The following is a 72,089-nucleotide window of genomic DNA, read 5'->3' as shown; positions in this document are numbered from 1 at the left end:
TGAAAAGAAAAACCATTGGAAAATAAGGATAAGTCCCATCGTGCACAAAAATGTAAACAGATTCAAAAATTTCTGTCTGCAGGACTTTATCATCCATTTTGTTTTTTATTTTAGTTGTAGGGTACTCAATAACATGTAACCAACAATTCAAGCATTGAGCTTAAAAACACGCAAATTTAATACTAAAGGGAAACATTTATTGCCACATTCTTGTATAACAAATTTTTGTTTCCTAACTGAACTCTTATTAGACATAGTACCAACAAGTAATTGTTTCGTTCATTAGTCACAGAGACAACAAAGACTGGATCTCTCCATAGTATTAGTCTATTAGGATAAGATCATTAATAGTCTGCCAGAAAACACACAGTTTTCATCAAACAATCCAAACTTCAACAAGAATTATTACAACACAAAATACTGATTTGTCTCTTTCATAGTACTTGGCAAGTATAATATGTAGATATGAGACTGCAGTGCCACATGTTCCGAAGTTTCAACAACATGAACCTTTTAAGAAAGAAAATCACGCAGATCACAGTACAATCTGGGGCAGTCCATATGAGATATCTAGATTGTTACTAGCCTCCTGAAATAGTTCCCTCGCTGCAAGTTCCCTCACTTGCAGAAGTACTGGATTCCCTTTGCGATTTGATCTCATAAGCCCATTCAAGTCCTGCACAGTAATGCAGGTCAGGATTGAATCTCCTGTCATTCATATCAGGAGGCAGAAAAGCCCCATTCTCAATCAAAAATTCAATAGCCTTCTTATTCTTCTCTTTTGCTGCATTGTGCAGAGGAGTCCCTGCATTTTAATAATGTGTATCGCCCATCTCAGAAATTTTGTCTTGTATAATCATATCTAAAAATAAAGTTGGTTTTACTGAGTAAATACTGATACTAACAAGTACAGAAGAAAAAACTGCAAAAGTTGATCCACAAATACTTCATACCCTTGACCTTTTCTTTTTTAAAGAAAGCCACAAGAAACCTTTAAATTGAAGATGGAAGACAAACCCAAGCCAATAAAAAAAAAAGTATAAGAATTAGTACTTACATCCACAACCACCCTTTGTACGAGCATCAATGTTAGCACCTCGTTCAAGTAGTTCATCCATCACCTTCAAATGCCCACCGATAGCTGCCAGGTGTAGAGGAGTAGCCCCAGGTGATTTGGGGCCCAATGAGACTACATTTACATCTGCTCCTTCATCCAATAGATGCCTCACCTACACATGTATAATAAGAGAATCTCTTAAATTTCGTTTAGCATAGAAAACAATATAAACAAATAGTGTAAGTGTTACAGCTCTCTATAATAGTGTAAGTGTTAGCCATGTTGTATCCAAATATTGCTCTATCTAACTTGAATATCTCACAAGCCAAAACCATGAATTGTCTCATTCATGCATCCTTAGTCACAGAGTTCAAATGACACCATTGGAAAATTCAAAGCTGTTAAATTAAATCACAATCTCAGAAAAAACCATTGCACTTTACCAAAACCATATAGAACAGTTTGATTTGATTCTGCAAAAGTTAGGTTATTTTGCTGATTCTTCAGTTTGATCCATTGTCCTAGTGGTTCATATACAAAGGCTATAACTGTATACAACTTAAGGTTTGATTGAACTAAGTTGACCGCAAATCGATCAAGTGCACTATATCAATCAAGGGCACAAGTGGTGGATTTGAGACAAAGGGCTAAATTGCAGATTGGGTGGAACGATTGATTGTGTTGTGCCTTGCTGCCATGTTCCTCATTGACTGCCCATGCTATGTTCATTCCTGTGATTTCTCAAAAAGTAATCTTTTTTAACCCAATTTTGGAAACATAAACTCTGACCAAGATAAATAAATTAAAAAAATGTATTCCTTACAAGACACTCTCCTTTGGAGAGAATTGAGAGTATACTTTAGTTAACTTTTAATAAATCTGTTTGTTAGTATTTGTATTAATAAATTTAAATATAACTTTGTAGTTTGTAGTTAATAACTTATTAAATTTTTTATAAGAACTATCATATAGATTTATTTTTAACTTAGAATAACTTATATTGAGCTCTATTACCTTATCATGCTAATTGAAATTTAAATATAATTTTAAAATACATATATTTTTTCTACTAATGCAATGCTGATTTAATCTTACTTGTAATAAACTTCATAATTTGAAATTTAAATTATAATTACATGTTATAATCTTAACTTAGTTAAAAGTATTAAAATTATTATAATTTTAATTATTAATACAACTTTTATCAAGTATTTATTTTTCTCATATTTTATTTTGATTTTCTATGTTTGGTTATTTTTTTGGATCAATGAGCTTTTTCCTAAATTTTCACCAAGGCTCAACCATACCTGTCCAGGCTGTAAAAGACAATACCCACAAACTAGCCTTTCTTATTTTTTAGCAATCTAAGAGTCATTGACAAATGAATCTTATTCTTCCTTTGATCTTTTCTCGGATTCTTCAACTCTATCCAGTTTGTTTCACGAGAAACCTCCGAATTCAACCCCAAATCCAGATCCCATCCTTTGGGAGTCTCATAACTTTCCAGCACATCCTTAGCTAGAAAAGTAGCAACCTTTACTAACATTGATTCTAGACTACTTATTTTAAGCGTCTGACCCCTGAAATGTTCTAAGAATTTCCCTTCAATTACAGAAGCCAGGGGCACTAAATCCAAGTCAGAAGCTTCAGCAAACTTTGCCTCAATAGACATAGACTGGGCATTAGCCTTAGATGAAACATCTGGAACAATCAATGATAATATTTAGCAACACCGTGTGTCTTTCGCAACATAAGCTAAAACTTCGCTACCTTGCACAGCAGTTGCCTTGAAGAATATTTCCGGTTATTAAAAGCTAAATGCTCAATAGAGAAGAAAATGGTGCCATTTTCTTCTAGTCTGTAGGTTGTCACCATCTTCAGTCACTGACCACCATCCTACAGGCAAACCCTTGTTAATATCCATTGCAATATAGATGCAGGCATAACTGGAGCAAGAGTAACTAGAAGTCACATCTGACATAAGGTGAATATTTTGGAGTCCATTACCAAAATCCTCAAAGGTTCTTAGTTTCCTTGAATTCCAATGGCAGGTAAGGCAATCTTATCCACAAAAAAGTAGAGAAAAAATATGGTGGATCAAAAGTATGAAACCAACGCTTAATGCAGAGAAAATCGCCCTGACAGTGCCACAGGCCAGCTTGTGGAACAAACTCTATCTGTAGTGAGTCAGATTCAGGAATGAAAAAACACCAAGCACAGGATTAAATAAAATTGCATCTTCCATGTTCTGTTTCCAATGCTCAAAGACCCATACATATCACATAATTTTGGCCATAATTTTGAAACTTTGAACATCACATTGTGCTCGAGCAGATGTTCTAGAATCTAAACAATGAAGTAGGTGTACTTCACGATGAACCCACCTCATCATCCAATTTAATTCTGTAGTTCCAGCAAAAGGTTGGAAGATTGCTGGAGTAGTCACACACACCTTGGCACTAAAAGAAACCCTTGCTGTGCAATTGGTTGCACGAGATTGATTTCTGACCATCATATTGAAAGAGACAATAACAAGGTTAGAGGGTGACAAGATAGAGGTAACACCAGCAACCCCAAGGATGGAGGAACCTATTACAACAGAACTGGAGTTTACAAGAGCAACCTGTAATGGCAATTTTACATGCAGGTGATTGATTGACGTGGCTCACCATTCCAATGAGATCCACCATTTTGCCATTGAGAGTCATGGAAGGACTGGATCCACCTAATGAATGCTTAGAGGACGAACTAAAACCTAAACAATGAGCAGAATCTCATACTGCAGTCATGCCATACAGAGAACCAAAAGCACACGCAAGATTCTCATCCGGGGGCAGAGCAAAGGAAAGGAATTACCAACAATTTTAAACTTGTCCATAGCCAAAAAGCTGAAGAGAAGGTATCCACTATTAGAGACAAGCCCGCAATTTTTAATGAGTAAATCAAATGATTTAGGGTACCCTCAAGTAAGCACAGAATCATGCGACAGAACAGAAAGCATCTTGGAGTTTTCCTAATTTCAGTTAGAACTTAGCGTTATATTTTATTTATTTGTTGCATAAGTTTTAATTTTAATAAGACTTCTTAATTTCAATTTAATTTTTTTTAAGTATTATACTTTATGATTGAAAAAATATTAATGATTTATAATATTTTGATTAGTTCTATGTTAAATTTAAATTTAATATATTTATGATTAATTTAAGTTTTTATCAAGCTTTACTATTAATTGAAAAAAAATTGATAGGTAAGTAATTTGAAATTATTAATATTCAGTTTTTGTTACATTTTATCATTGTGCTTTTAGAAAGTTTTTGCTATACCTTAATTTAATTTTTTAACTTATATCATTCAAACTTAATCCTGAATTTTATCAATTGATGAACTTGTTCCAAAAAAAATCTCACCAAACTTGAACACGGATCTTGTGACTTGGCATGCATCCAAACAGAGAAACGCATTGTTTCATTTCATCCATTATGTTTCCTTTTAAAACCTAAAACTGTATAAAAACAACCTAAAAAGGAAAATGGCAGAGAAATGATCGTAAAATAACTTTACAGTTTGGAATCCCAAAGTATGTATAGTAATTCACTTTTCATTATTCCAAAAACAGAAGGCAAGGGAAAAAATCAACACCTCCAGCAAATATGCAACCAAGGATTTCTGTTAAATTGTTAATAAATCATGAGATAAATTTGAACATCAATCCAATTTTACATCAAAGGTCCTGTTATTCAAAAAATCCCAATGTTTCCAAGATTTGGGGGGACATCTCCCCACCTTCACCACTAACCTGGGGACATTTTCAGGACATCCCCCTCAGGGAGAGGATATTTCTAGGAAGTCCCCCTCGTTTGGGGATGGCTTGAGGACTCAAAGATATCTAGGGGACTCCCAGGAGTTCTCTCAATCCTCCCTGGGACTTCCAGGCACCCCCAACAGCAAGAAAAGGAAAAAGTCAATATTTAAAAATAAAAAATAAAAAGTAAGTGTTTTTAATCTGCATGACAAAACCCTAACCCTAGGAATCTATGAGCCCCACCTAAATCCTATGCACTCACACAAAATTTATAAATAGGCATCTAAGCCTCATTCCAAATCACTCACAAGTTTTAAAAATAGTTAGGACTGTGTTGCAAAAAAACAAAATGATAAAATTGTGAAAATGGTGTGTGGGGTGAAGGTTTGTATGATTTTGAAGGCCTTAATTTGCACGGCCCCAAGACCCTATGAGGGTGCAGCCCCTCGACCCCACAGGGAACCCTACCCCCAAACCTTTACCCACCACTACCACACCCAAATCCTATGCACTCACAAAAAACTTATAAATAGGCATCTAACTGTGTGCTTCTGTTTGGTACTAAGCTATCATCCCCGGATTACTAGTATATCTTCTTAAGAAAATGTAATGTGCAGTTCAAAACATTTTTGCCGTGTATACATTCACGTCTAACTATCAGCAATTATACATATCCATAATACTTATATAAATGCACTATATCAGAATTAATGACTATAATAGCTAGCAGAGGATAGCTTGATGATCAAATCAATAAGACAATATTGTAATCGAGGTTGATAGTGTATGAGAGAAAGAACACACACAGCATTATTCCTCTTCTAACCTAAAGAGTTACCATAAGGACACGTGTGTGTGTGTGTGAGAGCATTCTTCCCCTTCTAACCTAAAGGGTTACCTTAAGGATATATATTTCCAAATACCTATGCTTGAAGTTTTTTATGTTACTGTGCATATGATGGTTTTCATAAGCATGCATGTTAATTTATTTTTATGAAAACAGAGGTGTAAAATCATTTTGTCAATATCCAGTTTGAGAAAGTGATGTGTGAACATAATGACCACGTGTACTTAAATGAATTCTTATTTATAAATCTTTGGCCAAAGTAATGCAAAAACACTGCTTGCATTGTCAGTTCACCGTGTCTAAAGCTGCAAACTAATCAAATGTATCATGCATAGCTATAAGGTATCTAGAAATTGTATGATGATTTATATGCATTAGTACACAGCATTAGTTCTTAGATGGATTCTAAATAAAACAGTCGGGTGATGCTCTCCCTCTTGCAATTGTATGCCACAGACTTGGATTATTGAAGACAGATTTGATTTCATATGACTTGTATTAATTATTAAACTTGGCATTGTAGTATCATATCTGATACATTGATTTGTATTATTAATGAGATATGAATCTCCTTGTGCAGTTGAGGCATGAAATGATTGATTTCTATAATATTCTAATTGTCAGCATGATGTCCCTAAATAAAATGTGATTCATTAATGTGTTATTTCTGTTAACAGCAAATGGGAATTTCACTGATTTATACATATCTATGTTGAGTAAATACTAAAAACACTCTTTAATTTTTAATATTGCAATAGTAAAATTAGCATATCCATGCCGTTTTCCATTTAGTTTTTGTTTGACTTGGCGGAATCTCTTTTTTTATTTTATTATTTTAATATTGCACAATGAATATCTATCATGACATTGAAGCACTATTTTTAATTGTGATGATGGTTTTGTTTATTATATGACACTATGTGCTATTCTGAAATAAATTCCTGTTTATAGGCTGCTAATAGGTATATATTTGTGATTTTTATATATTTTTTGTACAAACAATGAAATATCCAGTGTTCCACGGCCATTGGGGATGGGGAGACGGGGGGACGGGCTTCGGGGATGGGGGGACAAAGGGCAAAAGTTGTGGGGACAGGGGGGCTTGGGCCTGGAGAGGGGGAAACGTGTTTCCGTGGAACACTGGAAATATCCCAATAAAGAATTCTAGATTTTTATATGTTTTTGGTACAGACAATGAATTCCATGAGCTGGTTTAGCAAGCAATCAGCTTCTGAGGTGTTTCACTCAACGTGGGGTTAAAACTATTATTGTCTCTTGCAAAGCCTTAGACGCCTTTCTAGACTATATATATCATTGTTCCACAGTCATTGAGGACGGGCTTCGGGGACAGGGGGACAAAGGGAAAAAGTTTCGGGGATGGGGTACTTGGGCCTGGAGGGGGGGAAACACATTTCCATGGAACACTGTATATATATATATATATATATATATATATATATATATATATATATATATATATATATATATCAGAGAAACGGGAATCGCCCAAAATCGCCAAGTTTGGCCGATTTCTGAGTCGAGTCATGCTCACTGAGTCCAATGGACTTGGACTTGGACTCGGACAAGTCTGGGTCAAAAAAGGGCCCAAAATTGCCGAGTTTGTCGAGTCCTGACTCCCAAACTCGGCCGGCAGCATGTAACTTTAAGGTAAAAAAACACAACTTCTTATATGTTTTGAATTGATATTTTTTGGTTTATATTATGCTTTGAGCCTAAAAGTGAACTTCATTTCATTCATTTGGCAAAATAGGAGGAGAAAGGTGAGATGTGAGGAGAAATAATAGAAAAATAACACCCGACGCCTGTATAAAACAATAAAAGTCTTTTGGCCTCGTGGGGCGCTGCCCCTCGACCCCGCCCTATATCATGATGGGGAGCGCGCCAAGGGCACTGCCCTTGGACCCCACAAGGGGTGTTGCCCCTTGACCCCAACTTGAAGGCACTGCCCCCAAACCCCCGTCGTAAAATTAGGGGAGAAATTGCGCCGATGAAAGAAGGGAAATTTTAACCTCCGAGTCTGATTAGGCTCCAATTCCATATAACAACATATACTTTCATTTGGTGCATCAGGAGTTGGAAAGGAAGAGTTTGCATCTCATTTGATCATATGATGACATGGATTTTGTAATATCCCCAATTAAGCTGGGCCGACCCAGCCAGTGTTTAGATTTAGTTTTTTAATGGGTGGCCGACTTGGTGGGCGCCAAACTCTTTTATGATTTTGAAATTTGTTTTGTGGCCGACTTTGGGAGGCCTTAGGTTAGTATTTAAGGTTGCTAGTGTTTTCTTTTTGGGGGGAGGAAATAAAAAAGAATAAAAACGTTCTGTCTGGCCTGAGAGCGTAGCTGCTCAGCCTCAGCACTCAGGGTGCGTAGCCTCTCCTGAGCCAAATTCATAAATTATCTGCAAATTCTCATTCTATATTAATATGCTAGTAACTCTGGGTTTTTTTACAATGATCCCTGGTTAGTTGTACTGCGAAAAACTCTCTCTTTAATTGCAACACCAAGGTTGATTGTTACAATTCCTGCCCTAGCACATTTCAGTGGTATCAGAGCGAGGACTCTCTGCCAGCCTGTGGAGATGTTATGCGATTGAGTCAAAGAGATCAGCGTGCTCTTGAAAGAGAACGAAAGAAGGCAGCCGCAAATTCGTCAGGGATAGGAGGCAGCGGGTAATAAGATGGATAAGGACAAACAACTTTTCAATTTCATAAAACAAATGCAAGACCAAATGACCAGACAGCAGGAGCAGAATAACAAGTTGATGCAAACAGTACTGCAGACTATGAAAGACATTGGTAGCAGATCTGCATCCAACAATGGGACGGAAGGCAATGGTTCCGAGTCACAGAACAAAGGCACACGCCCTACACAGCCTTCATTCATACCCAAACAGGTCCTTAGCAATGGAGGCGAAGAACAAAGGCTTGCGGAAGGAGATCTTGACGCCAGCATGGAGGCTTATATGAAGATTGATCCAGAAATAAGACAACAACTCCCATTTATCCAGTTTCACAACATAAAGAATGGATCAACGGGGAGTCAAACGAACCATTTTTTCAACAGGGATTTGCAGAATAGGATGTCCAGGTTGACACTGCCAACATTTGATGGTACAGAAAAAGGTTCAGCACAAGCATGGATTCAAAAGTTAGACACCTATTTTTCTCTCAGCCCCATGGCAGAAGATGAGGCTATCAAGTTTGCAATGCTGCACTTGGAAGGTTTAGCTCACGAATGGTGGCATCACGGCTTGGTTACTCAAGGGTTCAGGCAAATAACTACATATGCTGAATTCACCCAGAAATTGACAGAAAGGTTCGATAGGAAAGATCCTGAAAGCTACTTCCAGGAGCTCACTAGGCTCAAGCAGATAGGCACTGTGGAAGACTATGTGGCAGATTTCCAGAGGCTTGCAGTTATGGTGATGGATGTTTCAGAAAAAAGACTCGCGTTCTTCTTCATCGAAGGCCTATCAGAATCAACACGAGGCCTAGTAAGGGCTTTTGAGCCAGCCACGTTAGAAGAAGCTATCCGAAGGGCATTAAACTTGGAAGACTCCACCAAGAAAGGGAAAATGGGAGTCAAGAACACACCAGCAATACAGCCAACCAAGCCTGTCTTTAAAACCAGCCCGGCCAATCAACCACCCAAAGTTCCTCCTCAAGGGCCTCATGAGATGTCAAGAAATGAACTTCGGAAGAAGGGGCTGTGTTTCTATTGCAAGGATAAGTGGACTAACAATCACAGGTGTCAAGGAAGAAGTCAAGTTTACTACATAGAAATACTCCCTGAGAACGAATCCAAAGAAGATGAATTAACCACCAATGAAGAAGAGCAAGAGGTGGTAGTTGAAGGAGGTAACATAGGAGGTACTTTGGCAACACTGTCAGCAGCTCCTCGATACAAGTCATTCCGAGTTAGAGGAGTACTTCGAGGACAGCAAGTGACAGTTTTGATAGATGGAGGAGCTACTCACAACTTTATTGACACTAAGACAGTGCGCAGAATGCATTTGGAGACAGAGCAGTTTGAAGGGTTTGATGTTGCTGCCGCTGGAAGCATCCTTACCTGCACCACTCGTGTGAACCAGATGGAGTTAACACTTGGGGGCATCAAAATTCGAGATGACTTCTATGTTGTGGACATAGGCGATATCGAGGTAGTCATAGGAGTTCAATGGCTCCAAACATTGGGAGAATATAGAATCAATCACCGTACAATGGAGCTTAAGTTTGAATGGGACGGAAAGGAAGTTGTCCTCAAGGGCCTTTCACAAAATGGGCCTATGATGGTTTCTGTCAAAAGAATGGAGAGATTCTTCCGAAGAGAAGAGTTAGCTTGGGCAGCTGAATGCTTGATCATGGATCCACGTCCAGCAAAGGAGGAAGAAGCTTTCCCTGCCGACATTCAACAAATTCTGGATAAAAAGAACAAGGTTTTTCAAGAAATTCCAGCAGGGTTGCCACCTGATAGAGGCTTTCAGCATGTGATAGAACTCGAGGAAGGGGCCAAACCAGTTATCACCACCCCATACCGACACCCACGAATGTATGAAGAAGAGATTGAGAAAGCCATCAGGGAGCTGTTGGAAATGGGGCTCATAAGGCCAAGTTCAAGCCCCTTTGCATCATCAGTTGTATTGGTCAAAAAGAAGGATGGGACGTTCCGGATGTGCATTGATTATAGAGCCCTCAACAAAAAGACAATCAAAAACCGTTACCCAATTCCCAGGATCGATGAGTTGATAGACGAATTGCATGGGGCAGTCTATTTCTCCAAGATTGATCTACGTTCTGGGTATCATCAAATCAGAGTTAGAAATGAAGATGTGCAGAAGACTGCATTTCGATGTCACTATGGGCATTACGAATTCTTAGTAATGCCATTTGGGTTGACCAACGCTCCCGCCACATTTCAGTCTTGCATGAATCAAGTATTCAATCTACAGCTGAGGAAGTTTGTGTTGGTTTTCTTTGATGATATTCTAATCTATAGCAAGACTTGGGAGGAGCATTTGAGACATATAGAAGAAGTATTGGATATTCTCGAGAAGAATTCTTTCTATGCCAAGATGTCAAAATGCGCATTTGGGATGACAGAAATCCTATACTTGGGCCACAAGATTAGCGCACAAGGGGTTAGCGTAGATGAAGAAAAGATCAAAGCAATTCAGGAATGGGCTGCACCCAAAAATCTAACACAGCTGAGAGGATTCGTGGGCCTATGCAGCTACTACAGAAGGTTTATAAAGGGTTTCTCTCAATTAGCAGCGCCATTAACCCATCTACTGAAGAAATGAGCATTTGCTTGGAGTGACGTGGCTCAACAAGTATTTGACAAACTCAAGAAGGTAATGAGTTCATGCCCCGTTTTAGCTATTCCAGACTTTACATCTCCTTTCATGTTAGAATGCGATGCTTCAGGGGAGGGCATTGGAGCGGTGTTGATGCAAAATAAGCACCCCATTGCTTATGAAAGTAGGAAGCTCACCAATCCAGAAAGGACTCTCTCTATTTATGATAAGGAGATGTTGGCTATCATGCACGCCCTTGCGAAGTTCAGACAATACTTGGTATGTGGGAAATTTGTAGTGAAGACAGATCATAACAGCCTGAAATATTTCCTAAATCAGCGAGATTTGAACGATCGGCAGCAGAAATGGGTGAGCAAACTCCAAGCTTACAATTTCGATATTGAATATGTTAAAGGCAAAAATAATATTGTGGAAGACGCTCTTTCTAGAAAACCTCACCTCTGTGCTATGACTGATATATCTGCTGATTGGAGAGTAGGAATTACAGCTGAATATGCTAAAGATTCATTTGCTAGTGATTTATGGGAAGGTAAGATTGTTGATGACAGATACAAGGTAGTTGGTGAACTCATCTTCTACAAAGAGCGGATTTACCTGGTACCACAATCCAAATTTAAAAACCGGATAATTAGAGCATGTCATGACACTCCTCTTGCAGGTCATCCCGGATTTTTCAAGACTTACAAAAAGGTGAGAGAGCGTTTTGCATGGAAGGGGCTCAAGAAAGATATTTTGCAGCATGTGAGGGAATGTGCAACATGTCAGCAAAATAAAACTGAGCACGTCTTTCCAGCGGGATTATTGCAGCCCCTACCCATTCCAAATCAGAAATGGGAAAGTATTTCCATGGACTTCATCGCAGGCCTTCCAAAGGTGCAAGGTAAGGACTGCATCTATGTTGTGGTAGATCAACTTACCAAATATGCACATTTTTATGCCATTCCATCAGACTTCAAGGCTCACCAAGTTGCAGACTTATTTATGAGAGAGGTTTTTCGTCTTCACGGGCTGCCAAAGAATATTGTGAGTGACAGGGATAGCCGGTTCATCAGCATGTTTTGGCAGGAACTCTTCCGGTTGGCCCACACAGAACTAACTCCTAGCACCAGCTACCACCCCCAAACGGATGGGCAAACAGAGATCGTAAACAAATGGCTTGAGGGATACTTGAGGAACTATGTGACAGGGCAACAGATGGCTTGGGTTAAATGGTTACAGCTAGGGGAATTTTGCTACAACACCACACATCATATGTCAATCGGAATGAGTCCGTTCAAAGCACTCTACGGTTATGAAGCCATCTCCTTCATGAATTTAATTCTTGCCGACAGCCATGTCCCAAGGGCTAAAGATTTGATCCAAGAAAATGTGGATATCATGAACGCCTTGAAAGAGAACTTGCAGTGTGCCCAGAATCAACAAAAACTTTATGCAGATCAGCGCAGGACTGAAAGGAGTTTTGAGGTCGATGATATGGTCTATGAAAGGCTACAACCATACCGTCAGTCATCGCTTAAAGGGAATGGAGTAGAAAAATTAAAGCCTAAATTCTACGGGCCATTCCGAGTCATTGGCAAAATTGGGGAGGTCGCTTATGAGCTCGAGTTACCCCCAAGAAGCAGAATTCATAACATTTTCCATGTGTCATGCCTAAAAAAAGCGATTGGACAGCAGATTATTCCATCCAAGGAGCTGCCGCCACTTGACGATGAAGGGAAACTCATCCTTGAACCTGAGACGGTGCTTGATGTAAGGGAGAAGCGGCTGAGGAACAAGATCATTCCAGAGTACTTGGTGAAATGGAAGAACCTTCCGATTGAAGACGCTACCTGGGAAGGGGTTGAAATTTTCGAACATCCGAGTATAAGGTTGCTTGAGGACAAGCAACCATCTGAGGGAGGGGACTGTAATATCCCCAATTAAGCTGGGCCGACCCAGCCAGTGTTTAGATTTAGTTTTTTAATGGGTGGCCGACTTGGTGGGCGCCAAACTCTTTTATGATTTTTGAAATTTGTTTTGTGGCCGACTTTGGGAGGCCTTAGGTTAGTATTTAAGGTTGCTAGTGTTTTCTTTTTGGGGGGAGGAAATAAAAAAGAATAAAAACGTTCTGTCTGGCCTGAGAGCGTAGCTGCTCAGCCTCAGCACTCAGGGTGCGTAGCCTCTCCTGAGCCAAATTCATAAATTATCTGCAAATTCTCATTCTATATTAATATGCTAATAACTCTGGGTTTTTTTACAATGATCCCTGGTTAGTTGTACTGCGAAAATCTCTCTCTTTAATTGCAACACCAAGGTTGATTGTTACAATTCCTGCCCTAGCACATTTCAGATTTTTTATTCCATGAGTTTTGTAATATTGTATACATTTGACAATATTTATATATCTATGTTTGTTATTTCCTTCAGCTTCAATTTGTGTTTATGCTTATGTGATTGATGTATACTTGTGATTAGCTTCTATTTCATGATATTATTGGGTCTTTAAGGTGTATTTAATAAAGGGTGCATGAAACAAGTTTTAAATCTTTAAAAATCTCTAAATTTCTTGAGTTTTTCACTTTGCTGAGTCCAGCTGAGTTTTGACTCCCGAGTCAAGTTGGCCTTGCCGAGTCTGAGTCCCGTTTCTATGATATATATATATATATATATATATATATATAATGATGTATATTTAAAATACGATTTTATTGTTAATGAGGCTGGTAGGCAGTAGAAGTCTCTAGAACCTGTATAAGCAATCACATTGCAATTTATGCAATCGATTTTAATGGCAATACAATCAATAAAGTTAAGTCTGTGGTCTTGTTGAGATGCTTGGCTGGCCAAAAGAGAAGGTACAAGGAAGCCAAAAAGAAAATGGGGCTCAAGAATCATAATAGTAGCAAATAACAGGGAGTTTACTGAGAGTTGACAACTCTCAAGTCTGAAGCATTCGGGATGTAATAATCGTTATCAAGGCTTATTTTGGAATAATTTCCTTTTTCATATGCATCATGAAAAGAAATTAAAAGAGTAAAGATTGAGCAACCAATTATGGTAGAAGCTTAGATGAGAGGGAAGGCCAGAAGCCGATTTCAGAAATACTATGAGACAGGAAAGACAAGATAGGGTGGTAGATATAGAAATTCAGGATAATTGGCAATCTAAGACCTAATTTGCCAGTATTCTTCAAGTGTGGTTGTATTGTCTACTTCAATCAATACAAAGAATGAATCTTCTTACTACATTTTCAGGCAATGGATGAGCTTTCTGAGATAATTGTGTGTTGTTTTCCAAAATAGCCTCTAGATTTTCACATCAGATTCTCAGTACATTTTAGGTTATCTATAAGGACAAAATTTTCCAATGGAGATGTAAGTGAAAAATATTATTTCGAAAAAATAACTTTGTACTCCAGAATACAGCTTTGACTTGTGGATTCTATTTGCTGGCTACATATAATTCTTGAATGATCTCTGTGATATTACAAGTTGTAGAAAATTTGCAAACTTGATTATATTAGCTGGATAGCACATATTATGAGGTAAGATTTTTTATTGCATTAGCTCAATGGCACATTTGTAGAAGCCTGGCTTATCAAACCAGCTATTAATAACTTGGTCTAGAAGCCTGTGTAAGAAATCTACACTGCTTTTCTTCAAGCTTTGCATATTTTGGTATGTTAATGTAAATTTAAATTTTTTCCTCAGCTAAAAAATGCATCCAAGTTCATAAAAGGAAAACTTCATAGCAACAGGTCACCACATCACACAAAAATGAGTATAATGATGCATAAGAATGCAATGAACTTTTAGAAAAGGTGTGTTCTTGGATAGAAAATATAGCAACATACAAAAAACAAAAAGTTAAATAATTAATCTGTTGGTGTGCATTTACTCTTTCAATAGATATTAATCATTATGTATACAAACATAACTTCTGACATACAACCAAATCATAATGTTATTAACTGGCGAAGGTATAATGAGATTCTAAACACTGTTTGAAAGTTTTGTTAATGAGGAATGCAAACCACATTCAAATTCTCAAGAGCAATATTGTGGATCAGAGAGTGTGATTTGAAACATTGATGCAGAAATCAAATACACAATTTTACAGAAGCAGAAATCAAATACACATTTTTTTCCCACACACTTATTGCATAATCTCATGGACTGTGAAAATCTTATGTTCATTGTTGCAGTGAAATTGCTGTTGCAACAATCATAGGTTTTCCTAAAAGCTAGTTCTAAGCTAAAGCAAGCCCAATTTAGATATATCTAAGTTTGACCCAAAGATAGTTCCTAACATTATCCAAAGTTCGAAAAAAAAAAACTTTAAAGATTAAGTTTAAACACATAAATTCTGGATAAAGTAAAATTCCACACAATGCATATTTTAAAGCTACTAAACTGTCCTAAATAGGAAATAAAAGTCCTTAAAGCTGATATTCGTCATAGGGGCAAAAAATTGACCAAAACCAGTAAAACAAAATTAATATAAGTATTAGAATTTCCTTGTTTTAAAAGTTTTTCTGTTTTTAAGGAGTCGATTAGATTTTGGCCAGTACTCCGATTCTCAATATTATGGCAAAAGCCCAATTGAAAAATTGAACAAGACCAATGATATCCTCACTTAAATATTCCGTGCATATTTATCCAGAGACTCTTACATATTTAGGCACAGCTACCAATCCATTCTCTAATATAAACAAGATGAACCCTTTCAAAGTGACATATATAAAAGAACAGAAACTCACCAATTTCAAATCGCCTTTACGAGCTCCAATATGAAGAGGAGCCCAACCCCTGTCATCTATTTCATGCGGATTGGGCATCGATCGCCTGCGTGTCAACCTTCGAAATGAAAACTGCCTTTCTTGAGGCATGATACTCCCAACCCAAATTCGATTCAGCAAAATGGTATTTTCTCACCAGAAAAACCCAAATTAAAAAGAGGATCAAAATTTAACTTCTTCAAACCCTAATCTCCTCCAAGGCAAAGTGTCTGTCGATGTTGCCCTCCAATAAAGAACGCGGATGGAAGGAAACCCTTGCCCAGGTACTTAATGAAATGTAGAAAACCAAAGCCAGAATGGGTGTGTGTTTACATTATCTGATTTCTTTCAAACAGGTTATAGAAAATAACTACTTGGGCATGGCGAAGGGATTGAGGCCTGGTCCCAACACACGCAAATTCTGAAGAGCAAAACCTGCCACGATCAGATTCGCCAGGACGGCCGCGATAAACATTGCTCAAAACCCTTCTAAATCTTCAATGGGGTGAAAAAGCTGAGGAGAAAAGCTACTGATTGGGAAAGCCTTCAAAAATTAAGGGGTGCACCATATTGATTGGAAATCAATGGCCTCTAACACAGATAATTGCCTCTAACACAGATAATGGCTCGTAAACTTCTGCACAGATGATTTTGCGTCAAAAGATAAAGACGCCGATGCCAAATTTGTAGAAGTCGTAACAGTCGAATGCCTATCTATTACAGATTCACAGGCTATTCCGGTCGGAGAGGGAACAACGCGAGGGTTAAGCAATGCGCAACTTACTCGTTTATATATAGTAATTGTAATAAACAAGAAGCCATAGTTTTTTTTAAATGAACTCTTACATTAGCTGAGTCTTTACCCTATAACTTGAGTGTTTGCCGATAACTTTTTTTCTTTCTTTCTTTTTTAAAAAAAATATAGAGGAAAGGGTAGATTAGTCTAGCAATCTAGAATTTAATAAAGTGAATTTGAAATTGATTAGTTATCAAATAATTCAATTGAAGAGAGTCAAACTTAAGATCTACATGGAAAAACCTAAAATCTTCATTTGGCTATGTTAATTACTAGAATGATTGTCTATAAAGTATTAAAGTATTATCATTAGTACTGTTTTTGGTCAAATATAAAATATTCTTAAAAGGAAAATATTTTTTCTTTTAGGTTGATTACATAATCGATAATTTGGATTAATCGATTATATGAAAAAGATATTGGATGTTATGATAATTTGTAATAGTAATTAAATAAAAAAATACAAACAAAAATAAGTATATTTAGTTATGTAATTGATGAAGATAGAAGATTTTATTCAAAATTGAATTTGGTAATGCCATATGATTAAGAATAGAGAATGTGAGATTTGTTAGTTGTCTTAGAATCGAAATATTATTTTGCCTCAATGGAGCAATGAATATAAAGAGCAAGTGTAAATCTACAATTATGTATCTATTATGTACCTGCACACTTGTATATAGTACTTGTAGACTTGTATTCTTTATTTTGCTATATAGATCTTCAACTTCTTCTATGTTTCTTAATATAAGTGGACTAGCAATATTTATAAATATCTTTGTAGGGTTGTTGGCATGTTACAAGGGGACATGTTCTCCTAGGTCGATCCATGGAATTATGTATGTGTAATTGAAAAAAATAATCCCCAATCATGCATATGCTCCTATGAGTGCACGTGTAGCACTTGATTCTTTTTGATGCACTAAATAAAGTGTGTAAAGTGAATGATAATTGAATAACGGTCTCAAATCGTGGATATTTAAAATGAATACATTCAATGCCTTTAATTATGAGGATATAACAACTCATTGCACAAGTATATATTTAGTTGGCCCTAGGTAGAAAGGGCAAAGGTGTCAAACTATTAAATTTGAGTTTAATTTCTTAATTTAAGTATGATGAATCTATGACCATGAACTAGTCTTAAACTTGAAAGGGTTTAAATCCTAGTGGATAAAATATGCATAGAAGCATGTGCATGCATATCATGGATAGGAAAATAGGACAAATATATAAGAATGAGTAAGCATATGGATAGGATGAAGGGTAAGCATACAAAATTATGTGTAATGAGTAAGTGGATAACATGAGGTAAGGAACCCAACTTTACATAAAATTATGTCATTTGTCATTAAGTCAATCTATCAAGGAACTCAAAACAGAGGCAATATTAAATACAAAATGACATGGGTATACAGTTTTCAACATTATAGTATTATATTAACATTTTGTTAAAAAAATATTTCGCTAATATGTACTATGCCTAGGATTAATTAATAGCGGTGATGAAGTTGTTTGGCAAACAAAGATGTGATAAAAAAAAAATTTAGTTGTAGAATCAATTCCAACGTGTACAATTTTCAAGCATATTCAAGCTCTTTTCACTATTCATTTTAGACTCACTGACATTTTTGTCCTAAATGTAAATAGTCTAGTGCTTATATGACATAGTTATGTGTAAGAGTTGTCATTTGTCCTAAACTTTATATGTGCCTAGGTCCCACCCTCTAAGGATTCAAATCTAGCCCTTAATCTTTATATTCCTAGTCTTGAGTCAAGATTGTATAAGTGGACTTAAACCCAATAGAGGACTAGAAGTGTGATGTATTAAACACTAATTTCAAAATTCATACTAAACCATGGACCCAACTTTATCTCAACTAATCACTATTGGTGAACTCACACATGAAATATTTAAATTTGTATGTTAAGATTTTGTATAAAATAAAAAATTCCTAGATCATTTTTATCATAAGCTCATATCACATTATCTTTAAAAAGAACTAAATAAATAATTTAGTAACAATTACATCATCTACATTCACAAGGACAAATGTACATAGTATTTTAATTTTTCTTTGCATGTTTTTGAACTTGTTCAAGCGTTGTTAAATCAACATATAGGACCTAATTATCATCAAGTCATGGATTATCCCTTCTTATAATAGGTTTTATTGGTGCTTTTAGATCCATTCAATCTACATACACATAAGTGAATAAGTTCTTCAAGATAGTAATTTGTCATGATTATAATTATATTAGAAAATTGATAATATAATTAAAATAATATTTCTTATAAGAAGATTATTTAATCAAAAGCACGTAATTGTAATGGTGGGAAAATGGTGAATGATAGATCAAGAAGGAAACTACCCTTTCCCTCAAAGAGAGATGAGAGTTTCGCTATTGATTACCACTCAAGTACTTTTCACCATGTTACATTAGAAAGAGGAGAGGATAATTCACTAGATTCAATCTCTCCACATGAAGATGGTAGGCTGAATTTTGAATGAATTGGGAATGATAAATTGATCCCCTCTTCCTTGTTTGATTGGGAAAGGAAATTGATTGAATGATGTAGTGCAAAAGTGACAAAGAATTGATTATAACTTGAGATTGGGATATGGGATGAAGTTGTGCACCTGGATCTGGTAATAAAATGTCGAGACGAAGTCGCCCTACAAATTTGAGGAAAAGTTGTTTGGACCGTGGCGGGAATGTACACGGTCCTTTGAAAAATCCACGAAACGAAAAGGGTTTTTCCACCTTTGCAAATGAAGTCTGAATCCAAAAGTACAGTTGTACACCTGCAACCTACACACAGAAAAGAGAGGAAAACGGGTTGGCATTGGGGGTTTACCTTTAGGTCAAACCCCAGTTTTTGAATTAACCAAGTAATGAAAGAAAGTACTTTCAAGTAGATGTAAATGAAATACTGAATTGTAAATCACCTTAAGGGAGGTTGTAGTAGCAATGTTGATAGAAATGCTTATGTGGAATTGAATGTTGAAATCAATCTCCTCTTCAATGGTTGAATCCTTGGCTTGAATGCAACACCTAGCCTTGAAGGGAGACTCGAGAATGCTCAATGCTGGAAAAGAATGCTTGATTGCTTATGCAACTTGAACATATCCAACTTCGACCTCCCCACTTATGCAAATGAGAGGACGAATGCCCCCTTAAATACATGTTAGTGGATCTGATTTTCATCACAAGCCGACATCGAGGGAGTTTCCTGCTCGATGCACAACCAATAATGCAATCCTAGGAAGGGTCCTGCCCCAAAATAGGGCAAGGACAGGGGTGTCACGTCCCTGTCCAAGGGGGGACAGTGGCACTACGCCCCTGTCCTACCCCTTTCTCCAGGGCAGAGTGTGGACGGGATGATGCAGAGGCCAAGGAAGAAGTTATTTCCGCAAGCTGAGCAATCTCTGGTCTTCGATCAGACTAGAGGATTTGAACTCACGTGCGTGAGGACCCTAATGCAGTCAAAAATTGCTAGGGTCACAATTTTATGACACTACATTTAGCCCCCACTTTAGTGGGAGTGTGAGTGTATGTCAATATTGTCGGTAAAGTACAAGGAAACAAGATTAAAAGACTTTTACCACGTCAAGGAGGCAAGATGCACCAAGCCCCTATTGGACTTAGGATCTTACGACTTCAATTGACAAAGTAAAAGGGAAGATCGAGAAGGGGAGAACCATGACTGCTAGTAGCAAATTTCCCTTCACTATGAGTTGTGAAAGCAAGGATACTAAAGATTACAAAGCAAACAAAGCTCACTAAGTAATTCTAAGCATCACAAGAAGGAAAGTATGAGCGGAGTGTATGCCCCCACGTTAAAGCGATCGCATGTGCCTTATCAGGAGCGATTGCTTTAAGGTAAGATACGCCCAAGAGAGAGAAGGAAGGGATCACATTATCACAAGGATTTAGGTCCCAATCGAGGCATAAACCCAGGGATAATACACACAAAACACGAGGTAGTGTCGCTTTCCTCGGGGTCAGTATGTTGTATGATAACTCATGTATATTATGTATGTATATGCATATAATAATCTTCATTCCCTAAAGAAGGACACTACCTTAGAAGAAAGGGAAGAGAGGATGTCTTTTGAGTCAACATGAAAGAGACCAAGAGAAGATCTCAATGCTTTGCATCGTCCCCAAGTAGACATTAAGGGAACAACAGAAGTACAGGGATACACATAGAAGAATGGTCACAAAAGAGAAAGAAAGGAGAGGGAGAAAGATTTGCAGTGCTAACATTGCTAATCTAGCACAACATTCGCCTCTTGATCTTGTTGATCACTATTTCGGGAAGGCGAGCAACATGCCAGATGAGCGATATCAAGCACAACAGATGGAGCTATCACAAGATCCAAACAAGGACTATGCTCGTGTTGTAAGTCACTTTGTTCGATTCTAGGAGATAGGATTAGGGTTTGTGAAAACTCATCTGATAAATGTTTGTCCACATCAACATACTCATACTCACTGTCAAAAGCATTAGGAGATGTATTACCATTATGAATAACATTTTCACCCATTTCTTCATTAAAGTTTAGAGCAAGAGGAGCAAGAACACGAATAGGAGTAAAACCATCACATGTTTTATGCAACTTATGATTTGGAGATGTAGGTTGAACATTTTTCTTAGGAGAAAAGGGAATCATGTCAACTGTTGGAGTCTGAGGAGATTGAGTATTTTGAGGGATAACTTTATGAGCTCGAACACGACATCTTCATCAGCGTTCTCTTGCACAACGATTATGTTGAGTCTTAGTGGAAGGCTAAGAAGGAGGAGGAACACTTGAAAAAGTAGGAATGTTTCTTTTCTTGATAGTTGAAGGTTTAGGTTGAGGTCTTTTAGGTTGAACAATAGGAGAAGTAGGCCTCTTCTCTCAATAAGAGGAAGGAGGTGGAACTATGCCATAGAAAGGAGGAATATTAGGTGTAGGAAGGAGACTGGATCCATCATGAGGAGGAGGTATAGGTCTAACCTTAGGAAGAATATTGTTGTTCTCCTTAAGAGAGGGTAAAGTCACATCCATAGGGGTAGGTGGCCAATCTTCCTTAGGAGGGAGATTAGTTCTATCCGAGAGGGGAAGAACCTCATCTTGAAGAATAATAGGAATGTCAAGTTTTGGTGATCTAGGTTGACTTAACGATAAGATCATATCGTTCTTCCATTTTTAATAAGATTGAAAAAGAGCATCGCTCCTTAATGGAAGAGATTGAAATTTTTTAGGCCAAAAGAAATCAATAGCAACACCATGGCTTCTTTTGGATGGATGAAATTAGTTATGGTTCACAGTTATGATTTCTCCATTGTGAGGAAATTTAAGACACTTGTAGATTGGAGAATCAATATCCTTCATAGAAGATAGCCAAGGATAGCCTAACTTCACACAGAATTGCTCAAAAGATGGTATGATAACAAAGTCAACATCTGTGGATTTAGTATGGACTTCAACATGAAGAGTGATAGAGCCAATGGTAGGACAAGAGAAGCCATCAAATAACTTCACAACCACATTAGAAGCATCATAGATTGGTTTAAGTAACCATAAAGTGAAAAGATACTCTTCAGTTATGACATTAACCATGCAAGAGGGATCAATCAGGGCACCACGGAAAGGGATATCCTTAACCTTTGCAACTATGTTTAAAGGGCCATCGGGTGCTCTAATGGTCTCACTAGGGTCAAATGTAATACAAGGATCCTTAGGGGTGTCTTGTGTTTCTACCATATTAACCAAGTTTGGAGCCATAGAGGTGAATTCTTCATAAGAGAGAGAATTAGGCACAATCTCAATAACGTTAGAGGTATCAGATGGCAAGGGATTAGTGAAAATCTTAAGATTTTGATTAGGAGGAGCTACTGATTTATTCCCTTTATCATTCACACTTGCCACATATATAGTACTATTATCAATCAAGTCTTTAACCTTATTTTTTAATGCAAAACATTTTTCAGTATCATGACTAGGTTGACGATGAAATTGGCAAAAGGAATTGTTATCAAAATAAGGAGATGCAAGTTTGGAAGGATCAATTTGTTTTCTAAGAGGATTTTTGATAACATTTATGTGCAATAACTGAGACATAATACTATATAGAGATTCATTCAAAAGAGTAAATTGTCTTTCTCTTTGGAAAAAAATAGAAATAGAAGGCACACTTGTTGTAGCATTCACATGGTTGTTGTTGATTGGATCATTGAACTTGATGAAGTTTTTTATTGGTTTGAACTTCGCAAACGGTTGTTGAACACTCTCCCACTTATCACTTGGAGCCATAGGAGTGGATTGCTCCTTTTGACTCACAACCAGTTGATAATCGTGGAGTGTTGCGCACAACTACAGAAAGGAAGTAAACTTAAACAAATGAAGCTTTTCCCTGATAGCTTTTTGTAAATTAGAAATGAAAATTCTTTGAATATAATTATCAGGTACATGAAAAGAATTTTGAGCACACAAATGCTTATATCTAGCAATGAAATCAGTCACTTTTTCTTTAACACCTTGTTTACAATGCGTTAAATCAGTCAAAGTGATTTTAGGACCAATGCTGTTTTGAAATTGTTGGATGAAAGCATTTGCTAGTTGTTGAAAGGAAGTGATAGAATAAGAAGGCAAAGAGAAATACCATTGTAAGGCCTTATCTCTTAGTGTTCTTGTAAACAATTTTGCAAGCAATCGTTGATCATTAGCAAAATCAGTACACAAGGTTTGAAATGTTTTGACATGCGTAAGAGGATCACCTTTTCCATTACAGAGTTCCAATTGAGGGATCTCCACATGTTTAGGTGGCACCACTTTAACAATATCAAGTGAAAGTGGGCTCGCAACATCAAAGATGGGCACACTAAACTTGGATTGACTCATGGAAGCAATTTGTTGTTGTAAGGAAGACACAGTTTGAGCAAGATTGTTGATTGTCATTTCAGTAGGAGAATTGATGTTAGACATAGGTGATTGAGAAGGTGGTGTGATGTTATTGAAAGAAGGCATGGGCTGAGAATAAGGTGGTGGGATGTTATGATAAGCAAGCATTGGTGATGATTGGGTAGGAAAAAGGACACTTAAAGGAGGAATAAAGTTGTTGAAGGAATTGCCCCCTTGTGTCACATTGATTGGTTGAGGAATAGTAGGAACACTCATGGAAGACATAGGTAAAGACGAAGGATTAAATGAAGAAGAGGGATTTCCCCCATGACCTATGGTTGTAGGAATGACATTTTGAGTTGAAGTGGCCATGATGCTAGACATGAAAGTAAGAATGCTAGTCATAGGAGTAGTCAAAGGAATAGAAGAATTGACTTGTGTTGAAGGTTGTGAATAACCTAGGGTTTCGACACAACTCTTGATAGGCATGACATTAGAATCAGCAATATGTGCAATGCCACACAATATATTAGTTTCATTCTTATCACTTTGAAGCATGTGTTTAAGACCTTCAATTAATGGAAGAGCTTCACTATTAGGGTATTCTTGGGACATCCATTGTTGAAATCTATTAAATTGATTGTCCAATGTGGAAAGTTGATCTAAAAAAACCCTAGTTAAAGCTTCTTCTTCATCATGGGATCTATCAAAGGGGTGAATATGCACATGATTAGGATGGGAATAATTAGCATGATCCTCATTAAAGAAGTCACCCAAATTAGGCTCCACCTCCTCGGTAATTAAACCTCGGGAAACCTTAATTCTAATGCTTTGTTAAATGGGGATAGGATAGGTAGGACTAATGGTGGTAAAACTCATGCACTTTGAATTTTGAATTTTGGAACAAAGTTTACAAAATTGAGTAATGCAAAATTCAAGAAAATAATGATTACACAATTTGAAGTTTGTTGGGGGAAGAGGATGACACAATTTCCAAAAATGAAAGGAAATTAGAATTTTAAAATTAGGGCCAAGGGAATACCACTTAATTTTAAAATCGCAATTTTTAAAATTAGGGCACAGACTATAATTAACCTCTTAATTTAAAAAAAATTCTTGAAATGTGAAATGTTGAATATTGTAGGTATTTTCGATTCTAGAGGGATCAAAAATCAATAAAATCGGCCAATCTTTCGGATTTAAGCTATTAAATACAATCATAACAATCTCCTAAAATTTCAGAAAAAAAAAAGTCGAGGACCGTGGCGGGAACGCACATGGTCTGACCAACTTTTTTTGAAATTTTTAGGGATGAATATTACGATGATATTAAAGCTAACCCAAAAAAATTGGCAAATTTTACGATCTCTAGATAGTCGAAATGAAGGCACAAATGTGAAAATAGGACCCTATTAGGGTTTTGAAAAAAGAAGAAGAGGAATTGAATTGTAATTTTGAAAAGGGTCAAACCTAATGGATAGGGACACCTTTGGAAATGTTTAGAAATGTGAATGTAAATGAAATTGATTTGAAATTCACACAAAATCCAATTAAGTTTAAAAATTAGGGTTTGATGACCTAACCACTTAATTTTGAAATTTGATTCTAGGAAAAGGGGGGCAAATTGTAAACAAATCTGAGAACGATCAGAAATCTGAAAATTAAATTGAAATCCAATTTTTGCACAAGTTCAAGTTGATTTTTGAAAATTAGGGTTTTTACAAGTAACCTCTCGATTTTGTAAATTTTAATTGCAAATTGGACAAGACAAAGAGGAAATTGAATTTGACAAACAAAACAATTTTCAAATCTAAGATAAGGACAAACAATTTTTACAAAGCACAAGTTTAATTTTAAATTTAAAAACTAGGGTTTTTAATGATTTAACCACTAAGTTTAGAGAAAGTTGAAACTTGTGAATGAAAAATATGTAATTTTGTTCAAAGGAAAACATGCAAGATGTTGGGTTCCCAAAAATGTAATGGTGGGAAAATAGTGAATGATAGATCAAGAAGAAAACTACCCTTTCCGCAAAGAGAGATGAGAGTTTCACTATTGATTACCATTCAAGCACTTTTCACCATGTTACATTAGAAAGAGGACAGGATAATTCACTAGATTCAATCTCTCCACATGAAGATGGTAGATTGAATTCTGAATGAACTAGGAATGATAAATTGATCCCCTCTTCTTTGTTTGATTTGGAAAGGAAATTGATTGAATTATGTAGTGCAAAAGTGACAAAGAATTGATTATAACTTGAGATCGGAATATGAGATGAAGTCGTGCACCTGGATCTAGTAGTAAAATGTCGAGATAAAGTTGCCCTGCAAATTTGAGGAAAATTTGCTTGGACCGTGGCGGGAATGTACACGATCCTCCGAAAAATCCACTAAATGAAAAGGGTTTTTCTGCCTCTACAAATGAAGCCCGAATTTGAAAGTACAACTGCGCACCTGCAACCTGCACACAGAAAAGAGAGGGAAACGGGTTGGGATTGGGGGTTTTCCTTTAGGTCAAACCCAAGTTGTGGAATTAACCAAGTAATGAAAGAAAGTACTTTCAAGTATATGTAAATGAAAGATTGAATTGTAAATCACCTCAAGGGAGGTTGTAGTAGCAATGTTGGTAGAAATGGTTGTGTGGAATTGAATGTTGAAATCAATCTCCTCTTCAATGGTTGAATCCTTGACTTGAATGCAACACCTAGCCTTGAAGGGAGACTTGAGAATGCTCAATGCTGGAAAAAAATGCTTGAATGCTTGATCGCTTATGCAACTTGAACATATCCAACTTCGACCTCCCTCACTTATGAAAATGACAGGACAAATGCCCCCTTAAATACATGTTAGTGGATCTGATTTTCATCCCAGGCCGATATCAGGGGGGTTTCTTGCTCGATGCACAACCAACAATGCAACCCTAGGAAGGGTCCTGCCCCAACATAGGGCAGGGATAGGGGCGTCATGCCCCTGTCCAAGGGGGGATAGTGGCGACACGTCACTGTCCTACCCCTTTCTCCAGGACAAAGTGCGGACGGGGTGATGCAAAGGCCAAGGAAGAAGTTGTTTCCACAAGCTAAGAAATCTTCGGTCTCCGATCAGGCTAGAGGATTCGAACTCGCGTGCATGAGGACCCTAATGCAATCGAAAATTGCTAGGGTCGCAATTTTATGATACTACAGTAATATAATTAAAAAATAAATTAAATTAATTATAAGACTATTTAATAATAAGTAAGTGATTAAATAACAATGATAATTTTATAATAAAAATATTAAATGAAATCGTATTTAATAATTTTAATCAATAAATTAACTACACGAATCTTTGGCACAATGGTGAAGAAGAACTTTGTCACTAGTCAAGCATTGGTCTTGTACAAGAAGGACTAGAAAGGAAGTTCTTAGGAACTTTTGGTCATCTCTTAAAGACACATGGAGATTTACTCTTCCCGGTCCAGATTGAAAAGGCATTTGAGTTCACTTCAGGAATGATGTATATTATGCAACTACATGATCACAATTAACTACAAGAGTCTTTGGCACAATGGTGAAGAAGAAATTTGTCACTAATCAAACATTGGTCTTGTACAAGAAGGACTAAAAAGGAAGTTCTTAGGAACTTTTGGTCATCTCTTAAAGACACATGGAGATTTACTCTCCCCAGTCCAGATTGAAAGGGCATTTGAGTCCACTTCAGGAATGATGTATTTTATTCAACTACATGATCACCAAATTGATCCTAGTTTATTTGTTTTTTTTTGTTTTTGGGTAAGTTAACCTGTTAAGGGGGTAGAGCCATGTATTAAAGAAAGAACATAGATACATCTAGATATGTAGCATACACCCTTTTCAAGACCCCTGCTAGACCTTACAACATATAGCCATCCAAAAAATACATATCATTCCTACTTCACTTCTGTTTGAATAGAAGAGATTAGCATACACAATACTAATGCTCAAACAAAATTCTTACAAAAGAACCCTATGCCCTTACAGAACAACGACACCTTTCTGGATGAATTTGTAGAAAGTGGTCTCCTATCTGAGAATATGACTTTGCATAGATCTCCAAATTCATTCTTACAGGCAAATTCCTTGAAGATTCTCCATACAGTCTGTATCAAAATAGTCTCCCCTTCTTTGTTCTGCTCCTCCTGTTGATCTTTTGAATCCCCCAACTCATCCGCCACACTGTCGAAGAACAATGATAAAGGTTGCGCCAAATTACCAAGACCAATTTCATATATATGACCAGCCGTTGTTGGCCAAAAAACCTCTGCAACAAAATCGTTGCAACCTGGAATCCAATATCTGTTGAGCCCATTGTTTGCACAAGGGCATGGAAGAAAATGTTGAAGATTGTACCATCGTGGCGATGACCTTCCCCTCTGCATGAACCCAAAATCATTTGGACCAAGGCATTCAATGTTTGGGAATCGTCGATCATAAACAACCTCCTACACTGATCCTTCCTAGACTCTTGTTCACACCTACATCCAAAAGCTTTGAATGCCATCGCTTCAACCCCCAAAACTTTTCTTCCCTTTCTACTTTTGCTTTAGCTCGCCAAAAGCGATCCAAGTTTGCTAGAAATCTACCCTAACTGAGTTGATCCTAGTTGATGAATGTAAACTCTCACTTTTTATTGGGAGCTGCCCCATTTTAGCAACACTTATCTTAAAAAAATAACTACAAAATAACAAACAAATAATAATATAATAATGATAATAACAATAAAGTAATTAAATAAGACAAATAAATAAATATGTTAAAGTGATGTTAAATGGTTAATTAGAATTCATCTATTATTATGAAGAGGAGAATTTTTATGTTGAAAAGTAAATGTGAAACTGTTACAAGCTAGGGTTGTCGTTGCACCAAAAGATCAACCATGTCAACGCCCGATACAACCACTAGACTTATAGAATCCATAAGAGGTTGTTAAACCATGTTGCAAATCTCCCCGAGAGATGCTAGCCCACTGCCAACAATCCCCCTCCCAGCGTCACTCGTCATGACCTGCGTGATTCGAACCTGTGACCAATCTTTGATACCACTTGTTACAAGCTAGGGTTGTCGTTGCACCAAAAGATCGACCTTGTCAATGCCCGATGCAACCACTAGACTTATAGAATCCCCAAGAGGCTGTTAAACCATGTCATGAATCCCCGCGAGGGACGCTGACCCATTGTCAACAAGAACTTGACTTTAATTTGGACACATCTAAATTATTTAGAAAATATGAGTTAGTTTGAGTAATTTGAGGAAAATAAATGTAGTTTATTTATGTGAATTATATATTAGGGAAAATTATAGATAACAAAAAATATTATTTATTTATTTAATTTGATTGGAGTATAATGGTGGTAATTATTGAAATCAAACTATTTTAAATTTCTTGCACATAGTTAAATTAAAAAATGTAGAGATAAATTTGAATTTAAAAGAAATAAAAATTAATTATTATTGAATGAAGAAGTTTAATATGAATTGATCATAGAAATGATGAAAATTGATAATTAAACAATTCTATTTAATTTATAATTAGTAATGAATTTTGACATACTATTCTCTCACATCTTTATTTCATGACAACAAATTAATGACGAGTTATAAAATAGATTTATTATGTATGACATTTAAGGACAAATGGGGCCATTTTTAGAGAGAAACTCGTTATAATTATTTGTTTTGTATAAGGTGAATTAGAATTTATGCCCAAGTTGTCCTCTTGTTAAACTATAAACTCAAGTGGTGGTATGCACTTGGGAGGGTGGTTGGTTTTATCTTGTTAGATTTTTGGAAAGAAAGTTGTAGGTTATGAGAAAAACTCAAGTTATACTTTTTAAGAGCGATTTTACACAAGAGATCTCGTCAACACTTCAAGTTTGAAGGAATCAACAAATTCAAATCTAGTATTGGAGATATGGTAAGTTGATATTAGCATACTATTTTACTTTCATAAATTGTAGTTATCTTTTCTTTCCAATATTATTGTGATTATCACTAGCATACCTATATTTTAAAAATCTATGTAAAAGACGGCTAGAGATATCAAATATCAAAATATTTAAAATTAATAAATATGAATAAATCATGAGATTTATTGTTAAAAATAACTGGTATAAATAAACAAAAAATAAGATTACTGGAAATATTCAACTTCACGAGTTTATATCTATTTTTACAATATGCATGCAATGTACATAAGATCCAACTTATGAAACCTTTTGATTTCAGATGGAATATTATCATTGAAAAAGTTATTGTCCAAACCTAAGTAAGTTAATTTTGTCATGCATAAGTTAACAAAACTTCTAAGCCATAAATATTTGTATGAAGACACGTGTTACCCAGTCTCTTGAGGATAATTTATAATATTTTGGTATGTTGTATCATGTTGTAGAAGTGGTTGCAGAATTAAATGATACATATCTGTTGGTGTAAATAATTATTCATCTTGGATATTATTACACCTTACTTAAGTTTACTTAGGTACATGCATTTCATAGTAGTTTGGGTATGAGACAGTTGGGTGTTTATGTCACATTGGGATAGTGTGTGTAGGAGAATTTCCACCTTTTATGGTGTGATCTCATTGTTACATTCCACATTCAGTGGATGATCCACCTCATGTGGATAATTATATTGTTTCTCCTACCTACCCACACCTATTTTCTACCTACCCTTGTTTCTTATTGAGCCACATGTCATGTTTGTGTGCTCACATATCCATATAGCCTTGCCTATATAAGCAGGCTCATATTCATTGTATGTAATTGATCGCTTGATGATCCAGTTGATCAGTATTTTCATCTTGATAGAATATAGTTTATTTCTATCATATATTTTGTCTCTCTTATTTGTGCTTTCCACTGCCTCTTGATCTTGGCAAAATCTCACAATATCCTTTAGATGATTCTACTAGGTATACAAAATTAATATGAAATCTCTCTTGATTTTAGAATTGGTGCATATTGAAATAGTTTTACAATAGGGCAAATAAGACGTGTCCATATCATTCATAAACAAAATGAGGTGTCTACTAGGCTATAACAAAGTAATGTGAAAGTCTATTTGCATGAATGACAATAAAGATCAAAGAGTTTCATCTACAAACCAAAGACTAAATCCTCGCACAACAAAATTTAACAAATATAAGAGTAGATCAAAATATAACAACAAAATAGTAAGTAAAAGATAAATGCACAAAACCTACAATCTTACCAATTAGAAAACCTATATATTGTTATAATGCATATCTAAGCTTTATTCTATGACCATTCCCACATTTAACTAATATTCATAAAGTCAAAGCATGAACAAAGAAATGATATTTTGTACAATAATTAAAAAAAATTATATCATAGAATTTTCATAATAAAATTACTCACATTTATGCATGGTCTCATGGTGGAAAAATGTGGAATATAGATTTCATTTTGAAGACTTTTAACTAGCCCAAACAATATAGTATAGTTATATATAAATAAGGCAAGTGAGAAAATTGTCCAATAGCATTCAAATGGCAAGAATCATATAGTTGAAATATCATGCCCCGCCATGAGGCCCAGAGGACAAAACAACCATGAACAAGAAAATGCGATTTAAAAATAAAAATAAAAAAATGCATTACACATGAATAAAGATATATTCAACAAGATGAAATGATGATACACATTAAACAACTAACAATCATCCTCAAGGCCCCACAACGATGCAACACAAGGTTGAACATCATCTCAAATATCTTACAAATAATTTCTATTCAAAAAACATCATAGATCATTTACATATCTACAAGATTCTCATTACATTGTTGAAGAATATACAAATGAACTTCAATACATTACAATAGATCCTCAATATACAAATCTCCAAGAATCCCATGATGGGATAATTACAATAATCTGAAACAATAACAATTGTCTTCAATCTTCTCTCAAGCCATCACGATCATGAAGTTGAAGGAGCCAAACCCAATGGGTGCAAATAGCACTCCACCTAGCCATGTGGTACCATGAGGTCCACGCCCTGTGCTAGGAGGTACTAGCTAGACCCACTAGGCGGAAGCAGGACATACAAGGGTACCAACATGACTCACAGGAGAATCAACATGAAAATACTCACAAAAAAACAATTAGTCTAAACATACATGAGACTCACAAGAGAACACCACAGAAAACAGATAAGAATAACAACCATTATCCAGAGACCCAAAGAAAACCACAAAAGAGTAACAACATAAGAAAACCAACCACTTCTGGAGGCTCAACAATACATGGAAGGATAAAGAACACAAGTTACCACTAGGTAGAAAAAGGGAAGAGTGTCATCATTAGGTTGTCATGAGTTACCCTGGTAGGTCTTCACTAGGTCCTCGCCCCCATCCTGGGTTACCCTGGTGACCTCTCTCGACTTCCGGGCCCCATACATACACTAGTGGACCACACCAACCTTTCATGGAGACAAGATTGGTGGAAGCCATTCCATGCCCTTCTCTACTTACCCCAAACCTATATGAGTGTTTGTGGGCAATAGAGACAATAAAATTATCTTTATTTATGTGAAATAACTACCAATCCCCAATTCATTAGGTTATGTTTTCACTTGATTACAAACTTCCATTGAGTTATCCTGGCGACCACTTTGGGTTCCGACCCCCAATGAAAGCCACTCCCCCTTGACATGCACCTAAGAATCAAAAAAAATCACAAGGCCATGATACCCAAAACACAAAATGACAAGGCTTCAACCATAGCAAGGATAAACTCACTTGCTAGAACAAGATCCCCAAAAGGAGAAACAACCATAGGCTAGGAATGACCATCTAGCATAAGAACCCACTGATCCAAAATATCAAGAGAAGAAAAACATCAATGATTGACAATGATGGCACAACTATCAAAGAAATCAAGCAAGATGCCAATTTCATACATTCAAGGACAATGAGATACATGCTCAAAAAGGAACTCAAAGTTGTCCTAGCCTTTGGAAGCTAAAAATATTTCAACAACATGACCATGACTCCACAACAATAACAAAGTCAAAGCAATAACAGGGTCTCATATTGCCAAGCATAAAAGAATTCATTCTTGAAATAATAAGAGACCAATTAAACTTCTATTCATCCATTAATTCAAATTAACATTATTTTTCAATAACTCAGATCAAATCATTATAACTCATTCTATTCCTATACATTTGCATGATAATGCTAAAATTTAATTTCCAACCATTACGAAATCGTTATGTATTATTACCATATTGTAACTTGATTTTGATCATCAATACATACAAGGAAGGTTTTTGAACTCAAGGACAAAGTATGCATATTTTTGTAATTTCATTAAAAGGGAATAGATTTGAAAATGAACATACTTATAACTGAAAACAACTTGATACCATAAAGTGATATATATACAATTACGCATTTGTATATATATATATATTCCAACATTACACAAATGTAATTACATAAACCCAATATAAAATCTAAATTTGAACTCTTATACAAAAACTACATAAATCCAAAACCATATATATATATATATATATATATATATATATATATATATATATATATATATATATCCAAAACATATATTCAACACTCAGCAATAAAAATATGCATCAGTCACAAACTACCAGACGAATGGGGGTACGACCTGTACAAGGCTCACCTCTTGGTGGTGCCCACGATCTGTGGTTTCCCACAGTCTTGGGTTACCACGCTCTGTGGTATTTCCACAGTCGTGGGTAGAGCTCAGCTCCCCACATCCCCAAACAACAAGAAATTAAATTTAAATAAATTAAACTAAATTTTTATCGACTGATCTTAGTGCAATAAAAACAAATTTTATGCAATTTGGTAGAGCTCGGCTCCCCACGTCCCCAAACAAGCAGAGATGAAACATAAAACTTCTTAGGTATAAACAAAGCAAAATCGTGATGCGCAATACACCGATTTTTAATTAAATACAGACAAACCCCAGATTTCCAAATTAAATTAAAGCACAATTTTAAATTTTACAAAATCAAAGCCACACTTTTCGAATTTAGAATTTCATTGCACATAAAGAAGAAAAAACATTTAGATCTAATCTAGTCTCATTTTTCTTTAAATACCAAACCCATTATTAGACAATCTTTATTTTTGTTTTCTCTTTCCAATAAACACAAACAAATTGATTTTCATTCAAATCAAGAGGGATTTTTAACATGCAAGGGAAATAACTAGAATCCTTACCTTTTTCGCTTTCTAGAAAAAAAACAATGACATAAGCTGTATGCACGAGATACTAATCCAAAAGCTCCAATCCAGATGAATCAAACAATCATTTTCAATTTCATTTTCCAAAAGCCAGAAGTTTTCCCCAAATTTTCTTGAAACCCCCACCCCAAAACCAAAGAATACATTTGTAGATCAAAAGAAATTCATGGCAAAATCTCTCTCTCCCAAAAAGCAAGCAATAATAATAAAAATTCCCTTTTTTCAAATGTAACTCCCAATCATGCAAGATTATTTTCTTTAAATCATTAATTAATTTATTTTGTAACCCCACACGCACATGCAATGAATTAATTAAAAAATATATTATTTTCCCTATTTGAATTAATATTCAAAGGCACAAAAGAATTCAAAAGACCAATTTCCCTCTTCAATAATTATTTTCTAAACAATAAGTAATAATTGTATTTTAGTAAGCAGAACTAATGAAAATACTAAATTAAATATTTAAAATTTTCTGTTTAATTAATCCTTCCAAAATAATTGTCCTAAAGCTTCTCAAATAAATAAGCAAACTGAAGCAACTATAATAGATTATTAACTAATTAAACTTGAATGGACACAAAAAAAATGTTATTATCAATTCCCTTACTAAATAACCTTTTCGAATCATTTAAATAATTCAAATCTTTAAGTACCACAATCACAATTTATTAATTAATTAAACAACGACATTCCAAATACCAATAGAGATAAAATATTAATCATTCCACAAAATTATTTAACTAAATGCAGGAGTAACAAATTATGACAACACAAAAGGGTGCATGAGTAGCTGAGTTGGTGTGAAGGCGAGTCGAGAGGCGTAGTGTTAGGCTAATGATCACGGTGCTACGCATCAACTCCGGTTCGATTCTCATTGGTTACCATAAACCCTTTTAAGGGTACATGAGTAGCCGAGTTGGTGTGAAGGCAAGTCGTGAGGCATAGTGTTAGGCTAATGATTCTGGTGCTACACATCAACTCCAGTTTGATTCTCACTGGTTACCATAAACCCTTTTAGCTATCATTCAATCTTTGTAAGGGTGCATGAGTAGCTAAGTTGGTGTGAAGATGAGTTGTGAGGCGTAGTATTAGGCTAATGATCCCGGTGCTATGCATCAACTCTGGTGCAATTCTCACTAGTTACCATAAACCCTTTTAGCCCCCACGGGTTAGAGTAGTTGGTTTGAGTCTTGGGTTTGCTCCCCGAGGTATTGGGTTTGACTCTCTGGCTCAAAATTACCTCACTGCAGACACTTGGGGGTTGTGCTGGTTACCTCGTGGCCGCAGGGATTAGTCTCGCCTCAAGCTCGCCCCGTAAAGGGAACCCATTGGGCTTGGGTTGTTGGCATACCTTGACGATAACAAAATAAATAAATTTACGACAACACAAAACACAGAGAGCCAACAGAGGGTGACAACTGACAAGACCTGACAAACAAAGAACTAGGGTGCCTAATAGGGGTCTAAATGATATCTCCTTTGTCCACTTTACCATTGGGTTGGAGAGCATACTCAGACCTAAAGATTCAGTCGGAGTCGATGCTCGATACCTGCAGCTGCATAAACAAACTGTCGAACATGTACATATATAAACCACATAATATCATACCATGAATAGGGAATGGAAGCGACGTAGCTTTCTCGTAAAGAGTAGTGCGACACTTTTCCCTTTCACCCAAGCACATCAAACATAGAAGCAGTGCAAGTCAGTATGCACCGATAAATGTAAAGAAACTCATAAATAATCTAGCTCAATAATGTACTATGGAATATGAATAGCATCTAATAATCACATCATAAACTACATCATATGATTCCATCGAAGACATTAACATATAATTATCAATCACAACCACATAACAACATCATGAATTACATTACTATGGCAATGAAACAAAAAGGCACAAAACATGAATATCACATAACACATATTTGTGTAGATATCAATACCATTCACCATCATTAGAATGGTCCATCCTTCAATGAGATATCTAAGGAAAAGTGAGCTTCACACCTCCATAAGATAGTTTTCAATTTAGGTTTCCAATTATTTATGTATGTACAACACTCACCTTTTTAAGTTTTGAAACTACCTATGTTATTTATTGGGTTGATTTCAATCTTTAGCTAGATTTAAAATTTTATAAACATCCAAATCTATAACATAAAAGAGGATCATCCTAATGGCATATTTAAGCCGATAGGCTTCAGTGCGGGCATTTATGCCTGGAAAATTGTCAGCCTCCTGGAGCATTTTATTTCGTGTCTTGGAATATTTTATTTTGCATCACGATTGCTCGACACATTTTAAATTTTTTTACGGGAAGTTGTGCCAATGCGCCGCCTTTTTTATTATTAATTAAAATATTGTTTTCTGGTGTTTTTTTGTTGAGTGAACGTGGAATTTTGTGTGAGGTCGAACCATGTTTGAAGGAAATTAATTTGTTTGGCTTGGGCATTGATGGTTATGGATACGGTCATTTTTTGGGTTCAGGTTAAACATTCATGGACTTGCAGACGAAGAATATTTGTAATGTCTCAGGTTTTGGAGAAGAAGAGGGTGTTGAAAGCGTTTGTGGTATGTGCAACTGGGTATCGCCTATTGGCCGAATTGTGTGGAGTTTGGTGTAGCGTCGGTTTGGTGTGCAAGTAAGCAATTCTTTTCCAAAAACTTTATGTTTGACTGCACTGGGTTGTGGGTGTTAAAATTTTGTTGGTTAGGTGGCAAAGGGTTTTAATTTATGTTTGACTGCACTTGGTTGTGGGTTTTAAAATTTTGTTGATTAGGAGGCAAAGGGTTTTAAGGGGAAACACCTGTTTCAATTTGAAAATATGGGATTGTCTGTGCTGTGATCGAACTTTGCATTTTTGTATATTGGGTTGGCAAGGGTTTTAACAAGAAATGGCAGTTTGTTTACATTTTTGACACACCATTAATTTGGCATTTAAAAAAAATTGAAAATTCAAACTAGCAGTTTGTTTTCATTCTCGTAACCCCGATAATTTGGGAGTTGTTTTTGGACTAAGGGTTTTTAACAAGAAAAGGCAGTTTCTACGAAAATTTCAATTGGCAGTTTGTTTTCATTTTCCTAAGCAGTTTCTTTCCATTTTCAACAGCCCCATTAATTTGGGGGTTTCCCTTGAAAACGAAAATTTAAAATTAATGGGGGCTGTTAGGTCTGACTTGGAAAGCTAATGTACTGAGAGGGGAGGGGTGTATATAGGATGACTTTGGGCATAAAACTAATGACAACTTAGTAAATAGCAACATGGGCTTTTCCTGAAAACGAAAATTTCAACTAGCAGTTTGTGTACATTTTCCTGACCTTGATAATTTGGGTTTTAAAAAAAAACAAAAAAAACTATTGAGTATACCAGTTTGACTATTTCACTGATTAACCGAGAAAGTTACATCTTTGTAAACAACTTGTCTACATATAGATAAAGAAACGAGCTGACAATATTGTAAAACCGAAGTCACTTCAATGTCTTATGTTGACTAAATTTCTATTTGGCGCATACTTTAATTTGGCTAGTTATGACCCTTATAAAATTTAGTGATACTTTTGTATGAGTTTACAGTTGTAATGAGATTATCTTGAAGTATGCTCATACAAACAATTTTCCTTCATTGATGTCAAGATTGTCTTTCTGGTGCTTGAACATGACCTTCTTCTTTTCTCTTCTTTGGATTTTAGGTCTAATGTAACCTCTTTCAAAGTTGGATGCACCTTTTTTCAGAGGTTGTGTTAATCTGCATACATCCATCGTTTGATGTAATTACTAGTCTTGACTGCTTCATCTATAGTTAGATGTGATAAATGCTGAGCTAGATCCAAGGTTTGATTTATGTTGCATTATATCCAATGCAATATATGTTGAGTTGGATCTAAATTTTGACTTATTTTTTTCTATATCGAGAGTTTGATGTGCTATTTTACTCTATGTGTAGCATAATCTACAGTTTGGTTTACAATTGTTGGGTGTATTAGTATTATGTTTAGTTTTCGGTGAACAAGAGGGTAACCAAAAGTTTGTTGTGTGTTTTAGTTTTGGAGAAGAAGAGGGCGTTCAAAGATTTCCTTCTATCTACGGTTGGGGTTTAAACTTTTCGAGTTAAGGTAACTTTTATGGTTTTTCTACAATGACTTTTGATGTTGTAGTTGTTAGTTTCATGGACACTGTATTCTAATTTTGTTTGTAATTTATTTCTTTCTGACAAGGGTTTCATGGTGGTTTCTTTCTTTTCATAGGTACCGACTGTTTTGAGTTGTTTTTTGTTTCTAATCTCTGTGTAAAACAAGAAAGGGGTTAAAGGATCAGCTTGAAATCATATTTTTTGGGTGTGTAGACCAGAATCATCTAATACTTCTAGAATTGTTGTTTGCCAATTATTTAATTTTTTGTATGGGTTAAATGTATTATTTGTATAGTTTGTTGGTTGTATGTAGCAATTATTGGGGTTCAGGGTTAGAGAACAAAAATGATAACATTTACATTTGTTTGCTGGCTTCATAATGTCATAGTAGTTCTTTTTAAGGTTTCTATGGTTTTGCTAGGAGATATAGGTTTTTGTCATTGCAGTCTTCACAAATATTGAGAAAACATTGTTGTTTCTTCTTTTGGTTTGTTTGGTGATAACATAGCTCTTGTTTAAACGCTATTAACTGCCCCATTATATGTACTTAGTTTCTCGTGGTAGCTACATGCAAGGCTATATCATCGTCTTTGTACTTTTCTTGGATTAATTCTTCTTGTGACTCTAATATATGATAGATCAAATCTGTGAAATAACTAGTGAAAATCATGACATATTCATAACAAAGATATTGGTCTTAAAAAAAAAAATTTGTTCAGGAATGGGTAAGTGTAAACAATGCCTAGGGGAATGCCCTCGATCAAAAGAGGAATAAAATCGACCCTTGTGGATGTAATTTTATTTTTTAGGAACGTAGAGAAAGAATATGAAAAACAACAAATTACTATTTGAAATAAAAGAAATCCTAAACCCTAAGACTTGGGAATGTTGTCAATAACAGGTATACCAACAAACCCTTTTCGCAAGAGATTACAACATAACATTTTTAAAAAATAGATGTTTAGGAATAAACATGGTAAAACATTATGCTATAATGAGCAATTTCAACAAAAGTGACATGATTTCCAAGATTTCCTTTGATATAAACAACTAATGTTAGAGTATCAATTTTTTGCAAAATAATGAAATATATGGATTCTGTGCTCAATTCTTGAGATAAGATAATGTTTGTTGGTGCAACATAATTCAAGAGTACAAATGTTCCCCGATTAACAATTTTGAAAGTAGTGACATTATGTGAGATAATGGTGGTCTTCGTATATGGTTAGATAGAAACTTGTGAAGAATAACATTTTGTTCAATCTAAATTTAATGTTGCATTATTTATTTATTTGAATTTGATATTTAATCTATTTTAATCCTTCTTATTGTTCTATAGACGTTGTGTACAGTCAAACAAAATCCCTTCCTTGAATTGTAAAGACTTTTAATCACTATGTCATCTCCGACAAGCTTTGTTGGTGCCTTGCAACAACCTCTCCCAGAATCTTTGGTAAGCTAATACATTGCGTGCCCTTACAAATTTGAGGTTGGGAGCATTGTTTTTAGTGTTTGAACAATACATAATAGTTCTATGAATGTTTGTCTGAGTTAATTTTAAAGATATTATTCCCATTTAATATATGTAAATAAACTGAAATATTTTCCTCGGAATGGCTCTGAAGATTTTCATATTTTATTGTATCAAGATATATTATGTCCATAATTAAAAAAACACACATTTGTATAGAAAGGCATGGACATACACATATGCATTCTCAAATTGAAAAGTACATACAAATCTTCATTTGGAGATAGCATTTTTATGTAAATGAATATATAGGTATATGAATTTACATAAGCTTGGATATACATATATCAATATTCATAATTTTGAAATATTAATATCTCTATTGGTGATATGGACATGTTCTGCACCAACTTTTAAACATATTTAGAGTTGGCTGAGTTGATCCATATGAAATAGAATTTCTTGGGATATGTATTCAACCTTGTAGCATTGTCCTTGTAGGGACTCGACCAACAATTTGAGCTTACACCATATGCAATTTGATCTATCAATGCTGGAGATGATGTCCCTTCAACATTGCTCCAACTTTTTTCATTTGAGAGAATGACAATTGATCTATATGAGAACGTGAGATACAAAATTGTCTTGCTTGATGGCATGTATATGCAAATTGGCCATTTTGCCACCCAAGTATACTAATCTGTTGCATACAAAGATTTTGAAGATAGGCTTCGTGCTATTGTTGACAAATTATGCATGTAGATATGTTTGGAACACAAGGTAGGATATGTAATATGTTTTGTTCCTTTGTCTTTACCTATTTTGTTGTTGACCTAAACAACATTTATAGAATTGAACAATCCCCGGGTGAACTCACAATAATGGTTCCCACTTTTTTGCCACTTTTGACATTGAGATGTACATTTTTAAAATAATCTTCAACTTCCGAGAACTATAACTTTTAAACTATTAAAATTTTGTAGATGATGTAAATTAGTGATTTCTAGCATTTTGTTTGTAGATTCTATATACATTTTTTTCAAATTATTTTGAAGGATTTAAAAAAAAAATTCCATCTCCCTCGAAAAGTAGTTTTTTACAACAAACTACATTTTTAAGAGTGATGTGCCTCCCGAAATGCATAACTTTTTTTCTATAAATGATAAAAACTCAATTCTTTTGAATTTTGGTTTGTAACATCAATATCTAGGGCTTGCATTTGGTTTTATAGTGATATGTTCAATATTTTTCATTTTATAAAGTTTTGAAGTCCGACTAGTCATAATTCAGACATAGGTTTACGTTTGAACACATAACTTGTTTTATATAAATCGAAATTCAATTTTTTTTTTGTTAGAAAGAAGAAATCAATACCAGGGGCATAGATATTTTTCAGATTTTTTTTGAATTAGTTTCTTATTTTTCCCAATGCGTTGAACAAAGAAGTTCATGTTCGGTGAAAAACCAATTTTCCATAAAATTAAAAAAACAAGAACATAATAAATTCAAAATATAACAAAATTATACTTGTTGGAAAGCTTGCTCTGAGTACTACCATCTAATATTTTTGGGTTATCAAGATTATTTCATTCGTGCTTTGAACCAAAGCTCCGAAGTCATTAATTCTTCAGAACTCTGAAATTTTTTGGGAGAAACCTCTAATTGGAGGGTTCGAATGAACAATACTTTGAGCGAATGTGGTTCGCTCGAACAATAATGGGTTCGAGCGAACCCCCATTCGCTCGAAACAATGGGCTTGATTTTCTTGATTTTGGCCCGTACTTTTCATACCCCCGGTTCGAGCGAACCCAGGTCTGCAATGTGGTTCGATCGAACTCCCAGGAGTAGTTCGAGCGAACACCCCTATTTTGCTCGAACACCTAGAAAATTGAACTTCCCACTTTCGCCAAATTCCTTCATTGGAAAAAGTGGGAACCAACTTTGTGAATTCACCCCCCCTCTGTTCCTTTTACAAGACTATAATTATATTCTCTCTAGAAGTGAAAATTATGAATTGTGCATTGCTTGGAAAACCTAGGTATCTCTTTAGAGAGCAAGAACAACAAATGTTGGGACAAGAAACACCCACCCCATCTAAATGTGCTCTTAAATTTGGTGTAGATTTGCCATCTACACAAAACAATGCATCTGATAATATAAGTCCCATAAAAAGCCCGAACCCTTATCAAAATAAATGGACAATAAAAGGGAGAGTAACAAATAAGAGGAAAATGTACCAATATAGTTCATCAAAAGGCAATGGGCAAGTGTTTAGTTTTGATATCATTGATAATGAAGGTTGTGAAGTTAGAGTCACTTCTTTTGGTGAAATAGCAGAATTGCATTATCACCGAGTTGAAGTAGGAGCATCCTATGTTATTTTGAAAGGTTCCGTAAAAGAAGCAAATACACAATATAATTGTAAAGCGGAAAAATCGAACCCTAGTTGTTCTCCCCTCCCCAACTCCAAGGAGAGAGAAGGGAGAGTCACTAGGGTTGATGGTTTTCACTTAGGGGAGACTTTACATTCAAAAGAGGGGTTGAAACCCACAAGATCCAATCCCACCCAATGCAGGATTGGATTCTAAATGAGTTTCAAGGGTTAAGACATCAAGGATACCCTCTTTTGTAAAGAAATGTAGATAGGATGATTGAACTAGGAATGCATGTAGAAGCAAGAAAGATTCGCTTGTAAACAGAGATAGGGATATGGGATGAAGCTGCGGACCTGGAATTAGCAGTAAAATGTCGAGACGGTGCTGTTCTGCAAATTTGAGCAAAAGTTGATGGGACGATGGCGCCCGGCGTGCACACGGTCCTCCGAAAAATCCGCGAAACGAAGGGGGATCTGTTCGTCTCTGCACAAGGATTCCAGATCTTCAATTACAGCCGCGTACCTGCAACCTACACACAGAAAAGAGAGGACGATTGGGGGGTTAGGGATGAGGGGTTTGCCTTTAGGTCAAACCCCAGTTTTGGAATTAACCAAGAAATGAGAATGCTATAAATGTAAATGTTTGTAATGTAAACGAGTACTGATACCTTGTTGTAAGAATGTTTGTATCCTTACATGCGAAGGTGTAATGTATGTAGTATGTTGTATGTTGTATGTGATCTCCTCTTCAATGGTTGAATCCTTGTCTTGAATGCAACACCTAGCCTTGAATGGAGACTTAGAATGCTCAATTGCTTGAAGGAATGCTTGAATGCTTGAATGTTTGAATGTTTGAATATCACTTCCGCGTCTTGTTCTTGCTTCTTTTTCTTCCCCCTCTTTCTAGGAGAGGAAAAGTAGTTTATATACTTGTCAATTAGGGTTGATAGACTGATTTTTCTCGACCTTAGGCCGACCAGGAAACATTATTTTCCAATTTGCAAACTTAAAGACCCGATGCCCAAAAGAGACCGGGCCCAAAATAGGGCTAGGGACTAGGGCGCTGGGCGCCATGGTCCTGGGGGACCAGGGCGCTGGGCGCCCTAGTCCTAAAGGACCAGGGCACTGGGCGCCACGGTCCCACCTCCAGGGACAACAGGGTGCAAGGAGGATCAAGCCAGGGTGCTGAAAAATGTAGTTTTTGATGTCATGAACAAGTTTTGGGGTCTCCATTCAGGTTCCGTGTTGCATCGCCATCGTGAAGACCCAAATGCAGTCGAAATTGCAAGTGTCACAATTTTAGGACGCTACATTTAGCCCCCACTTTAGCGGGAGTATAAGCGTACGCTCATACTTCCGATAAAGTACAAGGAAACAACATTGAAAAACTTTCACCACGTCAAGGAGGCAAGATACACCAAGCCCCCAGTGGACTAAGGATCTTACGACTTCGATTGACAAAGTAAAAGGGAAGATCACGAGGGAGAACCATGACTGTCAGTAGTAAGGTTCCCTCACTATGAGCCATGCAAGAAAGATATCAAAAATTTTCAAGGCAAAGCTAAATTTGTCAAGAAATTTTCAAGTATCTTGAAAAGATGTGAACGGGATGTATGCCCCCCTACGTTAAAGCGATCGCACACGCCTCACCGGGGGTGATTTCTTTAAGGTAGTGATACATATAGGAAATGAGAAAGGAAAGGAGCACATTATCACAAGGATTTAGCCCCCAAGTGTGAGATAAGCCCAAGGATAATAGACACAAAACACAAAGCACAAGGTGACTTCGCTCTCCTCGGGGTCAGTATGCTGTATGATAATTCATGTATATCATATGTATGTATGCATAATTGTTCTTCATTCCCCAATCAAGGGAGGTCACCTAGAAGAAGGGAACACATGTGTCTTTTGAGTCAACATGAGAGAGACCAAAAGAGATCTCAATGTTTTGCATCGTCCTCAAGTAGACAACACTAAGGACAACGAATAGAAGAATGAGAATAACACATAGAAGAAGTAACAAAAGAGAGGAGGAGAGAATATGCTATGCTAATGAACTAGTCTAGCACGTCATCTACCCCCCGATCTTGTTGATCAATATTTCGGGAAGGTAGGAAACACGCTAGAGGAGGAACATCCAACACAGCAGATGGAGATATCACAAGATCCAAACAAGGGCTATGTTCATATCCCAAGCCACGGTGTTCTTGTCTAGGAGCTAGGATAAGTGCTTTAGAAAATTCGTTAGATAAATGGTTATCAACATCAACATATTCATATTCACTATCAGAATGAACAGGAGTAACATTTTCATCATGAATAAGATTTTCATCTATATCATCATCAAGATTTATAAAAATAGGATCTTTAACTCGCACAGGATCAAGACCATCATGCATCTTATGTTTAGGAGATTTCAGCTCAATCGTTGGCTGAGGAGAAAGTGGAATAATATTGGCTGAAGGTGTTTTTGGGGATTGCAAAGTTTGAGAAGCAGCTGCCTGAGCTCTAAGACGACGCTTTCGTCGGCGTTCACGTGCAGAACGATTTCATCTAGTCTTAGTAGGAAGTTGCGAAGATTGAGGAGGAGGAATGTTCTCATCCTTATCACTTGGGTGTTTAGGTTGTGGTCTCTTAGGTTGAACAATAGGAGAAGAGGAAGGTCTCTTCTCTCCATAAGAGGAAGGAGGAGGAACTGCTCCATATAAGAGAGGAATATTTGGTTTAGGAAGGAGACCAAGTCCATCATGACGAGGAGGTATAGGCCTACTTTTAGGAAGTTTATTAGATATAGGCATAGTCACATTCATAGGAATGGGTTGGGAATCTTCTTGAGGAAAGACATTAGTTTTATCTTTCAAAGGAAGAACTTCCTTCTCAAGAACGATAGGAATATCAAGTTTGGGTGTTCTTGGTTCACTTAGAGATAGGATCATATCTTTTTTCCACTTTTGATAAGATTTGAAAAGATGATCACTTCGCAGAGGAAGAGATTGGAATTGTTTAGGCCAAAAGTAATCAATAGGAACGCTAGAAATTCTTTCAGCTGATTTAAAGAGACTATGATTGACAGTAACAACTTCACCATTATGGGGAAATTTCAAACACTTATGAATAAGAGAAGCAATAGCTTTCATGGAAGATAGCCAAGGATAGCCTAGCTTCACACAAAATTGTTCGGATGATGGAATAATAGCAAAGTCCACATCAAGGGATTTGTTATGGACCTCAATAGGTAATGTAATAGAACCAATTGCAGGAGAAGAAAATGCATCAAATAGTTTCACAACCACATTTGTTTCATCATAGATCACTTGATTCAATTGCAAAGTAAAAAGAAATTCTTCAGTAATGATATTAACCATACAAGAAGGATCAATAAGCACTCCATGGCAAGGTGTATTCTTGACTTTTGCAACTATATATAAAGGACCATCAGGCCCTGATAGTTTCACTAGAGTCAAAGGTGATGGAAGGATCTTTAGGGATTTTCTGCTGCTCTACAAAGTTAATCACATTCGGAGTCATGGACACAAGATCATCAGGTGAGACAGATGAATCGTTAGTATCAATCGCATTAGAGGTATGAGAAGGTAATGGATCAGTAAAAATCTGAAGATTTTGTTTAGGAGGAGCTATAGATGTGTTGCCTTTATCATTCACTCCAGAAACAGAAATAGTATTATTATCAATCAAATCTTGAATTTTACCCTTTAAAGCAAAACATTTTTCAGTATCATGCCCAGGATGACGATGAAATTGACAAAAAGATTTGTTATCAAAGTAGGGTGAATTAATCTTTGTAGGATCTATTTGCCTTATAGGAGGAAGAGTAAGCACATTTTGTTCCAATAACTTATTCATAATACTATGCAATGATTCATTCAAAGGAGTAAACTTTCTTTCTTTCTTGAAAAACTTAGAAATAGGAGGCACACCTGATGCTGCATTCACATTGTTGTTGATGATGTTTTCATTGAATTTAATTGACTCTCTGTTCGGTTTAAACTTCCCAAATGGTTGTTGACTACTATCACCCTTATCACTCGGAGCCATAGGATTTGCTTGTTCCATTTGACTCATAGTCAGTTGATAATTGTGAAGAGTTGCGCACAACTGTTGGAAAGAAGTAAACTCAGAAAATAGAAGTTTTTCTCTAATATCTTTTTGTAAATTAGAAATAAAGATTCTTTGAATATCATTGTCAGGCACTGGAAAAGAAATTTGAGCATACAAATGCTTATATCTACCAATGAAATCAGTCACTTTTTCTTTAACACCTTGTTTACAATGCATTAAATCAATCAAAGTAACTTTAGGACTTATATTGTTTTGAAATTGTTGAATAAAAGCATTTGCAAGTTGTTCGAAATAAGTAATAGAATAAGAAGGCAACGAGCAATACCATTGTAGGGCTTTATCTCTTAATGTTCTAGTAAACAGTTTCGCAAGCAACCTTTGGTCATAAGCAAAATCAGTACATATTGTTTGAAAGGTCTTAACATGTGTTAGAGGATCACCCTTACCATTATAAAGCTCCAAATGCGGAATTTCAACATGTTTAGGGGGAATAGCTCGAACAATGTCAAGAGAAAGTGGGCTCGCAACATCAAATGTGGGCACACTAAACTTAGATTGATTCATAGAGGCAATTTGTTGCTGTAAAGAAGAGACAGTTTGTGCAAGATTGTTAATGGTCGCTTCAGTCGAAGAGTTCATATTAGACGTGTTAGATTGTGATGGAGGTGTTATGTTATTGAAAGAAGGTAGAGAGTAAGGTAGTGGGACACTATGATAGTTAGTCATAGGAGATGATTGGAAAGGAGGAACACTACAAGGAGGAATGGAAGGGTTAGATGAATTGCCCCCTTGCGTCATATTTATTTGTGGAGATATAATAGGAATACTCATTGAAGGAATGAATGAAGAAGTCGGATTGAATGAAGGAAGAGGGTTGATTGAAGAAGAGGGATTGCCCCCATGACTGGTGATCATAGGTGGAATGTCTTGTATTGAAGTAGTCATTATGTTTGATGTAAAAGTAGGTATACTAGCAATAGGAGTTGTCAAAGGAATAGAATGATTAACTTGAGTAGGAGGTTGTGTATAACCTAAGGTTTCGGCACAACTTTTCATCGGCATCACATTCGAATCCACAATGTGTACAATACCACGCAAAATATCAATTCCATTCTTATCACTTTGAACCATACGTTTTAGACCCTCAATTAAAGGAAGAGCTTGACTATCGGGGTATTCTTGAGACATCCATTGTCGAAAATCATCAAATTGGTTATCCAAATTTGAAAGTTGTTCTACAGAAACCTCATGGAGAGCTTCTTCATCATTAAGAGGATTAGAGGAATTACCCATGTCCTCGTTAAAAAGGCCATTCAAATTAGGTTCCATCTCCTCGGTAATTACACCTTGGAAAGACTTAATTCTAAGGCTTCGTCTAATGGGAATAGTGTAAGTAGGACTTATTGTTGTAAAACTCATGCACTAAAGAAAGAGAGAAGATTTTGAATTTTAGAGGTAGCAAATTTCAATAAAATCAGCCAATCTCCTAGATTTAAGCTGTTAAATGCAATCAGGACAATCTCCCGAAATTTCGGAAAAAATGTCCGGGACTGTGGCGAACGGAGTGCACACGGTCCTCGCAACTTTTTTCGAAATTTTCAGGGATGAAAGTTATGATGATCTCAAAGCTAATCTGAAAAAATTGAGTGATTTTACGATCTGTAGATAGGCCAAATTAAAGTTGCAATCTCAAAATTGAACCCTACCAAGATTGTTGAAAAATGTAAAATTTGAATTTTGGAAAAGAGGGGGAAACTAAAATTTTGAATATTATGATTTTAGAGGGAATACTAAAAGCAATGCAAGTGTTGAAATTTAAAAGTTGACTCGATTTCATGCAAAATTCGAATTTGAAAGTGGAAATCAAGGTTGTTGCAATTAAACACTTAATTTCAAAAGTCACAAACTGCAAAAATTTGAATAAAACACTGAAATTTTGAATGAATGCTAACACACTTTTCAGATTTAGGACTGTAAGAAACACAATTTTGATACAAATTTCAATTTCAACAATTTTTGAATGATTAGAAGCCTCAATCCAAGCAATCGCTAGACCAACTTCGACTTTAATTTTGAAGGTGTTAAAATTGATAAAATCAGCCAAAATTCTGGATTCTAGCAGAAAAATACAGTAAGATCTAGCTCCCGAAATTTCAGAAAAAATGTCAGGGACGATGGCGCTCGGGATGCACACGGTCCTCGCAACTTTTTTCAAAATTTTCAGGGATGAAAGATATTGTGATTTTATTGCGGAATCCAAAGTTACAGCCGATTTGGAGGTGTTTTGATTAGTGAAATTATCAGTCAAAGGTTGAATCAAGAAGGTCTTAAAAATTAGGGTTTTGACATTTAACCACTTAATTTTCAGAATTAAAGCACAAATATGAATTGACAATTTGCAATAGAAGGGTAGATCTGAAACAAGCATTAACAATTAAACATTTCACAAGCTCAATTACTAAAAAGAAAATTTTAGGGTTTTTATGCAATCAACCTCTAAAATTTGCAAAAGATCAAACATGGAAATTTAGGAAAGCAAAATTTTCAGATCTAACCATGAATAATCAGAATGAGGATGTTCACATCGGGTTCACCAAAATGTAAAGCAGAAAAATCGAACCCTAGTTGTTCTCCCCTCCCCAACTCCAAGGAGAGAGAAGGGAGAGTCACTAGGGTTGATGGTTTTCACTTAGGGGAGACTTTACATTCAAAAGAGGGGTTGAAACCCACAAGATCCAATCCCACCCAATGCAGGATTAGATTCTAAATGAGTTTCAAGGGTTAAGACATCAAGGATACCCTCTTTTGTAAAGAAATGTAGATAGGATTATTGAACTAGGAATGCATGTAGAAGCAAGAAAGATTCGCTTGTAAACAGAGATAGGGATATGGGATGAAGCTGCGGACCTGGAATTAGTAGTAAAATGTCAAGACGGTGCTGTTCTGCAAATTTGAGCGAAAGTTGACGGGACGATGGCGCCCGGCGTGCACACGGTCCTCCGAAAAATCCGCGAAACAAAGGGGGATCTATTCGTGTCTGCACAAGGATTCCAGATCCTCAATTACAGCCGCGTACCTGCAACCTACACACAGAAAAGAGAGGACGATTGGGGGGTTAGGGATGAGGGGTTTGCCTTTAGGTCAAACCCCGGTTTTGGAATTAACCAAGAAATGAGAATGCTGTAAATGTAAATGTTTGTAATGTAAACAAGTACTGATACCTTGTTGTAAGAATGTTTGTATCCTTACATGCGAAGGTGTAATGTATGTAGTATGTTGTATGTTGTATGTGATCTCCTCTTCAATGGTTGAATCCTTGTCTTGAATGCAACACCTAGCCTTGAATGGAGACTTAGAATGCTCAATTGCTTGAAGGAATGCTTGAATGCTTGAATGTTTGAATGTTTGAATATCGCTTCCGCGTCTTGTTCTTGCTTCTTTTTCTTCCCCCTCTTTCTAGGAGAGGAAAAGTAGTTTATATACTTGTCAATTAGGGTTGATAGACTGATTTTTCTCGACCTTAGGCCGACCAGGAAACATTATTTTCCAATTTGCAAACTTAAAGACCCGATGCCCAAAAGAGACCGGGCCCAAAATAGGGCCAGGGACTAGGGCGCTGGGCGCCATGGTCCTGGGGGACCAGGGCGCTGGGCGCCCTAGTCCTGACGGACTAGGGCACTGGGCGCCATGGTCCTACCTCCAGGGACAACAGGGTGCAAGGAGGATCAGGCCAGTGTGCTGAAAAATGCAGTTTTTGATGTCATGAACAAGTTTCGGGGTCTCCATTCAGGTTCCATGTTGCATCGCCATCGTGAAGACCCAAATGTAGTCGAAATTGCAAGTGTCGCAATTTTAGGACGCTACAATAATAAGTTGAAAAACCATCTTGAGATTTTTGACAGAAACTTCGGTTTTGAAGCGTTGTGATCCCGATGTTGTTGCATTAGAGGAGAAATCTTGTTACACCCCTATTAATGAAGTTATAAACTGCAACAACAATTCTCTAGCTGATGTGATTTGTGTCATAGTGAATGTTGGAGAAATCTCGATAATTCTTATAAAAGATGGGACTGAGGTGAAAAAGAGAATAGTCAAAATAAATGATATGTCAACTTTCACAATTGATGTTAATCTATGGGGAATAACATTAGAAGAATTAGGTGAGGACTTGAAGAATATGCATAAATATGGAACATTTGTGATCCTTTCTATGCAGAATGCCCGAGTAGGCTATTTCAATAGGAAGGTTATCAATATGACAACTGCAACAATTATAAATACTAACCCTTGCATTCCTGAAGCAGAACCTCTAATATTGAGAGGAGAAATACCAGAATACCTCCATCCACACTCTGCAGGTGGCAATCAGATTAGTAGCCAATACAATAGAATGACAATTGCATCCATCCTTGAACACATGAGTATTGCACCAAAAATTATTGAGACCACTATTACAACTGTACTCAAATTCATAAATGATGATCATTTTTATTATATAGCTTGTCCACTACAAATCAATGGTAAAGAATGTAAAAAGAAATGTACTCGGTTAAATGATAATTCATGGATGTGCCCCAGATATCAAACACAAGTGCTTGAATATAATTATAAATACCTCTTACAGATGAAACTACAAGATCCAACAAACAACCTTTGGGCTAATGGATTCAATGAGTTTGACACAAAATTGTTGGGTACATTTGCCAAGGAACTTTACATTCTACAATATGATATGACGATAGGAAAAACACCTCGTTCTATAATTGACAAGGTTATACCAATGCACTACACCTTTACACTATTGGTATCAACTGACACATATAATTTTGAACGTAGATTGAAAGTAATAGTTAACAAAGTAGCAAAGGTCGATTTTGAAGCTCAGTGTATCGATTTGCTTGCGGAGATTGCTCGCATGGGTGCAGCTACATGATTCCATGCTGCAAAAAACAACACTTTTTTTGGAACTGCACATTAGCTGGAGATTCTCTCTATGCATTTGTTATTATTACATAATATTTGCTCCACAAAACTCCTTTCTTGATCATCCAAAATAATATACTGTTAAATATAAGGACATATGAATACCACGTTGCTTTACATTTTTTTGGGGCTTGCTCACAACTATTACTAATTATGGATAGCTCTTATAATACTTAATCTTGTTAAACACGCATTTTCATGGTTCCTTTTATTATTACACTCATATATTTCAACAAGCATTTCAAATCAATATTCATAGCATTACAAATACATACATACATGTGTGTGTGTGTGTGTGTGTGTGTGTGTGTGTGTGTGTGCATCTGCAGACATAAGCAGGTACACACAAAAAAAACTATTTGCCTAGACACACTAACATTTACACACACATATATAGTTAACTATATTTTTGTGTGTCAAAATAACTATATTATTATTTCTATCTACTCCTTCATTAATATGTCTGCATGTGTATAGGTGCATACAAGTCTGATTGTAAACTGATGTGTATATGTGCATATATAAACTTTATTTATGTTGAGCTTTAGCTCAAAATAAGTATTTCGAATTTTAAATTTCATTACTGTATTTTGGAGCATACCTGTATTGGTCTCCGTTATTTTCCAAAAAAAATGATTTGCACATGTATATGTCCATATAAATCTTTTTGTCCCGTTGTTTGAAAATTTATTTTATACAATATTTTCTGTTGTGCTCTTAGTCCAATGAACTGTATTAGCTTTCCAAATACATAATTGCATTTTAAAGATTGCCTAAAATTATCTGCATTATTTTCAGAAACATTTTCATGCACGTATATCTACATAATTTATATAGTCAGTTCAATCTGCAATTTTGTTTCAACTTGGATGGGTTCTCTTCAATGTTTAATTATCTTATTTCAACAAGCAATTCAACTCAATATTAATAGCATTGGAAATATACATAATATAGATTTCAAAATAAGTATTTCAAATTTTAAATTTAATTATTGTATTTTCGACAATACCTGTATTGATTTGCATTCTTTTCCAAAACAAATAGATTTGCACATGTATATGTCCATATAAATCTTTTTGTCCCGTTGTTTGAAAATTTGTTTTATACAATATTTTCTGTTGTGTTGTCAGACAAATAAAATATGTATTGCCTTTTTAAATACATTATTGCATTTTAAAGAGTGCCTACAATTATCTGCATTATTTTCAAAAACATTTTTAGGCATGTATATCTACATAATTTTTATAGTCTGTTCAATCTGCAATTTTGTTTCAAAATGGATGGATCCTCTTTAATGAAGTGTGACCTTTTTGTGGAGAGGAGGATTGTGCTCCATCTTGTTATGGCCTAGGCTTAGGTTGCTTTTGGTTCTTGCCTTTTCCTTGATTTCTTTGATTCCCTTTATTAGCCACCAATGCTTGTGACTTTAAAGATTTGAGAATCCCTATCTTGGTCAACTTAGATTGCTCAAGTATCAACATCTCAGTGATTGCATCAAAGGATGGTGGAGTGTAGGAGGCACCTTGAGCCAATCGATGGGTGTGAAAGCTAGAGACAAAGGCTGCATACTCTGATGGAAGCTTGTCCAACAAGTTGCAAACTAATTGAACATCCTTTTTGTCAATGCCACAATCCTTAAGCTTTGCTTTTAACTCATTTGCTTTTGTGACAAAATCTTAGATTGTATCAAAATCCTTGGGATCCAATGTTGTGAGTTCACTATCAAGCTTGTAGCCCTTAATCTCATCAACTTGACCATACAATTTGTCATAAATATCCCAAGCCTCTTTAATTGTTGTACACTTCTCAATGTGAAAAATGAGGTCATCTGATACATACTTTCTCAATGTTCCAAGTGCCATATAATTTTAGTGATCCATTCAACTTGAGCATTAGGATCAACCTTAGGATCAGGTGGTCGACAATCTTTCCTTTCTTGTGTCAGCCTCTCTTCCCCACCTTCTCTTACCTTTTCCCTTTCCAGTTTTAGTAACATGTAAGTGGTTGGGAAGAACAACCAATGTGAACTCTCACTCTAACCAAGGGGTTGGGAAGAGTGAGAGAAGCCTTCTTAGGCAAGGATTAGGGACTTAGTGAGTTAATCACCCACTCTCCATTGTTGGAGATTATGCAATTTTGAGAAGAATAGTTGTAGGATAGAATTTTTGGCTAAGTCTTGGAGAAAAGATTGTGTGGATTTGGGCTGCTCATCCTCAACTAGATCTAGCAAAACCTTTGGGTAGATTGAAGGTTGGTTCTACTCTCTTTTGTTTATGTTGCATATGTATGTTTGAAGAAATGCTTGTATGAAAGAGTTGTTTATTTGTATTTTTACTTTTTGAAAGAATATGTGGCATTTCCCTTCTTTTCTTTTATGTTTTTTTTTTCTTGTATTGGGAGTATCCAAGGCCTTCTACTCTCGGGAGAGTAGGATGGTCTTGGGGTGGAAGGAGTTTGACAGCCTTGGGTGAGAGGCTCTCATTATGAGAGTGATCTCAAGGGTGTGTTTTTTTTTTGTGACCCTTGCTGCATAGCCTTGTTTATGCATTTGGGGGTCATAAGGAGAGAAGTTAGGGCTTGTATACCTTTGGGGGGCATAAGGATGTGGGGTATGGACTTATGTTGTATTTGGTGGCCATGAGGTGGCTCGTGATGTTCCATGCTTGCAGTCTCCCCAATGGTATTTGGTCCACTTCCACCCTTGTGAAAATCATCACATTTTGTGGTGAAGTGTAGCCTTGGTTGGGAAAGTGTTTGTTGTGTGTTTATCCCTTGCTAGTTGTGTTTGGATGTGTGTAACCTGTCTAGTGCTTGGTTCTCCAAGCTCGGGGGTGGCTTCTAGTATGCCTAGGCTGGGAGGTGAGCATTCCATGGTCAAGCCTTATGTTTTATTTGTAGGTTGCTTGGGAAGAAAAAGCAAAAGAAAGCTAGGAGTTGCTATTTTTTTTTAATTTGAATTGCAAAAAGTTTAGGAAAGGGAATATTGTATTTTATTTACAGCAATGTAAAAAGGAAAGTTATATGTTGTATTTATTTCAAGAAAGAAAAAGATAGAAGAAATGTACTCATTTTTATTTCAAGTCCTCATTTAATGAAAATGAGAGACTAGTTGGGTATCACACCCTTTTGTAATGTTTGGCTACTATGTATTCTATATGCTCTTAAAAAAATGTATTTTCTTATTAAGTATTTTTCTTGCAAAAAAAAAAAAGAAACGTTATGTATAGCTTAAGTTCCTATAGTTGTTGGAATAATATATTTGTTGCTTTCTTACTATTTGAAATAAAAGTTCATTTTATTCCATCATGCAAAATGAAATTTATGGGATACAAATACAAGTTATGGTTAAATAGGTTTAATATGTCTATCCCTAAATGGAATTTAAAAAATTTTCTAGGCTAATATAGTTGCTGTTAAAATTTATTACATTCTGTCATTTTATTTATTGCAGAAATTAAAACTGAAAGTAATAGCCTATTTCTAAAGTTAGCATCTAGACTTAGTAAAAGAAAGAAATACATTAGAGCTTGTTGTTAGTGTTTATTTAAAAATATATATATACAGAATGCTTAAAACAATGAAAATATAGTATTTCCCACTTTGCTAGGTTTAATGTGCTAGAAAATAATTAGTTTATGATTTGTATAAAAAAGGAAATAAGGACAGAATTTAAAGCACACATATTAACATACTAGAAAATGAATATTGTACCTAAAATTAGGCTGTAAATAAATTTATTAATTTCTGCATGTTATAAAGAGATTTAAAAAAAAAAAAAAAAAAGTAGGTTGCTCAAGTGTGTGTGTGTGTGTGTGTGTGTGTGTGTATGTATATGTATATGTAATCTTTTATATATATATATATAAAAGATTACATATTCCATTTAAAATTATCCTCAGTTTGTGAAACTTATTTCCTTTGATTAAATTTTAACCACAGAAGAAAAATACATACATATATATATATATATATATATAGATAGTATATTAAATAAATTAAAAAAAAAGAAAATATATAAAAAAAATATTGTAAAAGGATTTTTTTTTTAAATATATTTTTTGGAAGCCCCGACTTCATACCTGCCAGGCGGCCAACCCTAGCTATGGGCGGCGACCCCCAGCAATGGCCACAACTGCTCCTGTGGGCCGCAACCCATAGACGGGGAGGCTTCGACCTTCCTCGGTGGGCGGCGCCCCGTAGTGGCGGCGGCAGCCGAGTTGTGGGCCGTGACCCACAGCGGCGGCCAAGGCTGCCACTGTGGGCCGTGAACCACAGTCACAGCTGCGGCCGTCCCTGCGGGGAGCCCCCGTGAGCAACTCTCCGCCGCCCCCTGTGTAATACCCCGCACCTCCCTGCAATAAAACAAAAGAAAACCTTTGTAGCCATGGTTGATCGCCCCCACCATTACATTCGGCCCCCTGCGTCAAACATGAAACCCTAACCCATTTCGGGTTAGGGTAGATAAGTAGTTAGAAGAAATATAAAAGGATGAGATAGTTTATAGTTTGAAATTAGGTTATCACTCCTTATCTTATTTTATTATTTCCTTGTGGGAAATAAAAAGGGGGAAAATACCTTATTCGAATTTTGAATAGGGTATCCCCATAAACTATAAGATTATATCGCTTTACAAAACTCACTATCTCTTATATATATATATATGTGTGTGTGTGTGTGTGTGTGTGTGTGTGTGTGTGTGTGTGTGTGTGTAAACATATATATTAGATTCAGAAATTAAAACCTTAGTTGGTTCTACTCTTCAATAGTGAACTGCAACTTTAATTGAGTAGAGATTTATAAGGATTTGATTTAAAAGCTAATTTTTTTTAGAATCTTTTTTTTTGGGCTTAAATTTTATGGGAAAATAATCATAAATACATTTGCAATATTTAGCCCTAGGAGTTAAATTATTTTGACCAACATTAAATAGCTTTATAACGCTATTTACAATATGGGTTAAATTGACCCTTTAGTCAAATTTTGGACAAATTATAATTATTGTTAAAATAAATAATAGGTTTTATTAATCTAAGTGCTAGGGCTAATTAATTCAGTTCCTAGGCAATTAAAAGATTATTTGAGATTAATAATATCTCTTGCAAATTAATTTAGAGATTTTTGTTTAAACGAAATTATTATTTATTATTTGATGAGAAATAATAATTCTTTTGGGAGATTTACCTTTCCGCATTTAATTTAGATTATCTCGCTTATTGATCTAGTGTTTAGATTTATCTTAGTTGAAAAGAAATCAAACGTAGTTAAGACAAGACTTAGTTTATGCATCTTTAATTTAGCATATTAGTATATTAGGAAGTTTAAAAAAAAAAATTGTTTCGTTTGTGCCCAAAAGTTTGGGCATGACATTGTTATTGTTCCATTTATACAATGAATGAGTCCTTTTTCCATTAGTTTACTCCATGCCTTAATCTTCCATGATGCATAATTATGTGGAGTTAAAAGTGGAAATATAGGAGAGCCCATAGCACAAAAATGAAAAAACACAAGATAGAGAGAGGCACAATCACACAAGACACCCCCCAAATTACTCAATCAAAGAACCCCCCCCCAAAAAAAAATAAAAATAAAAATAAAAAATAAAAAATGATGATTTGACACTTTATACTTAGTGTGTGTACAATGGCCACTTACAAAACAAGGCAAGGTTGGCTTCTGATTTCAAGTTTACAACTACTTTAGATAGGCTATAAGAGATCCCAAAAAATACTGCAAGTGATCTAAAATGAAATCCAAGAAAAATACAAGTACCAAATAGGCCAAAAATGACCAAATATTGAAAGTACAATTTATACTCAAAATCACTACAAACTAAAGATAAATTATGAAAGTAGACAAAAAATCATGCACTTTCAAAAAAACGACACCTGAAAAGGAGGTCCTATGACTCCCAACGAAGGCTCTGAAGTTCTAAAATTGAGGATTAGACAAGTACAGTCATGCAAAACTGCAAATTGTGAAAAATATATCCATCAAAATCCTAAAATTCCTCTACCACTGCGAACCCAAATAAAAAAAAATTGCACCAAAAAAGGAGTTAAAATGAGCAAGATACGACCTCTTGAAGTTGAAATGCAAAATCAAAAAGCCCAATGAGAGGGGGCTCCAAATTTTCAAAAAAAAGTTGATGTAGTGTTGATGTTAGCATTCGATGGGCTTAAATTTAACGACCATCTGACCATCAAAAAAATATCACCTCCCCTGCTGACATGGCATATGTACCATATAGATAATGACACAGGGCCTATTGTGATTGGTTTCATACAGTACAAAATATAATGCGGATAGCACGGAAGACAAAATTGACAGGTGACGTGGCGGTCTATGTGGTAGGTGACTCTATGTATGTACGCTGAGTGGACAAGTGACTAGTTGTACGGTGTTGAATTGGCGTGTTGATGTGGTTGTACACGTGGCTGCCAATTGGGCAGAACACGTGGCATCGTATGCTAAGGTGGTCGAATTAGACTATGACATGTGTTCATACAGATACTAACTATGCAGTGATGTGGCGGATTATGTGTCACCAATTGGGTGTACCTCCTGTCTGATGTGGCGCAATGAATACGCACCAACTGGGCGATGACTGGACAAAGACATGGCAAACATTGATGAATCTGGAGATGTCACATGTCACTGATTAGTCTGAGTCAATTTTCCACGGGCCAGTGGCCACCTGCCATGTGGTGGACACATAATTGCCAAAAAAGGGTGATGTTGAAGAGGTAGGGAGCGATCAGGGAGGCAAAGTTGAGTGACCGACTAGTGGTGGCATCGAGTGGAGACCATAGCAAGGTAGAGTGATGGATGCTCGACAAAGACTTTGTAGAGTGGACCAGAGTGGTAGACCAAGCGGTGGTGGAAGGAGTGAGTAGGGATATCGAAGAGAAAGAAGTCGACGGGGTTTGTGGGTGATGATAGGGGATGCAGTGAGCAGCAACTGGGAAGGACGAAGAGCGTTGGCCAGGGAAAACTAGTGGTCATTGAAAAAGTACAAGGTTCTGTGGGTACGGTGAGCCCAAACAAAATATAGTGTCGCACAGCCCAAATGGGCAAATTTTTTCCTCCAATGGCCAAAATCTGATTTTCACCCAATATAGGAAAATTTATACTCAAAATTCATGGAAACGATCTCCCAAACTCAATGGTGATATCCAAATTGCTATAAGATGCACCTAAAATGAGTAGATCCAAAAATAAAAGCTCCAAAATCTCTCCAAAAAGACCAATCAGTGAAGCCCTATAAACTTTATACCATGTGAGAATATGTTGAGAATAGCCAAGATCAAGAGCACATTGAATAGCACAAAAGAGAGACAATTATTTGATAAGAATAAAACTGTATTCTAATCAAGATGAAAATACTGATCAATTGGATCATCAAGAGTTACATACAATGTAGATGAACCTTCTTATAAAGGCAAGGCTAAGAGACAAGAGAGCACATAATGATGACATGTGGCTCAATGAGATGCAAGGGTAGGTAGGAGAATGGTATAATATTCCACATGAGGTGGATCACCCACGGAAGGTGGAATTCTCACTCCACAATAAGTGGATATAATAAAGTAACAACAATATAACACCATAAAAGGTGGAAATTCTCCTACATACACACTCCCAATGTATGCACATCTCCCTAAGTGTCTCATATGCAAACTACAATGTGGTGCATGTACCTAAGTAAACTTAAGTAAAGTGTAATTATATCCAAGATGAATAAATAATTGCACCAACAATATGCATTGTTTAAAATTTCAATGGATCCAACCAATGTTGGGCACGCAACTACATATTCCACAGATACTTTAGCCACACTCTTTGCCTTTGTAGATTACGTGCAAAACACTAAAACACCTCACCTTGAATATCAAAAACCCTAGATGCGTATAGGCTGAAATCTCAAATGGAAAACTGCAAATGTAGATAGAGGCAAATCTTTGAATGCCCTCTTCTTCTTTGAATATCCACCTGTAAAGATCTTATATCTTTGAATGTGCTCTTGTTTAAGATTTAAACAAATAATGTATATATGAAAATTACATAGAAAATCAAATCACAATATCCATACACACACACACATACATACATACATACATACATACATATGTATACACATATATACATGTATATACATACATATATATACATGTATACACACACACACACACATCCATATATATATACATACATACATATATACATATATGTATATGTATATGTATATATATATATATATATACATATACATATATGTATGTATATATGTATATACATATACATATACATATATGTATGTATATATGTATATACATATACATATGCATATACATATATACATATATGTATACATATACATATACATATATGTATACATATACATATACATACATATGTACATATGTATATGTATATACATATGTACATATGTATATGTATATACATATGTACATATGTATATATACATACATATATACATACATACATGCATACACACACACACATATATATATACATGTATATGTATGTATATGTATATATACATGCATACATATACATATACATGTATCTGTATGTATGTATATATATGTGTATATATACATACATACATACACATGTATATATACACATACATACACACATATATATGTATATATATGTATATATAATATATATATATATATAGATATACATATATATATATATATGTATGTATATACATATACTTATACATATACATATATATACATATATATGTGTATGTATATGTATATCTACACACACACACACACATATATGTATGTATATACATATGTATGTATATGTATATACATACATATAGATATACATATACATATAAGTATATGTATATATATCGATATACATATGTATATACATACATATACATGTATATGTATGTGTATACATATACATATACATATACATATGCATGTGTGTGTGTATATATATATAATTTACCCCAATTGAATAAATCTAATTTATTTAATTTCCCAACTTGCAACCAAATTAAAATAAAGCAATTTATTTTAATTAATCCTATTATTCCTCATCCACTTGCATTTTCTTACATCTCCCACTTGCATCCTAACCCTCTTCTTAAATTCTTCTAGAACCTATCTAATCCTAATCAATTAGCCTAAACCCTTCAATCATATCCTTTTCCCTAAATTTGAGGATGTCACTTCTCAAATTTGGAGGAAAGTCTTCTAAAGGCATTAAAGCCTTTATCCCTTCAACAAGCTAACTTGTTGAATACCCCCAAATTTGGAAGGACTCTTACAAATTTGTCCTCAAAGTCTTCCAAACCATTAATGGTTAACTAACCCTTAGTGGCATGGTTAGAGACTTTTTGCCTAACTTAACCCTCTTGTAACCTAGGGGTCTCATCAAGCATTCATTGCTTTGACCATGGTTATCTCTTTAACCTTTGCACAAGAGTTTATCCTTTGGGTAAAAGCTTTATCCATTGGATAACCCTAACCTAACCTTAACCCTTACCTCCTAAGGTAACCATGAGGTCTTCTCAAGCATTTAATGCTTCTTTCATCTCCTCTCAAGCAGTCTTATGCTGACAATTGTCACCATTTCATTGGTGAAAATTGTAAACATGGATTGATGACTTTCAATCCCGACCCTTGATTAACTCCTTCAATCTTGACCATCCATTGCCCTATTTTCACTATAAATAGAGCTCTCATTCCTCCATTTTAAGGATCCATGCAAGCTTTTAGTATCTCATTTATGCTCAAATTTATCAATACATCTAGCTTCTCTTTGTAATAGAAATTAATCTAATAAGCATTTTAGAGTATTTCCTTTATCATTAGCTTAGATCATTAACTAGTATATCATGTTAGGATAGTATTGCTACTAACCTTGTCATCTTATAATCTAGTTTACTTCATTTGTAGAATCATGCATAGATAGGATGCATTTCAAGGTAAAATTAATCTCAAGCATCCCTCATTCTTGCATTCGTCATCCCTAAGCCACTTTGCTCAGTGATCTGAGAGCAAAGGCATTGGATTGAGGGACCTTTGTGAGATAGAGAACCATGGAACCTACCTTGGGAAGTTGAGTCATTCTTCATGACTCCATAACTTGCACCAAGAAGTCTCGTAGGTGTGTGAACCAGCTCTTTGAGACCACATTTTCACATTTTAAGTTTCATTGGCCCGCTTTTCCTGCACACATTTTGAGTTTCATTGGCCCGCTTTTCCCGCATACATATACATATACATATACATATATATATATTTATATGTATGTATATATATGTGTGTGTGTGTGTGTGTGTGTGTGTGTGTGTGTGTGTGTGTGTGTGTGTGTGTGTGTGTGTGTGTGTGTGTGTGTGTGTGTGTGTATTTATATTTATATTTATATTTATATGTATATGTATGTATATGTATATATAGATATATATATATGTATATATGTGTGTGTATGTATATAAATGTATATATATATACATATACATATACATACACACACATATATATACATATACATATACATATACATATACATATACATATGTATGTATGTATGTATACATGTACACACACACACATACCCCCTCAAAAAAATGTACTTGGTCAAGGTACGCATCTTTTTGGGTGCCATGCATATAACAATATTTTATTCATCTTCAAATGATGGAGGAGGGTGGAGAACCATTGGAAGGGAATTGAGGTTCTGATGGGGTTTACCTAGCTTGCTCAACACTCCACCTAGTTGGTGTTGCTCAATTCCACCAACTCACCAGACCTAGTTACACTTTAGACCTCCAATTCCTTCTCAATATATTCTAGGGATTGATTCTTGACCTTTCTAAGGTGTTTGTTTTAGGTGTTTTGGTTAGGAACCCTATCAATTCACTGTGCTACTCAGGTGCTCAATTCTGGCCTCTTGGCCTCAACTTGTCAAAATGACCTCTTGCTATTGTGACATGATGTAGAGGTGTAGAGAGGTCTTCTAACATGTTTTTAGTGCACTTGGAGTCCATTAGTGGTTTTCCACCTTGAGGTTTCTTACCGATTTCACAATCTTGCCTGGAAAAGGGCTACAAGGAATGAGCCCCAATTAGGCCTCAAAAATTGGTTTTCTAGGGCTTGAGGGAAAATGACTCAAAGGACCCCCAAATAAGTTTGAATTTTATTCAATGATACACCTATCCCTAAAGGATTTTTGTGGTTTTAGGCCTTGGTCTAACCGTACAATGTATGAACCCCAAAATGAGGGTTTGAAGGGTTTAGAAGGCTTTTAACTGGAAATGAATGAACAAATTGGGGTTTTGATGTCAAATGGATTTTTCAAGGCTCCTCCTTGCATAGAAAAGTCTGAACCAACCCAATGGACCCCTCCAAACTCTGAAATGGTGATTTTTGCACTCACCCCTGCACTTTACTTCACGTTTTCACCTCTTTTCCTCTAGTCGGGTTGCTCCTGGACTTGCCTAGAATGAGGTGACAATCATGCTTAAACACTTCTCCAACATTTGAAACTGCATATGTATAATGTAAAAGAGGTTTCCAACCATGTCCCAACAAGCCGTGATGGCAGCATGTGTAGGACTCATGGGGCAACCATATTTACAAGAAAATTGCTATTTACAAGTCAAAACTGGCTGTTTACAAACTTGAACAAGAAAAAACCTATGTACAGTATTTACAAAGATCTAAAATGAACCAACAGTACAAAAACACACAAGAGTAACTCAATCCATTGCTGGATCAATGGATTCAATCTATATTCTATTGCAAAATTGAGTAAAACAAGCCAAAATGATGCCAACAAGACTGAAAATGAGTAGTTTCAGTTGTTGAACTTACAAAACACACTTCACCAACCTTGGTAAATTTGAAAGAGAGGTTATATATAGGTTTCTCATGTGTGAAGTCCTCCTAGGGTGTTAAACAATCCCTAACTCCAACGCTAACCAATTCAAGACAAAAGTTGTCATGACAACTTTTTGCAACTTTGCAACTTTTGCACTTTTGGTCTCTCCAACTTATAAGACCTATTCCAAATCATCATAAATGAATTTTGAAACATGTCTAAGACCTATTTAACCCTCCCTAATTCTCATGCCAAGTTTTGACACTTTTGACCATCAAAAAGGTCAATTGGCTACTCAAACTTACTATGTACACAAAAAAATATGCAAACCTAAGTAGAATGAACACAACCTAGGCCTACATTGACACAAAATGATAACTCTTGGACCCTCCTGGAGTCCTTATTCATCAATAACTTGGCTAGGGTCAGTACAAGCCAAAATTGTAAAACTAAATTGCCTAAGTCCTAGGTGCTCCTGCACCATTCTCCCAAACAAAAGAAGATTATGTCACCTCTTTGGGAATCAGATTCTGATCAATTCCAAGCTTCTAAAACTCTATTTCTATCCCCATGTATCTTCAACATCATCCATACCCTACCATTTGATTAAGTGCTCCCAATAGACTTGATGCCTTGTCTTCTTAGCAATCCTTGTACTCAACACCTTCTCGGCCTTTGGATTTGGTTTGGCTGGTAACTAAAGGTTGTTCACATCAACTGAAACCTCTGAGTGACTGCAATATGAACCTTGAAATGGTCACTTGTATGCAACTAAGTCTTCTATATTAAAAACCGATGACAAGCCTATGTCACTAGGTAGATCCACCTTGTATGCATTTTCTCCATACTTGGATAGAATGGCAAATGGACCTATCCTTCTCATTTTTAACTTGTTAGGCACTCCTTTCTATAGCCTTGCTTTGTTGAGGTGCACCATGACAAGATCTCCCACTTGAAATTGGAGGCTCTTCCTCTTTTCATCAACTTTTTGCTTGAGCTTGCTTGTATTCTCCTTCAATGCTTGTCTAACTGAATCATGGACTTCCTTCATTGATTAAGCAAAGTCCTCTGCATATCCACTTCTTGTTGTTGCACTTCCTAAGTCTCTCAATTCCAAAATGCCTTTGGGGTGCACACCATAGACCACTTCAAAAGGGCTCTTGTCGGTAGTCCTATTCATGGTGTCATTGTATGCATATTCACCTTGTGAGAGTACTTGATCCTATGTTTGTCCTTATTCCTTAGTAAGGCACCTTAACAACTTTCCCAAGCTCCTATTCACCACTTCGTTCTGCCCATCTATTTGATGATGGTAGGCTGATCCAAAAGAGAGGTTGGTGCCAAGCTTCTGCCATAGTGTCTTCCAAAAATGACTCATAAACTTTGAGTTCCTATCTGAAACAATGCTCATGGGTAAACCATGTATCCTCACTACCTCTTTGAAGAACAATTGAGCAATTTGGCATGCATCATGAGTAGTCTTGCAAGGCACAGAGTGAGGCATTTTGCTAAACCTGTCCACAATGACATAAATGCTATCATATCCCTGCTTTGTCCTTGGTAAACCTACTACAAAGTCCATGATAATGCATTCCCAAGGTCTATTTGGTATGGGAAGAGGTTGGTATAAACCAACATTTGTATAAGTACCTTTGGCCCTTTGCCAAACTATGCAAGTCTCCACATACTTCTTCACATCTTGATTCATCCTTGGCCAAAAATAGTATCTTTGAACCAACTCTTGAGTCTTATTGAATCCAAAATGTCCACTAAGGCTGCCATTATGCTTCTCTTGAATAAGATTTTCTCTCATTGAGCCTCTAGGCACACAAAGCTGCCCACCCTTGAACAATAGTTCATTTTGCAAGGTAAAATCAGAATATTCACTATGGAAGTGATTTTGGTACTCCTTACACACCTTGTAAGCACTCGAGAAGTCTTCATCCTCTGGGTACAAGTCTCTAAAACTGTCCACACCTATGCTTCTCAATTGGATTTCTTGGACTGTCAAAAGTCTTCTACTCAATGCATCAACTACCTAGTTTAGCTGCCCTTTCTTATGCTTAATGGTGAATGTATAGGCCTACATATAATCCACCCATTTCATGTGTTTGTGACTGAGTTTATCTTGTGAATTTAGAAAACTCAATGCTTGGTTGTCCATATAGACTACAAATTCTTTAGGGAGAAGGTAGTGTCTCCATTTCCTCAATGCCTACACTAAAGCATACAACTCAATATCATATGAAGAGTATTTCTTCTTGGCATCACTTAGATTCTCCCTATGGAAAGCTACTGGTATTTCTTCTTGGCTTAGGACAACACCTATTGCAACATTGCTTGCATCACATTCTACAATTAAAAGTTTCTCAAAACTAGGCAACACTAGTACCGGTTGGGTAGCTATCTTCTCCTTTAAGGTTTCAAAACCTTTGTTTGCTGCTTCACCCCACTGAAACTTTGCCTTTACTCCACCCCTAATGGTGTCTAGAATTGGTGCACATATTGCATTGAACTACCTAATGAACTTCCTGTAGTACTGAGCTAGTCCATGGAAGCTTCTCACCTCTGTTGTTGTCTTAGGAGTAGGCCAATTTACAATAGCTTCAACTTTTCTTGGATCCATCTTGAGGTTTCCTTGAGACAACACAAACCCAAGGTAAACCAACTCCTGCTTGACAAACTCACACTTATCCAAATTCATGGTTAGCTTTTCATCATACAATTTTTGTAATACATCTTGCAAATGATTAATGTGTTCTGCCCTATCTTTACTAAAAATGAGAATATCATCAAGATATACTACCACAAATTTACCTATGAAGTCCTTCATCACCTCATTCATGAGTCTCATGAAGGTGCTTGGAGCATTGGATAAGTCAAATGGCATTACAAGCCACTCATAAAGACCCTTAGTAGTCTTGAATGTGGTTTTCCATTCATCACCCTCCTTAATCCTAATTTGATGATAGCCACTCTTAAGGTCAATCTTGGTAAAGTACTTGGCTTCGCCTAAACAATCCATTAGGTCTTCTATTCTAGGAATAGGAAACCTATATCTGATGGTGATCCTATTTATGGCTCTAGGATCAGTATACAATCTCCAAGTGCCACCTTTTTTTGGTGCCAACATGATAGGGATAGCACAAGGGCTAATACTCTTCCTAATTAGGCCTTGGTCTAAGAGTTCTTGGATTTGCTTGGCTATTTCAACGTTTTGTTGAGGAGTCATTTTATAGGCTGCCTTATTAGGCAAGGATGCTCCAGGAATGAACTCTATTTGATGGCTTATGGTTCTTTTAGGAGGTAAGGTGGTTGGCTGTCCTTCACTTACTATGCCTTTGAATTTCTTCAACAAATCTTGCACCTCTAATGGAAAATCTTGCCGCTCTTTCTTGTCTTCTTCTTTGGGCTTCATCACAAGTACAAACCCTATACCTTCACCTTCCTGAAGTGTCTTTAAGCAATGTTTTTCACTCACCAAAAGAACATTAGGTCTTGCTGCCCTTTTTTCACCTTCCTCAAGGATAGACTGAATCTTGAATGTGACTCCATCTTTCTTGAATGAGTATGCATTCTTGGCTCCATCATGGATAGCTTGTCTATCAAATTTCCATGGTCTTCCTAATATAAGATGGCATACATCCATGGGTAGGATATCACATAACACCTTGTCCTTATACCTTCCAATGGTAAAATCCACCCATGTTTTCTCATTAACTAGGACATGTTGGCCTTTGTTCAACCAAGTGACTCTATAGGGATTGTTGTGAGGTATCCTTTGCAATTTGAGCTTTCTCACTACCTCTTCTAACATGATGTTGTTTGTAGACCCTGAATCAATGATAACTTTGCACACTTTATCCAAAATCTTGCATTTGATCCTAAATAAGGACCTTCTTTGGCTAGGCTCTTCTCTGACCGGTTCTTTGATCAAAGTTCTCCTTATCATCAAGTTGTCACCTAATTTTGACTCTAAGGCAACCTCTGAAGTCTTGCTGCTTGAAGACTCTTCTTGGAGATAACTCACTCTTCTTTCACCACCATGTGATGATGATCCCTTCTCTGGATCCCTATATTCTGGATGACCAAGTTGGTTACAATGGTAACACTTCATTGTTGCAAAATATGAGGAACCTCTACCTTGTCCACTAGATCTTCCTCTGGAACCACTATTTAATCCCCTTCCTCTATTGAATCCTCCTCTACTACTACCACTATCTTGCTGCTCAGTGAGTTTAGACTCTCCTTGTGTTCTTTGTTCAGAACTTCTTCCACCAAAGCCTCCTCTATGGCCTCTATTGTATTTTCCTCTACCTTTGCCCCTATTGTTGCTTGAGTCATGTCTTCTTTTCAATTTTTCCTCCACCTTAAGGGCAAGTTGAAAGGTTTGATGGAGTCTTTTTGGGCTCATTAGACTGATTTCTTCTTGGATGTTCCACCACAGACCATTTAGGTATCTAGCTACCTTGAGACTCTTTTTCCACCGCATGAGATCTAAGGCTAAGTTTGTGAAACTCCTCCATATAGCTACTGACATCAAGATCCTTTTGTCTTAAGTTTTTCCTCTTCTTATGAATTTGCACTTCATAGTCATCAGGGAGATAGACTTCTTTGATTTTGACTAACATCCCTTTCCAAGAAGAGATGGGTGCGTTGCCTATTTTCTTCCTCTCATCTTGTACAAATTGCCACTATGTGAGGGAAAATCCTCTCATCATGGACTTGGCTACCTTGACTCTCTAAGCTTCAGTTATGCCTTCACATTCAAAGTGGTTCTCCATACCTTCTATCCATTCTAGGACCACTTCTGCCTCCATCTTACCAGTGAACAATGGCAATCCTTCTAGTGATTTGCCACTCAAGGCCTTCAATGCCTTCAAGAAAGGTTCTTGCTCTAGGAAAGGATCTAGTTCAGGCACTTTTTCTATCTCTAACACTTCTTTACCCTTCCCTTCTACTCCTTCAACCTTTACCAACACTTCATCAGCCTTGGTTTCAATTGCACCAAGCTTACTCTCTAATTCAATCAATTTCTCCTTCAGGAGCCTATTCTCTTCCTCCTGGTCATCTACTTTCCTTGCCAACTCTACATTGGTCACCATGTTTTTGTCTCCTATAGATTCCACTGAGGACATCAACTCTTCTATCCCAAATCTTATAGGCTCTGATACCAATTTGATGGGGTTTACCTAGCTTGCTCAACACTCCACTTAGCTGGTGTTTCCACCAAAACATCAAGCCTAGTTGCACTATATACCTTCAATTCCTTCTCAATCTCTTCTATGGATTTATTCTTGACCTTTATAAGGTGTTTTCTTTAGGTGTTTTGGTTAGGAACCCTATCAATTCATTGTGCTACTCAGGTGCTCAATTTTGGCCTCTTGGCCTCAACTTGTCAAAATGACCTCTTGCTATTGTGAGATGATGTAGAGGTGTAGAGAGGTATTCTAACTTTTTTTTAGTTCACTTGGATTCCATTAGTGGTTTGCAACCTTGAGGGTTCTTACCAATTTCACAATCTTGCTTGGAAAAGGGCTACAAGGAATGAGCCCCAATTAGGCCTCCAAAACTAGTTTTCTAGGGATTCAAGGAAAACGACTCAAAGGACCCCCAAACAAGTTTGGATTTTATTCAATGATACACCTATCCCTAAGGTATTTTTGTGGTTTTAGGCCCTGGTCTGACCGTACAATGTATGAACCCCAAAATGAGGGTTTGAAGGGTTTATAAGGCCTTTAACCGACAATGAATGAACAAATTGGGGTTTTGATGTCAAATGGATTTTTCAAGGCTCCTCGTTGCATAGAAAAGTCTTTCCCAACCCCATGGACCCCTCCAAACTCTGAAATGGTGATTTTTGCACTCACCCTTGCACTTTAGTCCACGATTTCACCTCTTTTCCTCTAGTCAGGTTGCTCTTGAACTCGCCTAAAATGAGGTGACAATCATGCTTAAAAATTTCTCCAGTATTTGAACCTACATATGTACAATTTACAAGAGGTTTCCAACCATGTCCCAATTAGATGTGATGGCAGCACATGTGGGACACATGGGGCAACCATATTTACAAGAAAATTGCTATTTACAAACCAAAACCGACTGTTTACAAACTTGAACAAGAAAACAACTATGTACAATATTTTAAAAGCTCTAAAATGAACCAACAGTACAAAAACACACAAGAGTAACTCAATCCATTGCTGGATCAATGGATTCAATCCATATTCTATTGCAAAATTGAGTAAAACAAGCCAAAATGTTGCCAACAAGACTGAAAATGAGTAGTTTCAGTTGTTGAACTTACAACACACACTTCACCAACCTTGGTAAATGTGAAAGAGAGGGTATATATAGGTTTCCCATGTGTGGAGTCCTTCTAGGGTGTTAAACAATCCCTAACTCCAATGCTAACCAATTCAGGACAAAAGTTGTCATGACAACTTTTTGCAACTTTGCAACTTTTGCACTTTTGGTCTCTCCAACTTATAAGACCTATTCCAAATCATCATAAATGAATTTTAAAACATTTCTAAGACCTATTTAACCCTCCCTAATTCTCATGCCAAGTTTTGACACTTTTGATCATCAAAAAGGTCAATTGGCTACTCAAACTTACTATTTACACAAAAAAATGCAAACCTAAGTAGAATGAACACAACCGAGGCCTACATTGACACAAAATGCTAACTCTTGGACCCTCCTAGAGTCCTCATTAATCACTGACTTGACTAGGGTCAGTACAAGCCAAAATTGTAAAACTAAATTGCCTAAGTCCTAGGTGCTCCTGCATTAGGTTCTACTGATTGAAGCTTATTAACTGTACTCACATGTGCAACATCACAAATATTGCTACATACATAACTTCCCTCTTCATTAATTGACATTATAATACACCTTCCTACTTCAATATCTCTCAATATGCATTGATACTATTGTGCAACAATCTGATTTGAAAAAGCTAGAAAGAAAGAAAAGAATAAGCTTTATTATGCACAACATAAAGAAGAAATCTAAAAAAAGTGGCGATACAAGTGACAAAGCGAGAAAATGGACTTCAATATGCTGCAACCATTCCAAGATTTGGCCGTCACAATTTGAACCTGTTGCAATTGAGCAAACATTATGTCCCGAACATGAAGTTCATTCTCAATCTAGAGCACAATCCCATAATAAAGTGTTTTCTCGTTCAATTGCACAACATGATGAATCCCATGTGCATCCTCTTCCTATAATTCAACAAACAAACACGCCTACCATTACTATAGTTGGACCAATGTCAAACCCTTTAAAGTCTATTGACTTTAGACATACATTGGCTGCTTTCTGAAGAAGGATTGATAACTTATCACAGCTACAGACGTGTGCTATCTATAAAGAAAAGTATATTGGTATGTTAGTGAGGACAAATCAACTTGATGTTATTTACTCAAGATGCTATAGTGAAAAGGGCATTCATCACTTTTTGATTGCAAACAATATGGATCTGAGTGAACAACCTTTTATTTTAAAAAGGCTTTCACAAGTAGAGGAAATGCTTATAGCAAGGGTTGCTTTTGTTTTGCAAGTTAGCCATGCAAGAAAAGGTCAATACAAGTATACAAGACACACTATAAATTTCCTATAGGACATTTCAAAAATAGCAACTACTTTGCCACACAAATTGCAACACTTTGAAATACTTATTGTTCAAAGGATGAATTTGAAAGGGAAAAATTATGATTGTTATGTAAACAGATTCCATGTTATGGATGCATTGAATTACAAAATCCAACATGACCGATACTACAATGATGTTGTAATTGATTTTACTGCAACAAATTTATTGCCATAAACAACTACTGATATGTCAGATTTGTTACATGGCTTCTAAGATTATGTTAATCAGCCAATAATCCGAGCAACTCAAGAGACACCGCCTGATAATGATGAAGCTGAATTAGAGAGCACATCATCATTTATTCCAAAGATCCCATGTTCAACACGTGAAGTAGATGCCATTGAGAAAATATTGCAGCTAGATACAGATGAGAACAATGTAATATCTTGGCTTGAAATAATTTTCTCACCCATAAATGAATACAACATTGAAGGGTTGTTTGCTATGGATTTCCCAACTTTGTTTCCAAATGGATATGCATTGCCACTCCAACCAAGAACAAAATATGTTCATTTGCATGAATATTCTTTGCACTTAATTAGATGTAATGACCAAAGCTTTGGACAACACGATAGATTTAGGTATTATCTTTATAATCTAATAATGAGACACCGTTCACAATAATCAACTGTTGTTTTCATAAGGGCCAATTTGGAAGAATCTTTCCCAACTACTTTGCAATATTTGTGCCAACGGTTATGAGATGCACCTTCTGATCAATTGCCCAAACAATTGATGCGGTTTACAACTTCATTGCAAGGTACTCAAGCATGTTGGAATAGATCTCGTAAAGACCTCACTGCAATGATATACCAATTGGGAACGCCCAAATTATTTTTCACATTGAGTTCAGCTGATATGGAATGGCCAGATCTACATAAATCGTTCTAAACAAACTCCTCAACAAAGTTGCAATCGACAAGGAAACAATTTGTAGAAAATGTTGTCCACAATCCTCATATAACAACATTATACTTGCATTTTAGATTTGCAATATTTTGTGAGGAGGTTAAAGGAAAACTTTTGAAATCAAAAGACCATTGGTACAGGTATGAATGGCAACATTGTGGCTCAACACACATACATGGATTTTTGTGGTTGCCTCATGCACCTGATATGGACAACATAGATTGGACTAATTATGATGACGTGCAGTCAAAAAAATCCTTCTTTGATAGATATGTTACAACTTGGAATCCTTGCAACCACCTTGATCAAGCCAATAGACTCTATACCGCTTCCATGTCTGATCCATGCCTGGCTGATACAAACCAAATTTTATCTATTGATCCTTTTTCAAATTATGAGGAGTTAGTAAATAATGTACAACAACATACAAAATGTTTTGAATATACTTGCTTGAAAAAAAAGGATCCCACACTGCAATGTCGGTACAAACCTCCATGGCTCGAACAAGAAATATCGACATTGATTATTGATAATGACCGCAGGCCATGTTACCAACCGATAAGAAATGAAAATCATTTAAATATTCACAACCCAATTATGCTTGCAATATGGCGGGCAAATGTTGATTGCCAGCCAGTTTGTTCCAAAAAGGCCATTCTCCAATATATCTCTAAATATGCTTCCAAATCAGAATGAAAATCGGAAATCTATAGTGACATGCTCAAAAAAATAGTTGCTACAACTAATACTGAAGATAACATTTTATTGGCATACCAAAATTTCATGATGGGGATAGTTGTTGATCTAGATATTAGTGCACAAGAAA

The 72,089-nt window shown here is 36.1% G+C and overlaps 2 protein-coding genes across 2 annotated transcripts; one reads left to right on the top strand and one right to left on the bottom strand.

Moving 5' to 3' along the window:
- Positions 1-254: 254 nt before the first annotated feature.
- LOC131055166 (phytochrome-interacting ankyrin-repeat protein 2) lies at positions 255-16,632 on the bottom strand. Its single transcript, XM_057989773.2, has 3 exons — positions 15,785-16,632; positions 1,058-1,229; positions 255-805 (listed from the first exon to the last, which is right to left on the bottom strand). Exons 1-3 carry the CDS (start codon positions 15,911-15,913, stop codon positions 582-584), a joined length of 525 nt encoding a protein of 174 aa, XP_057845756.1. The 5' UTR covers positions 15,914-16,632; the 3' UTR covers positions 255-581.
- Positions 16,633-36,276: 19,644 nt separating this feature from the next.
- LOC131055170 (replication protein A 70 kDa DNA-binding subunit A-like) lies at positions 36,277-50,767 on the top strand. The gene is made up of 2 exons (XM_059215803.1): positions 36,277-36,349; positions 49,737-50,767. The coding sequence occupies exons 1-2, from the start codon at positions 36,277-36,279 to the stop codon at positions 50,765-50,767; spliced, it is 1,104 nt and encodes a 367-aa protein (XP_059071786.1).
- The last annotated feature ends 21,322 nt before the right edge of the window (positions 50,768-72,089 follow it).

The sequence above is a fragment of the Cryptomeria japonica genome, chromosome 2 (genome assembly GCF_030272615.1).
Source record: "Cryptomeria japonica chromosome 2, Sugi_1.0, whole genome shotgun sequence".
Taxonomy (NCBI): Eukaryota; Viridiplantae; Streptophyta; class Pinopsida; order Cupressales; family Cupressaceae; genus Cryptomeria; species Cryptomeria japonica.
This window is presented reverse-complemented; position numbering and strand designations above follow the sequence as displayed.

Bases quoted from the DNA above. Each gene is read 5' to 3' on its own strand.
- LOC131055166 (XM_057989773.2), bottom strand. From the start codon at position 15,913: ATGCCTCAAGAAAGGCAGTTTTCATTTCGAAGGTTGACACGCAGGCGA. The intron at 1,230-15,784 runs GTGAGTTTCTGT...ATACATGTGTAG, and splicing joins GTAAAGGCGATTTGAAATTG to GTGAGGCATCTATTGGATGA. The intron at 806-1,057 runs GTAAGTACTAAT...ATTAAAATGCAG, and splicing joins TACAAAGGGTGGTTGTGGAT to GGACTCCTCTGCACAATGCA.
- LOC131055170 (XM_059215803.1), top strand. From the start codon at position 36,277: ATGGACTTGCAGACGAAGAATATTTGTAATGTCTCAGGTTTTGGAGAA. The intron at 36,350-49,736 runs GTATGTGCAACT...GATTTTTGACAG, and splicing joins GGGTGTTGAAAGCGTTTGTG to AAACTTCGGTTTTGAAGCGT.